The sequence below is a fragment of the Corapipo altera genome, unplaced genomic scaffold (assembly GCF_003945725.1).
Source record: "Corapipo altera isolate COAL_440 unplaced genomic scaffold, ASM394572v1 0, whole genome shotgun sequence".
Taxonomy (NCBI): Eukaryota; Metazoa; Chordata; class Aves; order Passeriformes; family Pipridae; genus Corapipo; species Corapipo altera.
In genome coordinates this window covers 35,065,390-35,126,011 of record NW_020884872.1, presented here as the reverse complement: position 1 = coordinate 35,126,011, position 60,622 = coordinate 35,065,390, and the positions used below count along the sequence as shown (strand labels likewise).

General features: G+C 38.7%; 3 protein-coding genes across 22 annotated transcripts in view; 1 reads left to right on the top strand and 2 right to left on the bottom strand.

The window, feature by feature from the left end:
- Positions 1 to 1,962: 1,962 nt before the first annotated feature.
- On the top strand, positions 1,963 to 22,797 carry LOC113947218 (arylsulfatase D-like). Of its 16 annotated transcripts, none has more exons than XM_027643599.1 (12): positions 1,967 to 2,078; positions 4,990 to 5,059; positions 5,655 to 5,708; positions 6,045 to 6,185; positions 6,980 to 7,101; positions 7,987 to 8,109; positions 10,269 to 10,692; positions 12,213 to 12,349; positions 13,835 to 13,969; positions 16,192 to 16,354; positions 17,370 to 17,491; positions 21,988 to 22,797. In XM_027643599.1, exons 2-12 carry the CDS (start codon positions 5,007 to 5,009, stop codon positions 22,356 to 22,358), a joined length of 1,845 nt encoding a protein of 614 aa, XP_027499400.1. In that variant the 5' UTR covers positions 1,967 to 2,078; positions 4,990 to 5,006; the 3' UTR covers positions 22,359 to 22,797. The 16 variants fall into 16 exon arrangements, with proteins under 16 accessions (XP_027499472.1, XP_027499400.1, XP_027499454.1 ...); XM_027643576.1 differs by having other exon boundaries at positions 1,980 to 2,093; XM_027643609.1 differs by having other exon boundaries at positions 2,014 to 2,120.
- A 5,961-nt stretch (positions 22,798 to 28,758) lies between these two features.
- On the bottom strand, positions 28,759 to 47,505 carry GYG2 (glycogenin 2). 5 transcript variants are annotated; one of them, XM_027643728.1, is made up of 10 exons: positions 47,475 to 47,505; positions 47,092 to 47,253; positions 41,668 to 41,809; positions 39,735 to 39,909; positions 38,366 to 38,528; positions 37,704 to 37,830; positions 36,593 to 36,815; positions 34,915 to 35,055; positions 33,134 to 33,244; positions 28,759 to 31,223 (listed from the first exon to the last, which is right to left on the bottom strand). In XM_027643728.1, the coding sequence occupies exons 2-10, from the start codon at positions 47,096 to 47,098 to the stop codon at positions 31,062 to 31,064; spliced, it is 1,251 nt and encodes a 416-aa protein (XP_027499529.1). In that variant the 5' UTR covers positions 47,099 to 47,253; positions 47,475 to 47,505; the 3' UTR covers positions 28,759 to 31,061. The 5 variants fall into 5 exon arrangements, with proteins under 5 accessions (XP_027499529.1, XP_027499536.1, XP_027499507.1 ...); XM_027643735.1 differs by lacking the exon at positions 47,092 to 47,253 and having other exon boundaries at positions 47,475 to 47,493; XM_027643706.1 differs by lacking the exon at positions 47,475 to 47,505 and having other exon boundaries at positions 47,092 to 47,446.
- A 3,184-nt stretch (positions 47,506 to 50,689) lies between these two features.
- XG (Xg glycoprotein (Xg blood group)) overlaps positions 50,690 to 60,622 on the bottom strand; it is a 20,219-nt gene continuing 10,286 nt past the window's right edge. Inside the window, exons 2-9 of the mRNA XM_027648346.1 lie at positions 60,447 to 60,488; positions 60,076 to 60,132; positions 56,851 to 56,886; positions 54,282 to 54,347; positions 53,348 to 53,404; positions 52,670 to 52,708; positions 52,271 to 52,390; positions 50,690 to 51,122 (exon numbers count right to left, since the gene is read on the bottom strand). Of these exons, the coding sequence (XP_027504147.1) occupies positions 51,106 to 51,122; positions 52,271 to 52,390; positions 52,670 to 52,708; positions 53,348 to 53,404; positions 54,282 to 54,347; positions 56,851 to 56,886; positions 60,076 to 60,132; positions 60,447 to 60,488 (434 nt within the window). The 3' untranslated portion in view covers positions 50,690 to 51,105. The remainder of the gene's footprint in view (positions 51,123 to 52,270; positions 52,391 to 52,669; positions 52,709 to 53,347; positions 53,405 to 54,281; positions 54,348 to 56,850; positions 56,887 to 60,075; positions 60,133 to 60,446; positions 60,489 to 60,622) is intronic.

Here is a 60,622-nt window from a genome sequence, read left to right as displayed (position 1 = left end):
ACCCACAAAATAAATGAAAACTAAAAAAAAAAAAAAAAAAACAAACCTGCAGTGCTGTGACCCTAGCCTGACTTTCTAAGAAGATAACTTTGCACTGCATTTTGCAATGAAATTACACAGATTTTAGGACTTTGAACTGTATTAATGGCTGTATTTTTGCACGAGTAGATGAAGTCAGAATTCATTATAAGCATCCTACTAGAATTCTAGAGAAAATGGTGGTTGAATTTAGTAAATGGAAAAAGGTTATTGTAGTTTATTTGTTGTTTTGCTTCCCCATCAAATATCCCTGCAAACAGTTTACTTGTTCAGCTAGTTCAGTTGGCTAACACTTTTCTTATCTCTTAGTGATTTTTTTCCAAAGTGGGGCATAAAAATGATTTTACAAAATTTTGTATGTCATTTCAATATTTTTGTTTTTTACTACTCTAAGTTCACTTAGAAAACTTGTCAAAGGGAAAAGGGGCTAAATAAATGCCAGTGATTGCTTTTAGTACTCAGATGTGCAAAAAGCCGGAAGAAAATATCAGTATAAAGCACACAGTGACTCAAGTTTTTGCTGGCAGAGAATTTGCTTGTGTGAACAGGGAGTAAACAGCAGCTTCCTGTGCTCAGGCACAGTGAAAAACTGGTTAGCTGAAGAGCAGGAAATACTGCAGGGCTCAAACTGCAGAGATAAAAGTCGTCTCCTTTCTACTTCAGTGTTACTTCTTTACTTTTTTTTTTTGTTGCTAGAAAAAGTCTTTGTTTATAATTTAGTTCTGTTTCAACAGTGAGTAATCACAGCTGTTATCTCTGTACTGGGTCACTAACGCAGTGGTGAGGAATAGAATGCAAGATGTTTGCTTCCAGATAGTTTTGTTAGCAGGGAAAAATGAAAAGGTGTGGGATTTTGGGGGGAGGGGTGGTGGGATATCAGTTTGCATTTTTAAGTCATGCCAGCACTGACATGGGCACATCTTCAGTAGTGAGCACATGCTGAGAACGACGTAAATGTCTAGAAAGACTGAAAAAAAGTTTAGTCATAATTTGGACCAAAGCCAGATGAAAATTAATGCTTATGTTATTGGCAGTGTTCAAAGATCCGCCTTTCCCAAAGCATGATGTAATTTTTGATAAATATAATTTTTTCAAGAAAAATCTTTGCACCAGAAGCATCACAAGCTGTTAAGCAGTCATAGAAAATAAGTATTATAGTCAAATATATGTGAGTAAAAGTAAAAAACCCCATGTGACAACTTATACTACATTCAGTTATTTTCGTAAGTGCAAAGAGGTCAACAAATAAAAAATCTCCAGCCCGGGTTATCCCTGCCATGGGCTTATATGAATCTGATAGTTTAAGCTGCTTCAACTTTCCACCTCACTGGCTCCTTCTCTAGAACACAGTCTTAAATTCAGCAGTCACTGTATTCAAGTAACTTGGAGAACCGAAATGTCAGCAAATAGAAACAGCTCATCCAAGTAGTTGCTAAAGACCTTTTGAACTATAAAATGTATTACAACAGAGTTAGGATCTGAAAGAAGGGGGGTGGAGACTAGATGTTCAGTTTTGTGGTGTAGGGAAAGAAAACAAAATTTAGGTATGTCTACCTTTCTGGAAAATGCAACAAAACCAAAAAGACAACATGATAGAAGAAAAGAGGGAGGACAATCCTTTTATCCCATCTCAAAGGCTGAAAAGGCTGTGTGGGAGAACCAAAACTCTTTATAGCATCTCTAGCTATTATTCATAGCATCTCTTTTAAAGCACTGAAATAGAGCAGCAAGAGACTTTATACAAATATGCACAAAATAAACTGGATAGGAAATCTAGAAAAGGCAGTAGCCACGTTATGCCAGTATTTCAAGAATAAGGACTTTGTACTCTGCCTGGAATTCATGTCAAATCTGCACAGCAGTTCCAGTTTGCTGGCTGTTGCTGGCAGGGATCCCAGGTGGTGTCCATGCTGGAGGTGGGGGGAAGGGAGAGCAAGAGGAAAAGGAGCAAGTCCCAGCCCACTTTTGCCCTTTCACTTCTTAGAGGATCGGGACTGCTCGGCACACCAAGGAGCAAGAGGGATTTCAGAACAAAAAGAGTAACTGAGACAAGGGTTTGTCTGTTTTCCACATGTAAAAAGGTGTTGGCCTTTTTTATTAGTCCTGATGATCATTTATCGTGGCTTACTGGCTTACAGAGGGAATTACTATCTGACACGTTCTTGGATTTCTCTAAGAAATTTCTGATTTCTAGCGGCTGCTGTTAGATTTATGAATCAAGTTGCTTTTTCATTTAACAGCTAAGGAAACTAGAGCCCAGTACCTGCTTCATCACTTATTAGCACTGTCAGTAAGAGCTCTATTTTCAGAAGGAATCAGAACCTAACAGAGAAATGTGAATACACATATTTAAATTGTAGGGGTTGTTTAATGTGTGGTACTTCTTCTACTCCTTCAGTAAGAGCAATGCTCCTAAAATGGCTTGCAGTAAATCAGATGGTGCCACAGCCAATGGTATTAGATCGAAGTATCTTTTTAATACCACCAGTGCACCTCCCTGGTTCAAAGTTCACAGTTTTCCTGAGGGGCTGTCCAAAGTCTCTGTCTACATACTGACATGCATGCTGTGACCAGCTGGCTATGGTGCAAGAACCTGGGGGAGAATGTGTACAGCAGCAGAGCTATTGTAGCAGCTTTGAAACCTCATCAACTCCCTGGGAACTCAAGGGATTTCTTAAATGTTCAGATCTGTCTGGTTCTTTTGCTGCACTACAGCTCACAAGGGGTATGATGATCCTCCACTGCTCGCTATAGACTGAGAACATTTTCATTGCAATAGTTTTAGCTTAATCATGTACCACAAGCTCTTTAAATGCAATGCTGTCTAACAGTTGCTGGAAAGGCAGAGCTCAGCCACAATTGTTAAAGCACCTTAAAGATATCACCGTTATAGATGATGACCAGAGCCATCATTCGTTCTTTATTCTCACAGGTTAATGCTGTCATGCAGTTACCTGATCATCACCCCAGCTCTGTCCTGTGGGACCACAGTTCATCAGGGTTTCAGGGCAACTGCTGTCAGGCTGTGATAATGAAACACCACTAGGCTGCCATCTCAAAAAGATTTGAGATTCTGGTAATTAGTCCTTTGCTTTTCAAAGCACAATATTGGGCTTCAGGCATCTGCATCCACAGATGTACAGCAAGTACAGTCTTGCTTCAAACAGTCACTGCATTGGGTCAGAGAGGTCTTGCTGCTTCCCCATTAATCTCTGACTCAGCCACTGGGCAGGGAGGATGAACTGTCAGTAGTGTCTTTCAAGATCTTGCCAACAGCAAAGGGAAACATCAACCCTACAGAAAATTCTATAACTGACAGTAATCAAGTTTGTTGGGTTTTTCTTGACTTTTTTCTGTTTGTTTCTGTGTTTGTTTGTTTTATTGTTGTTGGGGTTTTTTTGTTGTTTGCTTGGGGTTTTTTCTCTTGGTGGGTTTGTGATTTTCTTTGGGGTTTTTTGAGGGGTTTTTTGGGTTTTTGTGTTTTTTGGTGGTGGTATTGGTTTTGGTTTTGGTTTTTTATTTTCCATATTGTCTCAACCATAGCTAAACAAGCATCCAGATGTTACTTGGACAGATCATCAATGGACCCCAGGTTCTGACTCTTTTAATACTGTTTTCCTGGTCAAAATAACAATATCTGCAATTTTTTAATTTTATGGTTCATCCTTTGAAATGTACAGGGAGGACTATACTCTGGTCTGGCCAGTTTAGTATTCCTTAGACATTCAAGAACACTGTTATATACTAAAAGGGCAGAAAAAACATTCTCAGAAAATACTATATTTTCCTGCTGATTTTTGGAGGAAAAAAACCCCACAAGTCTTTCATTAGTCCAGATGAAACTTTTCAGTTCTCTGTGTTTAGAAGTGACTGTTTGTTTACAAATGGGTTTTGAGTTGTTATAGAAAGTAAATATTATAATCACTTTCAATCTGTTCCTTAATACAGCTGACGACACCTTTGTTCTTGTTCTGTTTTGAAACGGAAAGAAGAAGGGTTGAAAAGCAGGGGTTTTGCATGGATAGGATATTTCAGATTTTTCTATCCCTTTTCACAATGAGGGAATGAATAGCATATCTAATTTAGCACAACGTACACCACGAAGGTGAGCATGTGCCAGTCCTCAGTGGAACCAGTTTACCATGTACTTCTGCGTGACTGTTTGCACAATTCCAGTGCGATGTTTTCTGAAGATCCTTTAGGCCATTCACAAGGAAAAGGAGCACATTTCCCAAGCCATTCTTTTTCCAAAGAGAAAAAGAGTGTGCTCTCTCTTTCAGCAAGCATAGAAAATCACTTCCACTCATAAAGTTTGCCTTGTGAGACAAAAATAAATATTTAGAAACTGAATGATTATTTCTAGATTTTTAAAGGTTGGGTTCATGGAGTTGGCAGGTAGAAAACCCAGCAAATTAAATTTATAAATGGCATTAAGCTTTGGAGTTCTTTAAGGAAATAAAGATATTTATGTTTACAGATAGTTTTTAGTAACATTCAGAGATAAACACCTCTTTGAATGTACTACATGGCATCTAAACATGAAAACATTACAACCTCTTCCCTAAGAATTACACTGCAAATATTAAGTTGCCAGGATGGCTTTTATTTGATGTATTTTTTGTATTTTCTAATCTCACAGTAAAGGTTAGATTATTTTCCTTAAAGTTGATCTGAGGTTAAGTAAAAAGTGAGATACTAGTTTTACTTACCACTACCTCATTTGTAAAATGGTGAAAACCTTCCTTTCAGTGAACACCAACATTTCTCTGTGTGTATTACATAACAGGCACCTTTGGCACTTTTTTAAAGCCATTAACATTTAGCCTTCTTTTCAAATTTCCACAAGTCCTCCTGGAGTTATCAGCAGTTGGAAACAGGCCAGATCTTGAGGAACTGCGTGCAAGATCACTGGAACTGCTGGCCTCTGATTTTGTTTTGCTTTTTCACCAGAATTCATATGACCAATTATGGACCTGTTTCATACAAGGGAAAACTATGAAGTTTATCAGGGAAAACAATGGTAAGAAAAACATTCACTGAGGGCCTTTCTTGATTTTAGGTGCTGTTCTTAAGAAAATGTAAACAAATCTCTACTTTCTCCCTGCCACCCCTGCCACAACTCATTGAGGATCTCATTGAGTAGCTAATACAGGTTTGGATTTATTGGTATTTCAAGACCTTTTACCCTACTTTTATAAGACACAGAGGTTTAGGAGTATGTATAATATGTAGTATAGGACTTACTGTACTTACTATGTATTAGTACTAGTACTTACTACGCATTTAACACATTGTAGTATCTATTAATGAACTCAGAAGATATGTTCTAGCATGTGTATCTTATTTCAGGTGAGTATCTGTAAGCTTCTGACTGCAAACACCTTGAGCAACTAAAACATGTACGGAGATATTCTTAGGGATATATCTTAGGAAGATAATCAAGTTTAAGCTTGTTGCTGCACCTTGATTTTGCAGATGGTCCCATGGCTTAAGGAGCACTTTTCAAACACTGTATGTAGGAATGGGTGCAGTAGATGCAATAGTCAAGCCATTGCCATAATGACCAGCGTGACTTCACACCAGTTACCTTCATGCTCCTGTCCCACTCATTCCAGGAGCCTTAACGGGACCATCCCACACCCCTATGCAAGGAGTCCCTCAGGACACTTGCAAGTATCCAACCACTCAATCTACTGGGAACATCCGCTGAGATCAGTGCATATGTCGATAAAGAAATGCAGACACAAAATTCCTGTGCGAATAAATAGCAATAATAAATAAATCAATAATATAAAAATCATAATAATTTAAAAAATTACTGATAATAGAAAGCTCAAGGACTTTTTTAAATATTCAGGAGCTCCATCTACTGGTAGTATTTGGTTGCTGTTTGACTATACTGAGTCCCCATAAAACTTTAAGAATAATAGTTTAAAGTCCGTTGTAAAGCTTAAAGTTGTTTTTTGTAATATTTTGTAATATTACCTCTTTACTTTTACTTTTAGGAGCTATTTAAACATTTGGCTAGTTTTATGCTTGTTTCCAAGAACCTGTGTATCAAGTCCTTCAAAACCTAATTTCTTGCTGATACTGGCTGATGATCTTGGTATTGGAGATGTGGGTTGCTACGGCAATGATACAATAAGGTATGAAATAAATTATCCCTTCCTCGTGAAGTTAAGTAAAAAAAGCACTGGTGACAGTATTAGAAAATTCAGTACTAACTGATTAGATACACTTCTTTTCAACCTACGTACAAAATAGTTGCTCTACAGTAATTCCTACTCTAGTCAAAATTATACAGGCATGCTTGAGAAACTTTCTTGGACTTAGAACTTTGCAATTATGCCTGTGCAGTGTACTTGTCAGGCATGTGTATAATGTACAAATTTCCACAACTCCAGGGAGATGAAGAACTGATATTAGAATTTAATGTCAGTTAACAACTTCGGTAGGCATTTTTGGACAGCTTAGACTAGGCATTTTAGGCATTTAGAAAGCTTAGACTATGTGATATATTTATCCCTAGTGCAGTTATCAATCTGTATGTAGACTGATTGAGAGAATGATTGTAGAGATATCCTATCTTTGCTCTAGCCTGTTATAGTCTTGGATATTGTGTTTTACTGTATCTATTAACAGACTCTTTTTCCTATGCTGCATGAGATTTTGATATGAGACAGACCTGAAACACCTTCTCTTCCTCCCCTTCCCCCTTTTTTTTAGTTATTAATAAAAACATACGTATCCATGGAAAATTAATTTCTAAGGAGTCAAGGTGTCTCAAAAATATATATAACATAGAGCTTTTCTAGTTGAGTTGTAGGTAAACAGATTTTTGTAAATTTGATGGTGATGTTCTCCACAAAACTAAGAGGAGTGGGATACCATGAACTTCTGTGTAATATGTTTTTATCAGAGATGGCATTTTTCTCTTTAGGACTCCTAACATTGATGGCTTGGCAAAGGAAGGAGTGAGACTTAATCAGCACATTGCTGCAGCTGCTGTCTGTACTCCAAGCAGAGCCGCTTTCCTGACTGGCAGATACCCCATCAGATCAGGTTGGGCCGCTCTCTAATGGTTTGATGCAGTTAGTCTAGTCAGTGTTGTTATTAAAAATCCCCTTAAAGAAACAATTTTAAAGACTAGGTAATCTTGGGATTTGGATGGAATCAGTGAGATGGGAAAAAATAGAGATGAGTAATGATTGATTTCTATGGGAAAATGCCCACATAAAGCACATTTGATGTGGCTAAATGGATGAAAATCTAAACAGCACAAAGCACCTAGAGACAGAAAAATGATGAAGAAAATTATGCAAATGCTGCCTGTTTAGTGGTATTAAGATTATATTAAACGTAATATTTTTAATATCCTGGCAAATCTTTTCACAGTGAAATGTGTCAGACTGTGGAATAGTTTTCAGTTATTATGTTTTAAAACCAATTTACTTCAGCGATGTAAATTCATGACAGAAAACTTCAGCCACCGCATATGGCAATAGTAATCAGTGCAGCACCTCTGATGTGATTCTGATTTGCTTAAGGAGAAAAGTAATCATGAAGTGTGCATTTCAGAAGTGTGTCCCCCTGACTCTGTAAACCTTTTGTTCTATGAAAACTTATTTTCTTTTTTTTTAACATTATATTTTGATAGAACTTTGATTGTAAGACGTTACCTAATGTCCAAACATAGCTGTCTTCCTGCCACTTGTAGACACCCCAGCATAGCTGAGTCATCTGCATTGGAGTACCATATAATGACAAGGGACTTGGAAGAGACATAATTCTGGAGGCCAATCAGAATATCCCACGTCATACTAAGTGGCTTATAAAAAGGCACTAGGCTTAGACAACTGACTCCCATTTATTAGAAAGCACATTATGAGCAGACTGAAAATCTGAAATCTGGCTTGTTTTACTTTAAAGACTATTATTCCTCTGTAGGCATGGCCTCCAGCACTCAACGGCAGGTCCTCTTTTGGAACGGGTGTTCAGGGGGGCTTCCACCAAATGAAACTACTTTTGCCAGAATACTGCAGCAGCAAGGTTATTCTACAGCACTTATAGGTATGAGACAGAGCAACTTGTCACCTTTTCATTGCTTATTATTCAAATTAGGCTGATTCTGTACCTACATTTATTTTTTGCAAAATGCCTAGGATCAGTTAAACTAGATTTTCTTGTATGCACAACTTTCAAAATCAACAGGGTTTTTAGAATGCTATCCACAAGTCCCAATGTCAGTAAAGCATATCTGATAGATCCAAAATGAGAATATATGGAATATATAAATACACACTGCAAATGGAAGTAAATTCAAAGGAAAGAATCTTGTTTGCCCAGTCCAGATTGCTTTAGGATAAAACAACAGAGATTTTTACTGATCTATTAGAGCAGAAAAGTATTGTCTGCTGGTTGGTACTGAGACACCAGTAGTCTTAATTGTATCAACTTCAGCACAGTGGTCTTAATTATATTGATTTCAGCAAGGTTTTTGACACTATCTCTCACAACATCCTCATAGGCAAACTCAGCATGGACTGGATGAGTGGACAGTGAGATGGATTGAGAACTGGCTGAACAGTAGATCCTGGAGGGTTGTAATCAGTGTCACAGGGTGTAGTTAGAGGCCTGTCACTACTGGTGTCCCCAAGGGTCAATACTGGGCCCAGTATTGTTTGACTTATTCATCAGTAATGAAAATAATTAGGGGACTGAAGCATTTGTCATATGAGGAAAGGCTGAGGTAGCTGAGCCTGTTCAGCCCTGAGAAGAGACAACTGAGAGAGGACCTCATCAATATGTAGAAGTAACTGAAGGGATGGTGTCAAGAGGAAGAATCCAGGCTCCACTCAGTGGTGCCAAGCAGTAAGACAAGAGGCAGTGGGCAGAAACAGGTGCACAGGAAGTTCCACTTGAAAATAAGAAGAACTTCTTTACTGTGAGGGTGACTGTGCACTGGAACAGATTTCCCAGAGAGGCTGTGGACCCACCCTCACTGGAGATATTTTAGAACTGTCTGGACATAATCCTGCGCAATGTGCCAGGACAACCCTCCTTGAGCAGGGAGGTTGGACCAGACTTTCAACCTTACCCATTCTGTTATACCTGGTGGTAAGATTTTCTGTTATTTAAGCATCCTGCTTATTATCACAGTTAGGATGCTAAAAGTCCCTTTATTTCTGCAAAAGGAAACCCTTACAAAAAAAGCTCAAAGAATCCCATTTACTTCAGTGGGCCTTGGCTCAAAATACATGTCTGAAAAAAGAAAATCCTGTTAACTCTTTTCTAATTTTGACTGAAGAGTGATTAAAGGCTGTGTGTTTCAAGCATCTCTCCTTTTTAAACTCCATTTGATGTAGTCAAAGGTGTGTTGTGCTTAGTTGTAATTACTGTGCTTTTCACACCTCTGCTCAGCTCTGCACACTGAGGTGTCATTTAGTTCCTAAATTGAAGCAAGTCTCAGTGATGTACTGACTTCACACCCTGCTCACTGCAGTCTGATGTAGCTTATACTGTAAACTACATTCACGTACACAAGTTCAGGACTTGTCAGCAGTTCTCAGAAGTTATTTGTCTAGGTAATAGCTCCTAAGCCCATGGTTATAGACTGTCTGTCCTTCAATGTCAGGATAATTACACTGCTCTGTAATATGACTTAATTAAGGTTCATTATCACTGTATTACATATTCTGATATATCCAATTGTACTGGATAATTGGAATGGCCTATTTCTGCTACTCATTTTAGGATGAGTATGGCCACACAGAGCCAATACATACATCTTCCTGAAATTTGTTCCAAGATTATGAAGGTCAGATAGAAATCGCATGTAAAATATTTCACATTTTTGCACTTAGCTGTTTCTTTTGACACAAGGATGTCTTCAGTTTCTCCCCACCAGGTTACCTGTTAATGCATGGCTACTCCATCATGTGAAAAATAAGAAGCACCAACTATTGCAACCTTATTTGTTCTTATTCAAGGATGTGTCTAAGCTGGACCATTGCCCTACATGGAATTTAAACTGATAGGCGAGGAGAAGCAGCTGTTCTAGACAAATAAAGTGCCAATGCATTGTCGCTCCTTGAATCTATCCCCATTCTACACCAGCTCCTCCCTCACCTGCACCTTAACTGAGGGGTACAGCCAACCTCTTAGAAATACAGGCAGGCACATCCAGGAGTCATGATGTTGGATTTAAGATCTTTATTTTATATTTTCAGGGAAGTGGCATATGGGTGTGAACTGCAAAACCCACCATGATCACTGCCACCATCCTTTAAATCATGGTTTTGACTATTTTTATGGCATGCCTTTTACCCTTTTGAATGAGTGTCAAGGCACAGACGACCCTGAACTGGCCAAGTCTTTGCAAGATACGTATTGGCTTTACACACAGATGATCACCCTTGCAGTATTTACTCTTGTGATTGGAAAACTTGCCAATTTTTTCCCAGTAAAATGGAAAATAATCATCTGTCTGGCCATCTGTGGTCTCCTTTACTTCCTCTCCTGGTTCTCCAGCTATGGTTTCACCAAGTACTGGAACTGTATCCTGATGAGAAACCATGATATCACTGAACAACCTATGAACCTAAACAGAACTGCTTCTAATATGCTGAAAGAGGCAGTTACATTCATCAAAAGGTAATCAACAAAAATTGTATCAGATTTTAAGGGGTTTTAATAATAATGTCATTATTGTGTCATATAACACTAGGTTAGGTAGCTGGCATGCTGAACTCTCCATCCTAATGCTGGCCAGTAATTTGTTAATTTCTGGCATTTTCCTACCTGTCAGCATCCAGCTGCTGTCTTTTGTCTTATACATCTGTCCTGGTTCTGGTCAGGAGAGGGTTAATTTTTGCAGCACCCAGGAGGGGGCTGCAAAAGGATAGGGAGTTTATTCTATACCACCTCACATCATTGCCAGGGTAGGGAGAAGGTGTCTCTCCCGGTCAAGTAAGCATGGCAGAGGGAGCGGTCGGGTAACTCCAGTTCAGAGCATTTTGCATGTGAATCACTCGTTTGTCTCTCTTCTACACTTTTGTTACTAATATTGTTGCTGTTACTGTTCATTTTGTTATCTCATTGCTGTTTCCCCGTAAACTGTTCTTATCTCAGCCTGTGACCTTTACCTTTTGTGCCTCCAATTCTCCTCTCCAGCCTGCTGCAGGGAGGAGAGAAAGGGGGAAAAGCAGGCAAGCAGTAGTGTGGTTTGGAGAGTCTCAGTGGGAGCACTAAACTGGAAAGCACCATTCTTAAACCTTGACAACATTGCTGGTCAGTTCCTTGGGAAAAGGAAGATGATTCTTCTGGTGTTTATGTTTTGTTCAGCTGAGACAAAGGGGTCCTGGCCAAGGACTGTGCCTTCTGTCAGTAGGAACAGAAAAATGGTCTTAGACTGGTAAATGGACTGTTATACGAAGTGTCGTATGAAGTTAATATTTTACAAGCAGAGGAGTGATAGGGAGTTTTGTTTAGTTTCATGTTTGGGGTTTTTTTCCAACAAGAGTCCTTCATTTCTATCAGTAACCTCAATTGGAATTGAACGAACCACTAAGTCCTTAAATTATCCATGTGTTAAGTCTGGGAACATCCTTGAAAGAGACTATACTCTTTCTGTCAGGGTTTTGGGGTTGTGTGTTTGTTTTCTCAAGGAAATTGGAGGTAAAATATATCCCTTCTGTAAAACTTTGAGTGTAGGTAATCTTAGGTTCCTAGGATATCCTACCTGGCCTGATGTTTAAGGGATCATGGTTTCACTATGGGTACAGTGTCATATCTGCCTCTTCCATGAGGATGCTTCAAATGTTCAGTGACATACATCCATGTTTAAGTTTAGGCAAGCAAGTCCTATTCTCCTTGCCTCTGAGATTGTGTCAGTCTTTCGGCTACAACTTTTCCTAGTCACTTATTTAATGTTCTAGCATGTCTAATTTGGAACATGAAAAAAAAAGGGCTCATTACTGTTTTGATCTTAATACAAAACAAACATCTTTGAGAGTGTGTTAAACCCCTCTGTCTCCCAAAACCTCAAAAGCGAAAAGATGTCAAAATAAAAAAAAATTGTTTAGATCACAATAATAGTAACTACAATACCACTGTTATATTTTGCTTTGAGTGACAGTTTGAAGAGAAATGACCCTTGTTTTCTTTTATTTCAGAAACAAGCATAGACCATTTCTTCTCTTCATTTCCCTTTTACATGTTCACACCCCTCTCACTACCACAGAGAAGTTTCAAGGAAGAAGCAGGCATGGCCTATATGGAGATAATGTAGAGGAGATGGATTGGATGGTGGGTAAGTGTTGGTCTTGATGAAAATTCTTCATTTATTTGAATGTGGAAAAGAACTTAAAGGAGTGATCACCAGACTCCCTTTTTCCATATGTAAAAATCATGACTCGGATACACAGTTGGTTTCAAAGATTGCCATACCATAACCACACTTCTTTTTTTCTTTCTTAATGCTATAAGTACAAAACCATTCCTTATTAAATTAGGTTTGAATTACAGTCCACAAGTTTTTTATCACTGCTATCAGGAGATGATTTTGGTTGATAGTATGTAGCCTGGTCTCAGAGTCCCTGTTCAGTTCCTGGTGAGAACGGCAGTTTACTATGGCTACTAATCAAGGCAGTACTATTATTTAAGCTTTTCAAGATGTTTGAGGCTACCTACTCAGCATATTCCTTGACTCACAGAATTTACAGAATAAAGTTGACTGAGTATTCTGAGTAGTTTGAATAAAAGGGTCAATCATTTAAATTATTTTCCAGTTGGTGGTAATTTTTATTTTCCTGTTTTTATAGACACTACAAACAAATTTTATAAGCATTCGTCTGCTTTTTGTTGGGCTATTATTATTTCATAGAATTATAGAATATTCGATGACCGATTTCAACTCCTGGCCCTGCATAGGACACCCCAAGAATCACACTGCATGCCTGAGAGCATTGTCCAAATAGTTTTTGAACTCAGACAGGCTTGGTGCTGTGACCACTGCCTTGGGGAGTTCCAGCACCCAACCACCCTCTGGTTGAAAAACGTTTTCCTGATGTCTAACCTAAACCTTCCCTGACTCTGCTTCGTGCCGTTTCCTCGAGTTCTATCACTGGTCACAAGAGTGAACAGATTGGTACTTGTCCCTCCGCCTTCCCCTTGTAAGAAGGTTGAAGACCGCAATGAGTCTCCCCTCAGTCTCCTCCAGGCTGAACAGACCAAGTGACCTCAGCTGCTCTTCACACGGCTTCATTATCTTCACTGCCCTTCTTTGGACACTCTCTAATAATTTAATATCTTTCTTATATTGTGGTGCCCAAGCTGCACACAATATTCAAGGTGAGGCTGCACCAGTGCAGAGCAGAGCAGGACAATCCCCTCCCTCGACTGGCTGGTGATGCTTTGCCTGATGCCCCCCAGGACATGGTTGGCCCTCCTGGCTGCCAGGGCACTGCTGACTCTCATTCACCTTGTGACTGACCAGGACCCCCAGGTCTCTTTCTACAGCACTTTGCTCCAGCTTCTCATTCCCTAGTCTATACACACAACCAGGGTTACCCCATCCCAGGTGCAGAATCTGGCACTTTCCACTGTTAAACTTCACACTATTGGTGATTGCCCATCTCTCTTATTTGTTGAGGTCTCTTTGCATTGAATGTGGTAGATAATAACAGAACTCATTCAGGTAAATGGAAAGACTCAATCTTCACTGAATTTTGAGTCAAGACCTAGAAAACCTGAGTGCATCTCCTGATGTAATTATGATGCTATGCTTTGTTTATAGGAAGGATTCTGAATGTTATTGACAAAGAAAGCTTGAAGAATACCACATTGATTTATTTTGCATCTGATCACGGAGGATCCTTAGAGGCTCACAGAAGAAATTCTCAGTTGGGTGGATGGAATGGGATCTATAAAGGTAAAATTTTGGTAGTGTGTACATGCGTAAGATTTCCTCTTAAAAAGAAAATGATAGATTAAAATACATTCAGACAGACTAAATTTAATAAACTATATGCTGGTATTACGATCTTGGATTATAGATCTGAAATGAAGATCTATGGTATCTCTTGGATGTGCCCCCTCCAGACTGTTAAGCCTTGAAAAGCTACTGTGACAGCTTGCACAGATTGGTACTTACTGTATAATGAAGTCTGAAAACTGTACCCCTCACTTATTTCCCTATGGAAGAAGAGTTGTGTGCACCTTGACCTTGCTCAGCATGACAATGCACACTGTCTAGTAGTAAGTTACTTGATGGGCCACACAAGCAATGTTTGATACAGCTGGGATCCATTTAGGAACAGTCCTAAATGCAAAATGAACCTTTATTTCTTGATATGAAGTCTCCATACCAGTAACAGTTGCAAAAAGGCCAACAGACACATTTGAATAGTTTAGTATCTAATCTCTAATGAATTCACTTCTACCAGCTGAACACAAGTATATTAGTAACAGGAGAGGCCAGAAAGGAAAGGTAAATGTCATTAGAGATTTCAGTATGAGAGGACAGTGATGAAATCATGCCTGCTTAGAGAGAAGGCAAAAGAAGATATAATATCAGTTTAGATATCAATAACAGAAAAGCATTCCCATTTATGTCCACACATGGCAGAACAGGGGACATCCCATTGAAACTAGATAGCAAGATTAAAAAATACAGTTTAATTAATAAATATCTGTAAAACTCACTGCTGCTATTTGAAACAGCATATTGAAAACAAGAAGACAAATAAGCCACACACTGAAATAATGACAAGAGCTTCTGCTGATCGACAAAGCATGAGATACCACTATTTTACATAGCACAAAGATTATTGCAGAAGCAGTTGGACTTGCCCTGTTTGTTATCCATCATGACACCTTGTCAGCCTTTAAATCCAAGCTCTGGGAACCTTGCCTCTCAGTTGTAACTATTAGCACACCTCCTTTGTAGCAAGGTACGGTATTACTTAGCAAAGCCTGGGGCTAATGTAAGCTACCATTCAGCTGCTGATTTATTAGCTGAGCTAATCAGCTGCCTTCAAGCTTTGTTCGCCAGTTTTCCCTCAACACTTTCCAGCTACAGTTTGTCATTTCTGCCTTTGATAGAAGGAATAACAGAGAAAAGGTCATATAGGTACCTGAGCTCAATCCTTTTGCAATTTTTGTTTTCTAACTGGATCCTTCACTTGGAGTTCTGACTTTGAACCACATTGTTTCATTAATATTCCCATCCTTGACATCTGTAACTTATATCTGTAATTAGTTAATGGTTCTCACTTTGAAACACTATTCAATGAATTTTTTGACTTGTAATAGAGACTGCACAGAGGAAAGAATTTGGAAGACTAGAGGAATGCAAGAGAAACCAAGTTAAGAAAAACTCTTTGTATTACCTCAAGACAATTTCAACAGAAATGCAGGTGGAAAGTCTTTGTCACTCCAGCATATTCAGAGCACTCCCCTATTTAATGCATGGGTTCTACCCTCTTCCATTTGGGAGCACCTCAGAGCCTCCCTGGGACTGTATTCTCCTGGAGGGCAATCAAATATTATCCTAATTCCCCTTGCTGCCCTCCAGAACTGCAATTAATTTTGTAATGTTCCTGCTGTCCTTGATTGTGAGCTGACAATCAAGCTTGCCCTGTCTAATTTCCCTTCCTCAGGCATCAAGTGGGGCTGCAACGCCTATTCCATTGACAAGTCAGATTTTGCTCTTAATTATTTAATTAATTCATTAATTCATTCATTTTATTAACTGATTTTTATTAACAGATTTTTTTCTTGGGCATGTTTTTAGGGAGAGTGTTCTCAGGTACTTAAATTGAAATGACCTTCGACTTAAGCTCTCAGTCAGAATGACTTCTCAGGCATCAGAGGGTGGAACTGTTCCTCTTCTGCCAAAAAGGCTGCTTAGTAGTGGGTTATTATATGTGCACCCAAGAAAGCAGTGTAAAATAAAGATGTTAATAAGACTTATTTTTGAAGAAGAGAATTTCCAATGTAGTTACTACTGTTCTAGAGGATTTAGTGTGTTCTCATTAAAGTTACGTGAATATTCTAAAAATTTTAAAACTTTTTATTATACATGCACAATGAACATGTAGTATCTCTTATTCTTTTATCTTTTTTTTACACTTTTCTCCTCTTCTTTAACAGGTGGAAAAGGAATGGGAGGATGGGAAGGAGGAATCCGTGTTCCAGGAATATTTAAGTGGTCGGGAGTGTTGCCTGCAGGGACAGTTATTGATGAACCTACAAGCCTTATGGACATTTTTCCCACAGTGGTTCATTTAGCTGGAGGGGCAGTGCCTCAGGACAGGTACAGAGGTGGCTTCATAAACCATATTTGCTTCTCTTTCTTGATTTAGATAGAAACTGACTAAGTCATGCATCCTGACAGCCACAGGTTAAATTCTGATTGTTTCTAAACCAGGCAATTCTCTAACTTACGTTCTGCATAGCCTTCCCCGTCTTGTCTGCTTGTATGGAAAAGGCAAAGGAAAAAACAGTATCTTTTATCTTTTAGCTATCTCAGTCCTCTAATCACCAAAAGGCAATTTGGTTGATTTGGGACACTAGGATGACTGTAAAAAAAAAAAAAAACAAAAAACAAAACAGAACAAACAAACAAACAAACAAACCCCACAACCAAAGCCACCCTTTTTAATTTTACTTTTTTTAAATCAAAAATCCACAGATTTTCACGAAGGTGGTTGGTCCTGTTACAGTACTAGGACAGGAAGCCTAGGAAGCCTAGGGAAGTAGGGAAGGTGGAGCAAATGGCACATGACCGATATTTTTCTACCGGTACCAAAGTAGCTTCCTCAATAGTAAACAACTTGTAGCATCTATGTTAGCATCCTCTGAAGAACACAAGAAAGCGTAGGTGGCTAAGTCATTTCAGCAAAAAGCAAAAAAAGTACCTGTGGTGTGTAAATAAACCAAGTCTTAGTCAATTCAGTAGGTGGCTTTTTTTTTTTTTTCTACAAAGCCTGAAGCTCACAGAGCTGTCAATTACTTCAGTGACTTCCATTTCAGGTAGCAAAAATTAACCTGTGCTTATCACCTACTTCCAGGAAAATTACAGCAGTGGTGACTTATCTCCCCAGGCAGGACGTGTAAACTAGCTGTATTTGCAAAAACTGCAAGTGTTAATTCCTGATCTCCATCCATTCACACAATTAAAAATCTCAGGGCTCATTAGCTAAAAACTACCTTAGTTGAGAGATGACGCTTGAAATTCTAATGCTGCATACATAGAGTGAGTGGTGCTCGTGCTCCAGCTGCAGACTGAAATCCTTAAGCAGTCTGGTGACTCCGGTTCTCTCCCTCAGGGTAATCGATGGGCACACTTTGCTGCCTCTGCTGCGTGGGACAGTTCGACACTCCGGGCACGAGTTCATGTTTCACTACTGCGGTGTGTTTCTGCACGCAGTGCGGTGGCACCAGAAGGACAGTGAGTATCAACATCCCCCTCCAGCAAATCAGAGACCATGTAATGATCTCTGCCTCCCAAGAGAGTGTCATGTAAAAATATACGTACATATCTCTGGAGTAAGTTTATTGTCTCAAACTCTCAGTTCTTCTGCAAAGTGCAGAATGGCCTCATTGTTAGCTGTCCTGCCTTGCCTGAGACTAAGGGTTTTGCTGCCTGGGAAGCAGAGCTTCAAGAATCCCCATGTCGTTGCAGTGTTTGTATCACTTCTGATGCATAAGCATGCGGGATCAACTTTAGTGTAGGATTGAAGCAAAAGGAACTGTGCATTCAAGGTCTTTATCCTAAGCAGTATTTTGTTTCTTTTTATTAGTCCTCTCTTATTTGTTTCATGGTTTTCAGCTGTGGCATTAGACAAGCTGACTGCAGCTGTAATGCTTTACTGAACTTTCAACCAGAACCCAACACTGGAACTAGGCGATCACTAATGTCCCTTCCAACCCAAACGTTTCTGTGGTTCTATGATTAGTTGAGCCGAGCCCATAACCTAGCACTTTGGGCAATCAGTTTTGGTTAGGGGTTATCTTATCTCCCCTCCCGGCCCCGGGGGCTCCGGGGAGCAGCGGGGGGTGCCGGGCACGGGCCGGGCACGGGCCGGGCACACAAAGCGCCGCCAGGGGGCAGCGCGGCACCGCCGGCCGCCACAGCCGCGGCCTGCCGGGCGGCGGAGAGCGCTTTAGCGAGGAGGTTTTGAACAGCAAAACGAAACAAAATAAAATAAAACCTAACCTCCCGGCCCTTCAGCGCGGCCAGCTGCTTCGTGTTTCGCTTTCGCATCTCCAGGTGCCCCGTATGAAAGGCCACCCCCAGCTGTGGGAGAGCAGAGGGAGCGCCGTCAGCCCACCGGTGCAGTGGTTTCGTTCCCAAAGCTCTGTAGCTGCTCATGACCTCCTGGAGCACGCACCCTGTGATCCTGGCCGGAGGTTTGAACAGACGGGGCCGTGGCCCCATGCCTGGCAGAAACCTCAGGGCTGCCGATTTGAACCTCCGTCCCCATGCACCCAGGACACAGCAGACCAGCATGTTAAGAGACTGACAATGAGAGCACAGCTCTTAGAGAGATCAGTTCACCTGACAGACTGGTGGCAAGTCAGCCCCACACCAAAACTACCAGTAGGTCCAGGCTTCATCAAGTCAGTCTCTTCTCCCACGTAATGTTGGCGGACAAAAGGCCTCAGGTTGCTCCAGGGGAGGTTTATACTGGATATTAGGAAAAATTTTTTTATGAAAAGGTTTGTTAAGCATTGCAGCAGGTCACCCAGGGAAGTGTTTTTGTCACCATCCCTGGAGGTATTTAAAAGACATGTAGGTGTGGCACTTGTGGACATGGGTTAGTGTTGGACTTGGCAGTGCTGGACCTGATCATCTTAAGGGTCTTTTCTAACCTAAACAATCCTATGATTCTACAATCTAACCCCAAGCACAGTCACCTGTTCACATTACCTAGAGCAGAACAGCAGTCAGAAACTCAAATCTCCTATGTCTCTAAATCACTCACCATTCTTAGAGATCTCTGTTTCCTTTTAACACACATTTTTTTTCTGGAAACAAAGTTTCTGGGCAGAGAAAGCTGTGTCTGACTGCCGGACTCCTGGAGAAAACTCCTGCTAGATGAGTCATGCCCCATTTCCCTACTGAAAGGCTAAATACATACTCCACTCAAGCCATGCATTTGAAGAGCTGCTTTTCAAGTTGAAGGACTGCTATTCTCCTCACCCAGCTTTCATCACTAGTTCTTCTAAGCTATATAAGTTTTACATAAGTAGCTACACATACTTACGCAGATGCAAGATGTATTTTGTGGCAGTTCATGTTCCTGTGAAGCCACATGCACAGCTAGATTTCCTATGCATGCCCTTCTACAGTTTTTCCCATTGAACCTCAACTGCTTATGGCAAGGATCCTGAAAACAATGCAATGTTCTGCATATGAAAGACTAGCTAATCAAATATGTGGTTCAGCTTTCAACCAAGATATAAATTTTGATCCTTTGTTCCAACTGCCATTTCTTCTGACTGGGCTGACAGACTATTTAGAGAGTTTTAGCTCGTCTGTAAGTAAATCACACTAATATTATGTATTTAGTGTCCATTTACATCTGTCTGTTGGTCAGCCTAGATATGAAGCCATTGTATTTTGATGTCACCCAGGCAGGATCCATCCTTTAAGCCCTTCACTGAAGCCAGAAGAATCCTTTGTTTATAAGTAAAATAGTCCTTTCCTTTACCCCAGCACAATAAGTCTTATTAGTGACAGTACATTTCTTTCTGCTCATTAAACTGATTGATTGTTACCAGATGGGGTTGAGAGATGTTTGTACTGAAGCAGCAGGTTTCCTTTCCCTTGGACATACTAAATTAACATGTTGCCCTAAAATTCACATGCATCTTCTGATTCTATCAGAGCTACGTCAGTAGAAAATTGCATATCCCCGTTTGCCTCTTGGAGATGAGTGCAACTCCCACTGCTTTTATCAGCACTGATTTCTACCACCTTTTTTTTTCTTTTATCCTTCTGTAACCCAATTGCCTGCTCAGCTCACCAACACAGGTTAATTACAATCAGCCTCTCTGTATCCTTTAAGGTGAACTAACAAGGACCTGGCTGTCTCTTACTCTGCATTTCCAGTAATTATTTGCAGCCGTGAAAAGTGAATGTTAAAATTTAGCAGCATCAGACACTCTACACTCAGTACTCCAAATTTTCATACAGTGTATAAGGAATTCAGCCCAATTATTTATGGAAAAGAATGACTAGTTAGTTTTTTTCTGAACATTGATCACATAAATTCCTATGTAGAGCTAGATAAGCCTCTCCATCTCGTATTTACCTAATAAATGGTTATTTTGCCAATATCTCAACAGCACTCCAACTAAGCCAGATACTCAGAAAAAATGCCTGTCCCAGAAAGTGCTTATTTAACTCCTTGTAGCAAATATCTGTACTACCTGACTGACAAACATAAGACCCAAATACCATGCTCTGGGAACCCTGATATCCAAGAGGATGCTTGCATATTTGTCACGAGACAAATGTTCTTTTAGTTACAAGAGAGGGATAAACTGAAGGACATGGAGCTCGTCCAGCCAGCAGCAAAGCACACACTCAAACAGACCTAAGGAGTACCTGTCTGTCCTTAGTAAGCCGTCAGAAAGTGAGCCCAATCAACCTTCATCATCCTTTCTCTCACCATTTCAGAAATGGAGATATCTAACATTTAGAAATGTTACGGAATTATTATGCCAAAACATTTCAGAACCATTGAGATGTCATCCCTCCACAGAAGCGCAGAAGCATAGCTTAAGCAGGATGTGGAAACCACAGGGTGAAAATAAATGCATACACAGCCAGCTAGCAACTAGATCCTTTAAGCTAAAATATTACCTGAGCCTTAACATCTGTTATTTGTTTCCCCTCACCTTTTCAGAAGTTTTAAAATTTTATTTATTAACAAAATAGTGTTCTAGTAGTAATGACAAGACAGAGACCAAAAAATAAAGCTGCAGGCTTTAAAGAACATCTTTAAGAGAAGAAAGGAAGGAAAGTTCAGCTAATTCCATTGAAGTAAAAAGAAAATTCCATGTAGGGACAATGCAGTTATCAGCTATTTGTGCTCACTGGATTAGAGAAGTGGCTCCAAGTGTTAAATGTCCCCTTCTTGTCTCCTTTCTTCAGATATAGCACCTAATTGCTGTCTTCTTGCTGGGCACAGAATTGCCTCCAAATTCTGTGTACTGTTTTCTAAATGTGAGGTGAGGAATAGAGGAAAAAGGAGGAGGAAATAAAGTGTGCTGATGAGCTGCATTCAGATTTAGTCCTAGCCCTTTGCCATTTTTTCATTGCAAGTTACAGACCTGTGCTTGTCCTGTGGCCAGTACAAGAGCCTGATGATGTGCAAGCTGTAAAGCTGCAAACTACCTGCCTTCATCATGTTAACTTAAAAACTAGACTCCAGATTTTACTGTTTTCTTGGCCTGCAATTACCACCCTATTTAAAAGTGTGCTGGAACATGGGCATGGAAATAAACTGTGATGAATTCCTGCCCAGGTGTACTTCTTCACTCAGATATACAGAGGCAGCAGAAGAACCACCTACAAGTACTTGCAGCCAGAAATTGGGGACTGCATTCTCCATTCTCCCTCCCCAAGAGGCTTGTAGATTTTTAAAGGGACACAAGAAAGTGTCAGACTCCCTCTTTATTCAAAATATTAGGCTAATCATTCACATACTGTATAGGGCCCTGCATGTACCCAGAGCCAAGGTGTTCCTATAAGCCACAAGGAACATCTTAATCCTGACAGCTTCCACAAGACCCCTTCCCCATGTGTGACATAAGCTTGCCATAGGAATGACAAAGCAGATAACTTAAATGTGAACCAAACTTTCACAACACATCCCCCACCCCTCCCAATTCCTAATGCCATTAAGATGTCCAAATGTGCTTCTTCTGTGACAGGTGGCACCGTGTGGAAAGCTCATTATGCTACCCCAGTATTCCAACCAGAAGCCTCTGGAGCCTGTTTCAGAAGAGGAATTTGCCCATGTTTTGGTGACGGTGTAACCCATCATGACCCTCCACTGCTGTTCAATCTCTCACAAGATCCATCTGAGGCAAATCCTCTGTCAGCTGACACTGAGCCCTTGTTTGACACTGTGATGAGGAGAATAAGAAAAGCTGTGGAAGAGCATCGCAAGACGCTGACTCCAGTCCCACAACAGCTGTCCCCTTACAATAATATATGGAAGCCATGGCTGCAGCCATGCTGTGGGACATTCCCATTCTGTTGGTGTCATGAAGAAAATAACAAAGCTGACAGCATAGTTTAATACCAAAAGCAAAGTTAGCTTCTTTAAAGAAGTTGATAGTTTTCACATTTACATGACATTTACATTCATAGAGAAATTAGAGATATAGGCTAAATTACACTGGAATAACTTAAAGAGATATTATTGGGTTTTTTTCTTCAACCTTTTTCCATACCCACAGAAATTCAGTAAACCTGTAGTTTAAAAATTAGGGGTCACCTGTATAATCTATCCCTCAAGTGCATAATTCTGGATTAAATACCCCCCCAAAAAAATTTCTTTTCTTAGTGATTTTCAATTCAAGCAAATGATGACTGATAAGAAAGTAAACTTTTCATTGCAGATGTTCGTACAGGAAATATGTTTATTAAGAAAACAGTACTCAGCCCAAAAGGGTATCCCTATTCAGGGCTTATCTTTTAATGAAAAAACCTGTTGCACAAAAATGAAATTATGATGATAATGAAAAAAAAGAAATAAATAATGAAAAAACCCCACATTTTATTTGGAAACATACCAAAATTGGTTTGCCTCTCTGAAATAAACACCTAATAATTTACAGCAATTTTTTGCCTCATCTGTACATTCATTTTTCTATCATGTAAGAATTCCCACGGAAAACCAAACTGACAAGTATGTTTTAAAAATTAGATGGCTGAAGTTAACATCTCAAGATCAGCAGCCAAGTACCTAGCTATGCTGAAATGTTAAACCACAATTTTTACCGAAATGCATTTTCCATGTAGTTAAGTCATCTCACTTGCAAGAGCATTGAAAAGCATCACCCTTGAGAAGATAGGTCCCAAATTTCACAATCTGAGACCAATTTGTAAGCTGCATGTCCCACTTGAGTGACAGTGACTCTGATTTCATATGAGGGCCATGCAAAGTGTGCTTTGTTTTTTGAGAAAGCACTTTGTTTTCAGTAGGAGGTGTTAAAAAAAAAAAATTCACCTCACACACTAATCACTTCTGTGTACAGGTCATCTTCTCCAAGCCAAGCAAGTGTCAGCACTCTGTACAGTCATTAGGGAAACAGAGGGGATTAAAATAGGTAATCCTCTCTTGTTGCCCTCAGGTTAAATAAATTCATCCCTCAATATGTAATCCTAACCATGCTCTTGCCAGGTTTTGTGTCAAATCCTATTTTTAAGTGGAGGTTTCTGTATTTTTGCCTTCAGAAAAAGTAGATTGCAGGCAAGAAACTCAGATTCAAAATTTAAGCCTTTCTGAACACTGTATGTTCACTCGTACTACACAGCTAAAGGTCACCCAGATTTTAAAAGCAACAAAGGATGGTAAGAGCTGCAGAGCAGGTACTTCAGGTGACCTATTTCCTTAAAGCTAGCAGACTTGCAGAGCCACACCAGTACCAAGGTTGCCCATGTATCATTTTTTGCCACAGCAGATCCTAGTGCTTTCGCCAGCCTAGGACAGAAGCAAATGTATGCCTGGACTGTGCACCTTTTGCAGTGTTCTCAGAGAACCTCCTGACTTACACCTCAAATGTGGCAGGTCAGGAGTGTGGTAAGTCACTGCTGTTTAGCTCTAAACATGGTTGTGTGTGACCATGACATAACATCAAATGCAAGTCTCCAAAAAGCTGACTGGGCATTTCTTCAGGTTATTTCCCATTTTGTCTTTCCTCTAAAAGGTCACCAAGAAAGTTATGTGGAAAACATTCCACATAAATCAAAGGGCACTTATGACAATGAACTGATTGGATGCATCAATGTTACACTTGACAGGGGTATCTAAAAATACATTTGTTCTCACTGCTTGATAGCATTTAAATCCACATCAACATTGCTAAGAACTCGTCAGATGATTTGACATTTTTCTGTGGCTGACTTGGACCAAAACCAGAGCAGCTGCATTTCACTGGATTCATGCAGGGAGAAAAGAGCATAAAGGACTATGCATTTTAAAGCCAGTTTGGCCAATTCAGAGATGGAGGACAAATCTTACTGCTCAGTGGGGAACAAAACCAAATGCTGTTCTCTAGAGTCAAGCCAATCAGTTTAGTAGCATCTACACTGTCAGGTAAACATGAGGATAAGCTTTTTCTCAGTTCACGTCACTGCCTTCCCCACTCCATTAGGTTAGATATCAGGAAAAAGTTTTTCACCCAGAGGGTGATTGAATACCAGAATAGGGTCCCCAGGGAAGTGGTGACAACGACAAGCCTGAGAGTTTAAAAACTGCTGGACAATGCTATCAAGCACATGGTGTGATTTCTGGGGAGTCCTGCATAGGGCCAGGATTTGGACTTGATGATCCTGATGGGTCCCGTCCATCTCAGCATATTCTGTGATTCTATGATTCATACACAAGAACATGCCCAGTCCCACACTAGGTCATGATGAGAGCTTTTACCAGGGGATGGGAAGGTGTTCAAGCACTCACTCAGCTTGTAAGCATAGGTCGAAACTCTAGAAAGCCAGACTAGGAAGGCCAATACATCAGCAAAACCCTGAACTCCATTTCCAAGCACAGCATGAAAAAAATCAGCCCATATAAATGTAAACATTAAATATTTGTGTAACACCTCATTCTTCTGAAAGTTAAATTTGCTAAACTGCCATATAGAGTCAGATGCTAAGGAGTCACGTAGATATTCATGTTGCCTTCCTGACATCCAAACATAGATAATTTTATCTTGGCTGGCATCTGTGGAAAGCCAGAGGGGCTTTCAGGCAGGAGGAGGAAGAATTAGGGCTGGCAGCATAGCATAACTGGCTTTTGTTAACTCACTGTTAAGAAACCTCAACCAGGCATATAGAAATGTGCTTTTCCCATACACAGAGGGAGAGGCAGACAGTGCACACAGAGGTGATCTGCAGGCGACACGGAGAACAACGTAATGGAAAATTGGTGAACAGGATGCACAGCACTTCAAAAAACATGAGGGACAGGAGAGAAGATTTTTCAGTCCTAAGCTTCTTTTACTGTCTAAATCTAAATGTATCTTAAAAGACAAAAATTTTGAGGAGACAGTGGTAAGCAGAGAACGGAGGTTAATTATTTTACCCATTTCATGCAGCTCCTAGCCAGGAGTGGTTGCAAATCTCTTTGTCTGTATATACTCTAACCAGATCACGTAAGATCTGCACAAGCTATTATTCTGATCTCCCGGCAAATGTATATTCCCGTTAAAGCAGGTGAACCCAACATTACCCAAGAGTTATCCTCGAGCACACTTTTGCATAAAATGCATTAACGTGTAAAAAAGCTGTTACAAAGACTGCTTGAATAACACTGGAAGGAAGAAACTCTTGAATCAGTTCCCTAAGTTTGCTTGAAAAGTCATCTATAACGATCTTTTGCAAAATATATTAATATAAGAATAAAAGCTAAATTATATGCTTTCTCCCTTCTTTTCTCCCTTTGTAGAAAGGAGCAAGGACTACATAAAAATGGCCTGTTGGGAAAACCTGAGACAAAGACAACTAACCAATCTCCAAGCCAGTGATAACCATACCAGTATATGCCTACACATAGTTCAATATACACACCATAGAGAGGGGAGTATTACTCTGTGACAAATAAGTTTGTTTTATTGAAAGAGCTGTGGTTGTACTGTGTAAATGTTTGACATTCACGTTGTATGAAGCTGACTTCCACTTAAATTGTTTGATCATTACTAAATGACATTTGGAATTGTTGCATTAGACTGACTCAACAAAGTAATTGTCAAATCTCACAGGATTGAGACAATAAGCTTCTAAGAAATTTCACTTCACCGTGTTTAAATATTAGACACACTGCTTTGCTCCCTGCTGGGATTCAAGGGAATGCCAGCATATGGATCACAAGATCCCATCATTTAAGAATGCAAAATAATTGTTTAACAAATAAACTCAGAAAAGTAATTTGAGCTCAAAGTTCATCCAGCTTGAAATTCTCAAGGACTCTCAGTATATTTGAGAAGCATTTACATAAAGGACCAAAAAGAAGGAGTAAATATAAAAAACCTTTTCCTCTTTGACAGATTGTAGGTTAAAATACACACACGCAGTCATATATATAGTATTGAACTCAATAAAATACTGAAGTTTTTTTAGAATGTTGTGATTGTAATGTTACATCTAATCAACTACATTAAAAAACCCCAAATTTATTCAAAACCTAGCTTCTTTTTTGAATACCATACTACTACATTAAGATTTTTTGAAAGTAAGAAAAAAACATTTTTAAAAAAAATCTCAACTCCCCATGTTGAAATAAAAGGGGTTATTACAGCATCCAAACAACCCTGAATTCTACTCTGCCATTTCTCTAAAAATTGTAAGTAAAAGGTTTGGAAACAGAAAGAATTTATGGAGGTTTAAAAATTAAAAAAAAAAAAAACAGTCTCTAAACAAAACATAAAATACATGCCCACCCATCACATGCAGTCAGTTCTGTTCCAAGTATTTAATACTGTGAGAAGGCTTTGAATATCTTATTGCTTTCAAATAAGTGTTTCATGTATTTATCATTGTTCAGAACACTGTACAGTGCCATAAAATGGAACAAACACTTTTCGAAGGCAGCTAACATCATACCATCCTGAAAATCCTAAAATAATCACCAGTCAGAGGCTGGTTGTCTTGAAATTTTATTTTTTTTATCCATCCAGTTTGTTGAATTTGAAAGGGCTCTGACAACAGTCAAAGTAAAATTCAGGAAAAAAAATCTTGCAACTATTTCTTCCCCTTATAGTATATCATTTCCAGTTTTCTAACAATTATTATTTATGATGTTTAAGTCAAATATATATCACTGTACTTTTTTAACTACCTTTGATATAATTATGATATGATGTTATTAAAAGTTGAAAGTTTATACCAGGATGCAAAGTAAAGCTTGAGTGTCATCCCTTTAACCATTAGCACCATAGAAATTGTTATTTATGAGCCAGCCAACTTCGGATGAACAGAATTTCAGCTGAGATATTGTGCAACCAATATACTGACAATGTAGACTACTTCAATGACCCCTAACTGACATGTATTTTTGCAGGCTATTTAAGAATTTACTACTATGCATTTAATCTCATTTAAAAAAAAAGAAAAATCAAACTACAGAAATAAAATCCCAATATCATGACAAGAAAAATGTGGGGAATTGGAATGTGAGATGTGAATTAATGAGATGTGACTTAAGAAAACAGGCCCATCTCATGTTATTTTCAAAGTCATAGGAATCAAAACAGTTAAGATTAGGAAAGCAACAGAATCACATCCATTAAGGAATAAGTAGGCATGCTGCAGACTTGCTGCTGCTGAACAACTATATGTTTACAGGAGCACACAAACATATATCGCCATCTGCTACTAATCCAGCCTCCCGTTCATGGACAGAAAAATCAAGGTGAAAAAAAAAACCAAAATGAAACAACTAAGTGTTTTTTTGAATACCAGTTTCAGAAAAACAATTGTGAGTTGAATGAACTAGAGAGACAAAGAAAACTTCTTATTTACGAAGAATAACCCAGTTGGAAGAGTCCTCACAAGACACCAGGCATTAAGAAAAGTGATATTTCATTAATATCTCCTTTACTGTAGGCTACAACAGTGCATTAGCCCATATGTCTAACCCACACTATCTCCTGTTTATACATGAAGAGCACCCAATAAAATTGTTGTATGGCAAATAAAATTACCCTCTAAATCAGGCTATGAATAACTCCAAGCACATGACAGAAGTAGTTTTGTTTTGTTTTAAACACAAGCTGTCCTCTTTAAATACTGTCTGCCACACAGCAATAGCCTACGCTGCTTAACTTTCTTCATCCTAAAAATACTTGGGGCTATACCACAGTTTAATGTGGAAAAATTCCAGGTAAAGCTTGATAAGTTTTTTCTCCCCAAGTCATGTTTCAATGTAGGAAACCTCAGCCCTGTGGTTGATGGCAGCATGCAGCCCATAACACCCCTCAGACCTGCCTGTGGTCCCGGGATTTCAGGATGATGTCCATAAAAGCACAGAATGGTACCTGAAGCATAGCACTTGCAAATTCTGGAGTCACATACAAGATTTTCCCTTCTCACATGTTGGTGACAACAGTTGTGTGCTAGAAGCCACTACAACACTACATTATGTGTAATTAGTTCAACTTTTTTTTTATATGAAGACAAGACGTATAAACTTGGGCAGGGCCTTTAACAGCTACACTTTTCCATGAAATACAATAAACAAAATACTGTTGTGCTAATTCAAGAGATCCTAAACATTATAATTATGTATGTCTGTAGAAATAATTATAAGTCTAACCTTTTAATTCTGCTCAGCAGGTAATGCTAAATTTCTCAAAAGCAATTAAATAAAATTAAAAAAAAAAATTAAAGTAACTAGTCAGTCACAAATAATAATCCCTGGCACAGTGTAAACAACCTGTAACTCTGCATCATCTGATAAGTACATGACTTCATATGTCTTTTCCATTTCTTTTATTTCCATTACATTAATGTACATTCTTTGCAAAACATTGTATAAGCCACACAGTACCATTTTACATACTAACCATTTGACGTGTCCAATCACAGCTCCTTCTACTACACTCATACACCTATATAAAAAACCTTTCAGTTACAGATTTCACATCAGTAATTTTTCTCTCATAATCTAATTAATTAAGATCTAGTTGTTACTGTAAAAAGTACACCTCCCCGAAGCATGAGTTCACATTGATGACTAGTTTTATAGTCTTCAAAACCTGTTTGAATTATGTTAACAACAATGCTTTTAAAACAGAGAACTTTCTCAGAAGTGCACAAGGATCACAAAGAAACAGGGCTAATCAGCAGATCAAATGCCATGTGAGTAAGAGGACACTGCAGCTGCTGCCATCTCCACACAGCGCTGCACTGGGCCACAGCACCAAGAGGTAGAATGCACCTACCTGTGCTAACATGTGAAGGTCACCTACCCAGAAAGACACAGGCTATCAAGGGTCCCCAGGTTAGTCAAAGGGAGATGATTCTTCCCCATTTCTCTGTTGACCCTAAAACATCTAACTTAACCTAGAAGCTTATACGCAGAAGACACACCAATGAGTTTCACTCTTTAAGAGTGCTTAGAATAAATGAGAACTAGATAAAAATCAGAAAAATCCTACAAAAGTAAAAGCAAGTCCACTATTGTGAATATTAGAAAGTAATTCTAAGATACTCAAAGATATGTTTTTCTTCTTTTAAAGGACTTTTAATTTCTTTCATTAATTTCCCAATTTGCACAAGTATTCTCTGCCCCACCCTCACATCCTTTTTGATGGAGGAAAAAGAAATAAAATTTTCTTCTTCCCTCCTATCCTGCTTTTTTTTCTCCACTAACACCTATGGTGATCCCTTTTATGCACAATGTAACAGCATTTTGAAACAGAATTCCCAAGTTATTTCACTATGTATATCTCTACCAAAATTGGTGACATATTAAGACCAAAATGTTTAAAGTCCTGCATCATCACTGCAGAATTTTTATTCTAATATTCAGTGATGTTACAGATAACTGTGTCAAACCTGTTATCATATTAGCATGACTGTCAAGATCCTTTCTTTCAAAGTTGTTTACTTTGAAAGAAAGTACTTTTTCTTGTTTGTTAAGGCAAATTCGCTGAGATAAGTCAAATTTAAATACCCAAATTCACAAAACAATCCCCCATAAGTATTCTTAATAAAATGGTGTCTCATCAGTAGATTTTTTCTGGAACAACCCTCACAGATTTATTGGTTCCCACACACAGCTATTGTTTAAAATATCTTCAAAAGGCCTGTTTACTAAAACAAGTGCCAATTGTGTTTTCAGTTGCACTCAAATTGCCTTTAATATGGGGCTATCAACCTGAGTTAGAAGGAAGCCTTTATCAGCTGCAGTTTGAAGTATTGTAAACGAATTTATATAAAGCACTGGAAGGTTTACACCATACCATCCCCATTTCTTCCTCTGACTACACAACTCAGAATATGCAAGTAAAGCTATCAATCTTTTAAAAAGCAACAGTATCCTATAGCAACAATATAAAAGGTTAACATACATTACCAGTCTGTCTTAAGAGTTTTAAACCACTCTTCCTTACACTAGTTATAAAGCTGAGCATCTTCCTATAAACAGACAAACACAGAACATCCACTAGTGATCTCAGATGAAGTCTAAAGTTCCTCTAATCCTAATCATATTTAAATTAAAAAGTTTTGTTGCAGACTCCAATGAGGACAGGATTTCATCTCCTCACTGTTTTCTCATATTGAAGTCTACATCATGGTTGCCCTTGAAAGCATTAATTTGGTTTCTGGAACAAGTTTTTTATTTAAATAGCTTTATAGTGTCTTTTATAAGTACTTCAGGAATAATCTCAGTCTGGGAAATAAACTCAATTTCCAAAATAGTCTCATTTTCCAGCATGTTTCCCACTCATGACTGTTTCTGCAGAATGCTATGGGGAGGAACAGGGAAGAGTGATAAACACATGAGAGATCATACTGAGAGCGTACCATTCATTATTCTTTAGAAGGCACTGTTGGAGAACAATGAAGATGAGACATAAGTAACAATAAAGATGAGGCACACTTAAAAGTTAAAAAAAAAAAAAAAAAGAGTCTGTATCTGTTAATCTCCTCCAAGATTCTATGAGGATCCATAATAACCTCTGGCATCAGGTAAACTGTTAATATAGCCAAGTATTCAAGAATTGCGTTTATAGAAGATACATATATCATGATGGCCTTTACAGTACACTCTATCTTAATGTAAAAATGCATCCAATTTCTTTTTGATATGTTCAAAAGCATCTTTCCCCATATAGTCCATGCGCCCTTCCTCCCATTTTCTCCGCTCATCTTCTGGACTCGGTTTTGCTGGTTTAAGGTGAATAGACAGCTCTGAAACAGAATCTGCAACCTCGTTCTGTGGGAAGAAGCAGAACAGTGGGAGAACAGTCATTTGGTTGTTCTCATTTCAGTGTTGTGATGTTAAGCCTTAATTGTCAAACTTCTGCATTGTACACTCCCAGTTCAAACAATAAAACAAACTATTCAAACATCCATTCCTCCATTCCTGTTTTGATAATGTGAGATCATTTTCCCATGCTTTTACTACTTTCCATAGCATCTTTGAACATACCAAACACTTATTTTACTGATCTTTACTCAAACCTTGGTATACTCAGCAACAACACAATAAAAATTTTACAAATATGGCCTGTTTAGAGTAGAATAACTCCTACAATAAATTGTAACCATTTATCTGTGCAAATCTTGTTTTCAGTTGGCTTGCACGTGAACATACATTTCTAGAATTTTTGGTCATTTGTTTTATCTGAACACCAGTGAGATCAGTATTATTTAGCAGATGTGAGACACATGGCTCGCACAAATTAATTCAAAAGATTGACACTATTCTTTATACCAGTAGCTAGTTCATTTTGAATGAGAGTCCAAAACTTGACCTTGAACCGGAATTCACAATTATCATAGGTGCACAAATGCAAGACATTATTAGCAATAATTTCAACCACATAAAAGATAAATTGTGTCCATGCTTGACCAATGCCAGTAAAAAGGGAACATCCCAACAATTATAATCTGTAATAAAGGTGAAATATAACAAGGACTAATCAAGGCAGCCACTGAAAACCTGCTTTCAGTACTACTCGAAGAGGCTTAAAGGCAAACCACTCATCTCATGTTATAAACAAAATTGAAATCAATTAGAATGACCTTCTACTGAAGCCCTCACAAATTCAATATACAAGTGTTTCAGAACATAACTTAATGGGCAGGAATCAGTGGCTTAAACTGCCTAAATGACCTGGAATATTCATTATATCTGCCAGTTTTGGGCAGACAAGGCACACGACTTGTGCAAGACAAGGTAAGGTATTTCAAACAGCCAACATGACACTATGTGCTTAGGTACTGCATCCTTCCATATGTATCCCCACCTGCAACCAACATCACTCTAAACATGAGTATATGCTCTGAAGAGCATGCTTGTTCCCTATATATGCAAACATGCAATACGCATTTGTATTTAATTTTTGAGCAGCAAAAATGCATGAAGATTCCTTTCTTTGTCATTAGCAAGTCTTATCAACAGCTCTGGATGCAATTAACAAGAAGACTGGAATGATCATGTTTTTCGAAATGAAGAATTTTAGCCAGGACCCAAAAACCTCTGGCTGCAGGGGAGCTACAGGTGTTTTTCTCAGTCTTAAAGTATTTCACCACAGTGCTTCACAATCATACAAAAGGCCTCATTAGGAAAATGGCTGTGTTGTGTACCTTACAAGGCCTTGACACCCTGTCAAGGCCATCAACACCAAGTCTGTTCCTATTCTCACACCACCCGCATGTGCAAGTGCCCATAAATGCAGTGCAAGATCACAAAGGAAAGCCTAGTCGGTCAGGCTACTGTAGATTCCCTTTCCACTTGCTTGGAAATATCACTTCAGCAGATTAAAAACAAACAAACAAACAAACAAAAAACTCCACAATCAAACAAAACGGAACAAACAAACAAAAAACCCGAACAGTTTTGCTTGTATTAGTACTGGAGAACTAAAATTAACACCATGCATTGATTACTTGGGGGTTAGCACACGAAATACCCATTTAAAAACTCCACGTTTTGAAAAGAACACTAGAAAGGGATCATACCCCAGTATTGGAAGCAGTTAAGAAATTACATAGCTAAAAGATTAAAGAATTTATTTGCACATTGTATCATAATTAGTTGAGATTTCCCGAAAATTATGTTAGCAGCTAAGACATGCATGCAATCACCAACAGATGTACAAAGCACAAAGCTACATGTACCAGTTCTGAGGTTTCCTGAAATGCAGGATGGGACACAGGTTGTTCTGAAGGTCTGTCAGGCTCAGAGAGATGGACGCTAGAATCGCTTGGTTCAACTTCATGTACAGGTTGCTAAAATACAGCCACTGAGGTTTTATTAGGAGCATATTTTTTTATTCATACAATACAATAGCTTTCAGTCTTGGGGTAGGGGAAAGTAGTGATGGGAGGAAAAGCAAGGAAGCACATTATGACCAAGGACAAAATTCATCTCACCTAGCTTAAGCTATCAAAATGGCATTGAATCAAAATTCTTACTGTAATTAATCTAGGACAAATACCTCCATAGGGCAGTTCATCTCATCCTAAGATAGGTTCAAAGTGTCTGTCATTCTTCAGTGACTACAGATACAGCCTCAGAAGTGAGCTTACAGTAGACACCTACCATTCTTGAGGTCAAACCTCAACAAGAAAAATTTCATTTTAGGGTAACAGCTTCCTCTATGATGCATAAGCTTTTTTTTATATGTATGAAATAAGAACAGAACAATATATTCCAAAACAGAGGCAAAATAGATTGCCCAAAAAATATTGTCCCAAATATTTGCCTTTGACAAATACTGAAACATAAATGAGTAGGCAGACCCCATTCTGAAATCTTTTCCCCAAAAACAATCCCACAAGACTACTGAAGCAAAGCAACAAAAAGTGGAATGATGGTATTCCTAAGTAAGAAGAGAATCAGGCTATTTCTTTCTAATTAATATGGTCTTCTGATAAACAATCCTAGTAATTGAAATAATAACAGAAATTTAAATTTTAATGAAACTACTTTAAGTGAACATTATAATTTTTTTTACCCCAAACAAACACCTTGATAATGTGTTCCTATTTGGTTTGAGCTTTCCCAATGGAGTCAGATGCATGAGGCACACAAGAAAATACATTCTTTGCAAATAAATTATTTTAAAGTTATAGAGCCGGAAGGCTCACAATTTCCCTTAAGCCCCTGGAAAGGGAAAGGGAGACTACAGTTTTACTTTATGGAGTAACTATAGTCTAAAGAGATGAAGCACTGAACATATTAAAAGTTGTCTTCATCTTACTAGAGAGCAGTCCACAAGTTACAATAGCAGATGACATTAGAACACTAATTTTATTTTCTCCCAATTGTACCTTGCATAGCACGGTTTATCAGACAAGGTGTAATGACTTATACCTGCAGAAGCATTCTGTTATTATGTCCAACTTAATTCCTGCTTACAATAAGGGGACCTGGTCCAACAGAAATACTCAAATACAAGAAAAGTGACAAAAGACAGGAAGACTGAAATGTTTATTAGTGGATTCTTTCAATACTCTCCTTGTTGCCCAATTCACAGACATTTTGGGAACAGTTTTCTGGATCAACACTTGAGGGGAAAAAAAAGTTCTACAGAGGAGTGATAGAAAGGATTCTAGTTTTAAATATATTAATTCACAAGACTATTAATATTCAAAATATTACTTTGGTAACAGGTTTTTTATATTACATTTTATTAAGTACCTAACAACTTTGAATAAGTGACCTCTTCCGAAAATACAATGCAATCTCTTTCAACCTCCAGACACCTCAAGCATGCATGACTTAGGATTAAACAAAATAAATACCCTTTAGACTATTTTTGATGCCAGCAAGAACATCCAAGAGCTACAGCTAAATTGAAGATAAAATCTCCCAGATCAGAAGCATAATGAAAGAATATCCTTTTAGTATATAATTTTACTTTGTTAGTGCAAATAGTAATATACAACATACTTACAGCTTCAAAAGTGAGTTCCTCAGGTGAACACCCTGTGGGATTTATTTCATTTGCCTGCTCTGGAAGCTCAGGCATTTGCTGCGAATTGGCCACACAAGGACTGACCTTCTTCAGTGTAATTTCAACTCCATTGAAAGTGTGCTAACAACAACAAGAACATCACACCACTAAAATACAATTTTTCAGAACAGTAATATCTTATTTACAACAGCTGCACTTCCTTAGAGGGATTTCAGCATGAAAGGAATAAGTTAATGCAAAAAAAAGTGGGCAGTCCTAGATTCAGAGCACGTTGTAGTTTAGATTTTTGCACTCATGAGCATGCAAGCATAATCAGGAGGTAAATCTAACAGGTATTTCCACCTTCATGTTACCATATCTAAAGTATTTCTTTAATGCACAATGTCTTAAAAATAAAGCATGTTAAAATATAAGATCAAAAAATACCCTTGCTCTGCCTTCCAATTTGTCATGATGTTAACAAACCAAATTATTCCCTGATGGTAATTGTTCAACTGATCCTATGGGACTATGCAATTAGTTCAAGGATGGTAATAATTTAACATTACAAAAAATTAAGAAACATTTACATATGCATAAATGTGATCTAATTTGTCATGTCTGGATACAAAATTAAAAATCGTACTTCTATACATTACTTTATGCTGCTGGTCCCAAAAAAATCATCTATTTATCAACAGATTTTTTTATTCTATTCATGAAAAGCATAGATTTCTGCATTTTCTCCAAAGAAGAATAAAAGCATAGAGTTCAGTAAATGTTTCGTGACATACGAGTACTGTGTATAAAATCCTAAGTGCAATTAACTCTGCTTTTGCATTCCTGATTTATTTGTTATGACCATCACGAAACAATTTATAATGCAGTTCTGAAAAGGTGAAATTTTATTATGATTCAAGGATTAGTTTGATGGTCTATATCAACTTATCTTCAAGAAAAACAAAAGTCTGCTTGTTTCAGAGCCAGATTATCATCTTCTTCAGCTAATTTGTCTTTAATTTGCAGAATCTATGCACATACATTCCCATAGAAACGGTTTATAAATTAAGAAGAGGGCTGCCGTAAATCTTTAGGAGGAGTTTTTAGTACTATTGACTTTTCCAAACTTCTACTTTGGATGCTTCTACAAGTAATCAGTGCTACTACCAATCAATAGACCACCTGTATTGGGATTACACGGCAAGGTTTTGGTACCGGGGTGTGGGGGGAAGTGGTAGGTCCACGAAGCCCCCAGGACCCCTGAAACTTGAGGAGCTTGAAATATTGCAGGGTGTGAGGCCTTTCCCACGAAGAACAGTGAGGCTAATTAAACATTCCCATGGACACAGCCTTGAGTTTTAGGGAGTTATCTAGAAAAGGATAACAGTACAAGGACGAGGTTGTTGATTGTGTGCAGGTGTTAAATTCCTAGGTGTTTTTGTGAAAATATATTTACATTATGTCTGTGGGAAAGTAGGGGCCAGCGAGCTCCATAAAGCCTCTTGTCTTTTGATGAGATACCTCTTGTCTCATCACTCTGTTCATGTGTGTGTGTGTGTCTTCTTTTCTTCACGGATTAGCCCACCACATTATGTAATTTCTTCCTCTAACAAACATAAAATTTTCAGAATTTTTGTTTTTGATTTCAACATATTCCAACTAACTCCTTATCAGTTACCTTGCATTCCTTGGATTCTGATTCTTCCACCTTTTGAAGTTTTTCTAACAAAGGCAGTATACTGGCACTGTATATATTCCACCAGAGGGCAAGAAATGACAGTTGATGAAAAGATCCAGAGGTTGTGTCATCCTGCATAACTCTCCTTGTCTGAAGGTTGTATTTGTAATTCCAGGGCTTTGTTGCTCCCAAGAAGTGAACAACTTTGGCATCTCTACCAAAACTGTAGAGATCAAACATACATTAAATATTTTTTTAGCATATATAAACTCCTAAAGAAACACACTCTCACAGGTGAGATAATTGGACATTTTGCAGCAGTAACACATTCAAGATGAGTATATATTTTAATTTTTTTTCTATCTTATTAGTTTAAGTCATCTCATTTAAAATACAAAATGTTGCATTGCCATTTGCTTCCAGCTGCTCATTCTAGTAGAAAAGCTCATGAAGGAAACTGACAGGCTCATGCAGTACCATTTCCAGTCCTCCTGCATGCTCTGTTCACAAACAAATACCACTTCAAATATTAAATCAACATAATTGGTTATTACTGATTTCATATTAAAAATTACTACTAATTATATTGACCTAATTTCACCTCCCAGTAAGAGTGTATTGTGCAACTGGAACAGAAATTCATAACACCTTAAATCCAACTTTCTTTTTACCTGAAAATTTTTCAACTGCATTATCTGAATTCATATAATTAGTAGCACAAATTTTGTTTCACAGAAGAACCTAAGAAGTGGTTCAAAAAATTTAAACAACAACTCCAACTGTTTCTCATAGAAATTACTCGAAATGAAAGGAACAAGTTTAAAAGTAGAGCTGTCAGAACCTAATGCCAAAGTAATTACATCTTTTCAAACATGAAAGAAGCTTCTCTGAAAGAACATGAGACAGTGTAGAGAACTCTGGGACTCTCCCTGTGTCCAGATGCAAGACATTCATATTGCATTTAAGCTTCTATTGCATGGCTTTTACGTAAGATCATTTGTTACTACTGTAATTTATCATCAACAGAATATGCCACTGTTACTCTCTTACAGAAGGATGTTTGTTAACAAATTACAGAGGTTTACAGTCAGTCAGAAGTGTTACTACTTACTGATTGAAAGCAGGAACATAGGTGTATACAGCACTGCTGCTTAAGTTATAGAGGAAAGGTAAGTGTTTGCCAATATCTGCTGTTGCCCAGTTGCTGAAGAAGCTATTCAACAATCCTTGATCACCTCCTAAAGAATACATAAAACAGTATTACCAGAATTATGTATTATGTGTACACTCAAATTTATATCAAAATTTCACATCCAAGCATGGGAATGAGACTGGTGTGTTCGTGGGACAGCAACTTGGGCTTGAAAATATGGCCATGTGAGCAGGTACAAGCGAATAATACCTGATTCACTCCGATGCAAGTTCAGTGCAAATGAAGTTCTATTGTAATATATGAAGAAAGGAGTAGGGTTTGGTCTCCCCCAGAGCAGAAGACTGAAGATCAGCTGTATTTCTCTCTCCTAAGCCAGACAGCAAAATTAAAACTTACTGAGCAAGATTCAGATCCAGTGTCCCTTCATTGCCCTTTTCTGGGAAGCACAGTCCACATTAAATCAACAGGTCTTAAATACAGCATAAGAGGCAAAGTTCTGCACCTTTAATTCTTTGTGGGGCAGAATTACATAAAGCACAGAGAACTCCTGCTTTCCTCTTTTCTGTCTGATAGCATGGAAACTATGACTTGCACTTCATTCCTTATGCCTTGCCCCTTACCATCAAAGCTGCCATGTTCAGCAGCAAACTGGAGCAGTAGGTTGTAAGTTTTCAAAGAGGGCCGGAACACAAATACTCCACTATTAAAGCAGTCAGGCCAGCCAGAATCGGGAGCTGCTGAAAACTCTTCTCGATCAAACAATTCATCAACATTGCAAAGCACCTTAAGAGAGAGCAGGAAAAGAAAGAAAATGTTAGAAGAAATGTTTATCTAAAACGTGAATTGCTAAATTAGTACCAATGCAGTAAATTGCTAATTTGGTCTAGTATATCACTTGCAGGGCATAAAAGTATTGGCAATGAAAATTGTGCTAGGGGTCAGAACCCCTATTTTTTTATATAATAAGGCAACATTGATTGTGGTTCTCCAAGATTTTACTGATAAAAGCGCAGAGCCTGTGATATTATTTCATGAACCTTGGAGACCATCCAGAAGGTCCTTTTAAATATTATAACATACTCTGAAAATACACAGTTTCCTTCTGTCTTAGCTCACCTTTCGTAGTTCATTATTCTCAGTAACTGCAACAGACCTGAATGAAAACTCTGAATCTAAATAATTTGGGCTAGCAACAGGCTGACTAAAGGGGTAGTAGAAAAAACGTATCTTGCTACCAGTTTTCTAATGTAAGTTAAGTTCTTGGTTTTTTAATCTTCACACAGAAGTGAGAAAATCAATCAGGTTAAGGCCCAGATCACATTTAAAGTTGATGGAAAGACAGCTGTGCAGTCACTGAAAGTCAAGACCCCACCTATAACAGTGAAAACTAGAAGAAAATTTTTTTAGGAGAAAGATTACTTAATTGAATTTAAAACAAAGACAAAAATTTGCCTTCCTCCTTTAACTTTAATGTAAATCAGGAAATCATAAGCCTCTCTCCTCAAGAAGAATAACTTAATTTGGTTTCTGATTCAAATACTATTCTACTAAATTAAAATGTATCCCAGACTTTCAAAGTGAGCTGTGAAAGTGCAAGGGAAGGCTGACATGATTGTCAAAATTATGGCCATTTTTTATCTCTATACTTCTAAAAGCTTTAAGAAAAAAAGTAATTAATGTTTCTGGGAATTTTTTTTTTCCATTTTAAAACCAGCCTGCCTTCCTGATCAGAATACTTAGAAACAAAAGTATATGAGAGAGATCTATTTTAAACATCTATCAGAAGCCTCTGTGCACAGAGTGAGTTTGTGATCTTTTTGATGACAATCCTGAGGCTACTTTCCGTAAGAACTAATTTATTTTTATGCAGCCAGTAAAACTGTGAGCAGCAAATCTGGTCACTTCATAGGTCGATAGGCTGCCTGACAAGGAATTATCCCACACTGAGGAGACAGACCCACATGTTTCCACAGCTCCCACTCTACTCACCAAAGTGTCTGCATCCATGAATACACATTTGCTGAATTGAGTAAGAGTCCAACAATGAAGCTTAGTAAAGGTTACACCCAGTTCTGGCCTCTGCATTAGAGCCAAATGGACTGAGTCAGCACTGTCAAGCACATCCACCTGGATTACTTCATCAAATACACTGCGGAGGACTGACCTACCAGAGTGAGCAGTGGAGAGAAAGAAGGGCACTTAGACCTAAGTTCATCAGAGTTCACTTCAGGCATGAAAACAGTGACACACAGCACCATGTTAATAATGCCAATAACCAAGGCTAGATTGATTGGTTAGAATAAGAAGTCAGAAGTGCAAAGTCCTTGCAAATAGTCTGCTGAAGCGACAGCTATCAGTCAGACCACAAACCATTCATTGCCTCTTCCACTGTGGGGGCCAGCACATCTCAAAAGCAACAGCTGCTGTATGAAGGAGAAAACAATCCTTATTTAAGTCATTTGATCTCCTGTATAAACACAAACAGAAATTAAAGCAGCTTTCATCCTGCACAATTGATTCTAAAGAACAGCATCGTACTTTGTTCTCTCTACATTGAACAGGATAGGACATGCATTGCCAGCACAGTCATTTGCACCTATTATGCCCAAGTAAACACAGCTTCAAAACTACACATTTTCAAACAGACAATATATACTTGCTCATTACTACAAATCATCTCAAACGAGACTTTTAGGAAGACACTTTTTTTCTATGCATGTCTTTCATGGGAATTTTATAGGTAACACTGAAGTAGGCAATTTTCCAACAAGAAAAAAAGTCTTTTAAACACAGGTTATTTATTTGCATTACACTATTAACTGCAAAGTCCTGGATATCACACAAACACAGAAAGAGAAAAGCCTGTGCTGTTTGAAATCTAGATTTCAGGGACATTAGCTTTTGCTGGCCTGATCTTCAAGGGACAGGAGTCAACCGAGAAAGATCTAAGAGTGGGTACAGATTTTTAGAAGGATAGTTCAGGGAGGTACTTTTTAAAAAAATGCTATCTTTGATTAAAAATATATATTATAAAGGTTTTTCTTCCCACTGAATGGGGATGAAAAAAACCCTGGGGATTTAGTATTGACCCATGTGTCAAATGGATACAGTATTCCCTCAGTAAGGTGACAGTGTTCTGACATAACAAAATCCATACATTAAAAAGTCTGTAAAAACAGATTTTTGTGCATCCAGTCACAGAAAAATGTGAAAACATGTTCCTTGAGCCAGATGCCTTGCAAATATATTCACATGGCATAAAGAAATCAAGAGCTTGCACACTGCCTAAGCCATAACAGAACTAAGAGCTTAAGTAGCTATGGCACAGTATGTTCCTTTTAACAAGTGACACAGTCCTCCAAATAACAGGGCTTGAGTTCGACAGACCTAATCAGATTGGTGTAAATACAATTCTGTAGTGCTATAGAAACATAACCCAAATTGGAAAGTGATTTTGAAAAAAAGAAGCAAGAAGAAATTAATTTCTCATCATGATAGCTGTGCACCAATATTTTAAGATTACTCATCTGAAACCTAGCCCCTTAGGTTTTTAGAGAGTTCTGATGTTACAGGTGGTTAATATCTTGCTCTTTCTAAAAGAGAAACACTTGGGAGGGGGGGAAAAAACAACAAACCAAAACAACAAACCAACAGCAGTGCCTTTATTTCAGCTCAAAAGCACGACATTCGAACCTTAGTTCCAAAATTTTCAGCTTAAGTTCTCAATTATGGGCTTAAGACAACTACTAGCCACAAGCTCTACTCCTGTAAGTGAATTCTTATTATGCTTGAAATCTTATCATGGATGTTATTTGGGACTCCTGTCAGAAATCATTAGCCAACAGGGAAGCCTACTAAAATCTTTGATGCTGTTGTTTGTTCTTCCATAATATCAAATCTCAAAAAATACATGAATACTTACCTCATCCCACTGGAAATCTCTGGTGTAATTAGAACTGTCAATTTTCTAGATGTCTTATGGTTCCTCAATGACTGTCCGAGAACCAGAGCGCCTTGACAGTACACATCATCGGCAGCAAGGGTCACAAAGGCTTGATCTGTTACTGCAAGCAAACATTCAGAAGGTTCATTTTACAGCTTTAACATAAGCTGTTTTGGCAGATTCCCTCCTCCTCTAGCTAAACAACAGGCTATGGCTTTATAACAACCTGCAGTTTCTGTGATAAACTCTTTTCTCTTCCAAACTCCCCCAGAAGACACAATCGAATAGAAAATCCAGCGAACGTGACTGCACTATGTATGTTTCTCAATTGTGTTATTTTTGATTACCTGATTTACATAATGACAGGTATGAAGTTTTTGGACTAGCCTTAAACAAATAATTCTCTAAGTCTTATTGTCTAAACATAGTGTCAACCAAGAAAAGCCAAAATTGTAAATATTTAGGTTTGAGATTTATCTAACATACTATAATACAACCAAAAAGGAAAACATTCCTGTTTATACAGTGCCAAAAGCTAAGGAAAAGAACAAGATGATGAGTACTAGCCAGAAATATTCTTCTTTCCGTAACATCACTAACAGACATTATTCTTTGCTCTGTCCTCTTTGTACTGGAGTAACTGGTGCACTGGCTGAGCAAGTGCAGAGGAATTGCTACCAAGATTGGTACACCTCCCAGAAGCTGAGGATCCTTACCTCAAGTAACGCCAAGAAAAATAGGAGTGCTCCCCATTGCCAAGAAACACATGGGAAAAAAGTTACAATTAAAAAAAGAAGGAAAGATACACTTCTGCACAACAGGAGACACAATGTATTTTGTAGAGATACCAGGCCTGTGGCAGTGTCATTAGGGGCTGCTTCTTCAGCTCTGCCCTCTGACAGAACCACCACTATCAGAGTTCTCCTGGGATGAGCCAGAACCAATGACTCAGCAAGGTGAACAGCCTTCTTGGAGTAGAAGGATGACCTCAGCATTCTAGGCTGCAAAATTAACTAGAACAAGACAAGCAGGTCACACAGATGAGGGGAATCCACTGAGCTCTACAGAGTTTCATAAACACTCGCACTGAAATACTTGCACTGAAATACTTGTTTAAAACCACTGTCATCCTAAGGCACAAGCAATTATGTTAAATAAATCAAAACAACCAAACAATAGCAACATAAAACCCCTGTCATACAGTTTCCAGGGTCTGTGAGAGACACCAGGAAAGAATCTCAGAGAACTAGTTGCAGAGAACCCAAAAAATGACCTCATGGCTGCCTCAGCCAGAGGCTGCCAAAATTAATGAGCTCAGACCTCTAGCGTAACATCAAGGTATGCAATAAAGTATGGTTGGTGCTTGTGAGTATTAAACTCTCTGATACTAAGTATCTTTATTTTTCATGTCCTCCAAATCTAGAGCAAAGCACAGACTCACTGGTGTGTAGTCTTTGCTCCCCCCTTTTTGCCCCTACCTCTCACTCATCTCCAGCCAGACCCAAATTCAAATCAAGCATTATATACGTTATGTTTGCTGACATTGCAACACATCTCTGCACCTTAGGAGAATCCTCGTAGTGTCAAACTTGGACAAAAAGACTGAATCGCCCACCCAAATTTAAAATAGTGTGCAGACCTCACAGCTAAGTAAACTCCAATAATATTTCTAATGACAATTTCCAGAAGAAGCAAATGAAAAAATGAGCTTTCAAAACTCCTGTTATTGTAACAGTTCAAACAAGTTATGGGTGTTCCAGTAAACAATGAATGAGGAGTTACTTTAAAAGGACAGTTGTGCAAGTAAACTGCTCCTACTGCAATTTTCCAAAAGGTTAAAGGAATAAATATAAGCATCCATAAAAATCAATATAAACCAAAAAGACACTGGAGGCTACTTAAACAATAAAATTACTCTGAAAAGACAAAAAGTCAACAAAGAAAAGCCCTTTTGTGTTGGGCAACAAGCATCTTCAGCCAAAGAAAGGTAATAAAACAACTACTGAGAGGAATGTGGGAGGTAGGTTAATACAAAAAGCAAACTGTGAAATGAGTGGGAGTTTAAATCTTAAAATACGGTTTTAAATAACAACCACGAAGCTGAACACAATCTTTGCATTGCTTTTGCAAATACTTTTAGCTACAGAAACTGAATCTCTACTTAAGTAATACATATAAAACCACACAAGCTAATCATCAAATAGTTCAGCAAGCTGGTATGGCAAATTACCACATCCTAGACATGCTTTCATGCCCTGTACTTCTGGAGCAAAAGCTGTGGTCATAACCACAAGGAAGTAAACTTCCAAACAAATACCGCTTCTAAGGAAGTCTTTCTGATACCTCACAAAGAAACCAAGTGTCTGTTTTGAGAGTCAGATGTGGGATACATGTTATGGCCTTCTTAATACAGTGAATGATTAATTAAACAGATAATCAAACTATTGGCTGAAACAATTCTACATTAAAATATTTCTGGTGCAAAGAGAGAAGCATGTTCTAGCTATTTTAAAATCCTTCAGGGGCATCACTAATCCATTAAGGAACCACAGGGGGTTTGAAATCAAAATATTTTATCATTACTACTTCTTTCATCTAACCCCTGCTTTCAAGGAAAAAGTGTCACTTGACTTGCCTTATTTATAAATTTCCTTGGAATATTGTCCTCATAAGTAAACATTTTATTTTTATTACTGAAAACTAAGGATCAGGCTTTCATATAAACTTATGAAAGTAAACTGTCCCCATTTAACTGAAATCAGGACAACGCTGCATTAATTCTAATGTACACAGGGTTTCACTTGCTGACTTTAAGCTGCAAAAGAAGATTTGATCTTTTAAGTTTGAAATCCAAAGGTGTAAGTATTTAGAATTCATTACCACTGTTTGTTTTTTTTTAATTGTCAAGAACACCACTATGCATAACTTCCAATTCTTTGTGCTGAATGACAGTAGGGTTTTTTATGGACAACACCTAGTGTGAAGAATATTAAGTTTTCAAGCAAATTGTTTTCAAGTTGTGGATCCTTATTGCTAATACCACTATCAGAGAATTATGAGAAAAGTAAATGTATGATTAGAATCCTATTAAAACCCTATCATATGAATTTATAAATCTGCTCATTTCTCTTATATGGATTGCTACACAGCATATGATGATGCAAATTAAGAAATCATTATTATCAGTAGTGGCTTCTCGGTTTTATTACCTGTCAATAGTTTCTTAGAACAAAACAAGGATTTTCAAGAAAGTAACTTGGTGAGTTATTTTAGAACCTGCTCTGAAGCTACAGATAGCCACACAGAACAGGGTGATCTTTCTTATGTGGAACTTGTTACATCTTTTTTAGCCAAGATCGCCAACTTCTTATGCTACTTACTCATGGCAATAGTACCTCAGACACTGCCAAAGGCAAAATTCTTTAACCGGCATGAAAACCAACTCTAGGGCATCTAAAAGCCTTACTTCGAATATGGACAGAGCAAGCAGACAAGGTGATGCTCACTTTGATGTTCAAAGAAAAAGAGAAAAGGAAATTAACAAACACTAGGTACCCATTTTGAGAATCAGGACTGACTGATAATAACAACCACTGAGTGACCCAGATGCACCTACCAGCTTCAAGACAAGTTTAAATATGGTAGGAAGGTTTTTTCCATAATCCACGAGACAGAACTTTTTAAATGTATTTTCATATTTCTTCTGATAGACAGAGAAAGGATAAATGTGCTTTAACTGTTGCTCCTAGAGGAACAACTCAAATTTACCAAACTGCCCAGTCCAAAATTGCAACAGGAGACCAGACACTCCTATGCTATGATTTTTCTACAAGTATATTCTAAATAACACATTGTCATCTCATGCATAAAAATAAGAGCAGATAAGTCAATAGCCAAACGCCTCCAACAGGCTAGTTAGGTGTGTGCTGCCATTCATACTAACCAACATTGTACAATTGCTTTCTTAAATCCCTCCCCAATACCATCTGTTGCTCTTTTGTCACCTTCCCCCTACTACTTCCGAGACAATCTACAGGATGAGCAGGCTACAGTCTGGACCTGTGCCCACTGAGCCCAAAGCACCTTTCTGAAATCCCAAGCGACAATGACATAACACAGCCCCAGCTCACAGCACGTTCCCTAACAATGATTTTGTTACTCCCCTCCCACACATAAGTCTCTATGAATCCTCCCCCAGAAGCATGTCTCAGTGAAAATGTGTTAGACTACCACAAAGACAAAGCAAGCAACAGGCCTTGTCACTTCTCTGACCTAACACAACCACGTCTTGGAACAGAAAACTGCTCCAGCTGACACCCACAACGTTACAAGCGGTCAAGAAGTATTTTGTTACAAGTAGGTAAATGAATAATGCTATCAGACAATAACCTGTGTCAGACCCCCATCAGAAATTATTATGCAAGTTTTCAGCAAAGAGGTAACTCTTGCCCTAGTAAAAAAATTACAGCTTCCTCAAGTTGGGTCCAGTAGTAGAAACATTTACATTAGTAATGAAGATAAATAAGCAACACTTTACACAGACCTTTTCATAACAATATAAATTGATATTCAATGGAATGCAATATTTCTCTTGGCCTAATGAAGTTCCGCCTGATCCAAAAGCAGATCTGCTCTTATCTTTTATTAAAACAATACCGAATTTTAGTAGACAGGATTATGACTGTTGTGTTGGAAGAGGACTTGATTCCAATTCTTTGTAGCTTTTACTATGTTACATTCTGCTTCAAGAGTCTGCAATTTTGTTATTTAAAATAGTAAACGACCCTCATAAAAACTGAAATGCAACATTGGGATCCATCAGGCTGAATGCCTGACATCCTTCAAATTGTTCAGTAAACCAAACTTTGGGAGAGCTGCTGCTCAACCTTTCCCGTGGTTTTCAGAGCATGTTCAAGAAACAAAACGGCACCTTTACCCACCACATCTGGTTATCCCTAAAATCAGTACCTCACGGCTTTAAGGATAATCGAATAAGACCAATACCGCTGTTTTGTAAGAAGGGGCATGAGAAAGGTTTCTCTGAATCTGCCTTAGACTGAGGGAGCCAACCCCAGGCTGTCACCCTGCGGATCCACCAGGAAATCGCACAGAGACCCGGGCAGGCCAACCTGTACGTACAAGCAGAACACATAAAGGAGCTCAACTATTTCGCTCCAGCACCCAGACAGCAGTTAAAATTTCAATCTGAAGGTGCTAATTACAGCACAGGATAATAAGCACCGCTGATAAGGAAACCGCTGAGACCCTCCCCCGCATCGGGGTGTGAGAAGGACGAAAGCCCCGGGGGGCACCAGCCTGCGCTGCCGAGCGGCCCTTCCCGCCCGAGAGGCTGCTGAGCGCAAGAGGGGCTGCGGAACGCCGGTCCCAGCCGGGGGTACTCACCAGACATCCTGGTAGGCCCCGGGCCAGCCGGGCACGGCTCGGGCCGGGCGCCCACCTCCACCGCCGCCTCACCTGCTGGCGGCGGGCCCGCTAAATCGCCAAATGGGATTAGCCTCTTTCCTGCTGAAGACAGCGGCAGGTGAATTACATTCGCTAGGACTCCTGCGCAGCGGCAGAAAAACGGCATTAGCGGCAGAGACCGTCGGGGGGACGGTGTTGGCACGACCCACCCCGCCCGCGTTCCCGGCGCTGGCAGTACTGCAGGACAGGCATCCTCCTTTTGCCCGCTCCTCTTCCCTGCCGTGCGCCCCCGCGCCGCCCCGCTCCCGAGCAGGGCACAGTCCGGAGCTGGAACCCCGCACCCACCGACACGGCCCCCGCACCTGCCCGCGGCGCCCTCGCCCGCCGGCGGCGACGGCACCGCCAGTGGGCGCGGCGCTCCCGCTCCCGCTCCATTGGCGGCCCGCGGCAGCGCCCACCCCGAGCCCGGGGGAGGCCCTGTCCTCCCCTCCCCTGCCCTTCTTCCTCTGCCAGCACGGCCCGGCACGGCCCCGGCGCGCTGCTCTGAGCGGCTCCGGGTTTCAGGCGCTGCAAGAGAGCCTCCTCAACCGCGCATATGGCTGTGGAGGAACGGAGAAGAAGGAAGACAGACTGTGGGAGACTCTGCCGTGCAGCCCTTGGAGGGAAACAAGAAACCCTGTGGTGGTGAAAATGGCAGAGTGTGGAACGAGGTCTTAAAGTACGATGACTCCAGCGTGGCATGCTGTCACCCAGATACATGGGGTTTACTGTAATTTAAGGGAGTCTACCCGTAACTCTCTGGGGCCATTGTACCGCCTTACAGATACACACAGTGTGATAACGTCACCCAGATAAGTAGATGTTTTCAGGGAGCTTGTGCTATTTAGAGAGCTATAAATATTTTAAGAAATGCATAAATAAATGCACAGTTATTCACACAGCATGTTTTTGCCACTGACTTAGAAGTCATGTAACCATGACATGTAATTCAGCCACACAATTTCTCTGCAAGGTAAGTTTAGGCTGGCATGGTTCAGCTGAGGTATGTTTGCATCACCACGTGCTGTGAACATCAGTAACTACTTAGCAAAGGTCAAGAACTTCAGATAGTGTGCCACTGAAGAAAATACCTAATGGTACCACACAACTATTTAAAAAACTTTATTTCCAGCAATTTGCAAGAGATCACTGTTGCTGCTCCAAGCTGCAGCATTTGTTCTTTCACACACTGAGAGAATCCCAAAGGTCCACTAGAGAAGAGGGTATTATTGCTCTAGTAGTGGTGAGGTGCTTAACAAAGGAAGAACATAAACACATAGGAAATCAAGCTTAGCCCACAGAAACAAAATTCTCAGGGATCTGTGCTCGCCATCAGCTTATATAGACAAGTCAACTAAACAACATGCTTATCAGTAGCAAGATTGCTGTTGTAGATAATTTCGCTGGCAGATCTATTTCATTTTGGGGACTTTATGGCCAACAAAAGCTTTTTCTTGGTAATTAAAGTGATGTCTAAATTTAGATGATTTTCTGTTTTACTTGTGTGTCACCAACTTTTTATGCAGTATAGAATAGATTTTAAATATCAGAGCCAGTAATACAAGCTCGAGTTCTGATGTTCCAGCAGCCAGCTTCTATTCCTTCCTCCCTTCCCTTCCAGATTTAAAGACATTGGATCTTCCCTACATAAGCCCTCAATTACCTCAAAAAATAAAAGTAGAAATAATTATCACAATAATTATAAAAATATTGTTATCATCATCATCCTTTTTAGTTAAAAAGGTAATTAATTAACACTGAAAAGTGTGCCTGTACACTGGTATATTGGCCGCATGCTGATGTAGTTAGACCAAAGAGCTTCAGAAGGTTAAACACTTGGGTAAGCAGGGTTTATCCATTCAGATTCATGGTTTTTGCTCAAATTATCTGTAATAAATTGGCTTTTGGGCAAACATTAACATGAGTAATAAATTATTTTGAAAACACTGTGGGCAATTTTAAATGAAGTGTCATAGCAAAAATGTTAACAGTGCACGTAGATCCTTCTCTAAACAGGTACTGGGAAAAAATAGATAGTTAAGCTGGTTTGGTTGGTTTTTCCCTGTAATTTGTCATTAGTTTGAAGCATTTCTTTCTCTGCCCTAGTGGGACACAGTTGAACTTGTGTATAGAAGGTACCAGTCCTCATATGTCCCGGAAAGTAGCAAACAAAATAAACAAAACTTAGATCATCTTACATAAAACACAGTATGTGTTTATTGAAAATTTTCAGGAGAAAGAAACAAAATATATATATTTTCCTGGTTAAACAAATAACTGAAGTGGTAATAGCAAAAGACTTAACATTTCATTAATCAAAACTTTATGTCTACCTGAAAAAATATACATCAATCTGTTCTAACTATTAACATGGAAAATTAGTATATTAAAAGAAATATCAAGTGTCCTTGAAAACTATATTAAAAATATTTTCTCATTCATAAGTTGAAAGTGATAGCCACAAAGGTGTTCATTTTTTTGCAGGTTGTCAAGGTATTTCCACATTTAAACTGATGTACATTATAATTTCTTACTTTCAGGATCAGAATAAAGATTGTGACAATCTAAGAAACTGATATATATCCATTTTAAAAATAATTTAGATAAATAGTATTCTACTTTAAGAAAAAAGTACTTTTCCAGTTTATGTCTTCCTCTCAACAATTTAATAAATACAAAGTCATGTTTACCTTCATCTAAATGGAATTTTGGTAGCAAAACCATGCTTTGTATACAAAATTAAGATAACAACATAGTGATTGCCTTATGCTTTAAAAAGTTAGCTAAAATGGAAGTATTGTCAGTAAATTAATAGTTTTGTCATCTCTCATCTGTATTTCACTTATTTGCTGGTATTTTGATTCAGTTATCTAAATGAAGTCAGAGAGACTGGAAAAGTGTTAGTTTTTGTGATAGATTTATCTACAGAAGGACATTTGTGAGACTGTCAAGGTTGATTAGGAATGAGGCAAAAAGATGAAACAGTTTTGCTAGAAAAACTATGTCAACCACACCTCCACATATGTATAAAGTTTAAAAGTTATGACTTAGATTTTAGAGAATGAAGTGTCACAAACCCATTCTCAATGAATCAGAAAGCTTTGTACCCATTGTCCCTTTTCAGAAGCTATGAATAATATGTTGTTTTTAAAAAAAACAGCTTCCAGATTAGTGCATTCAAAGGTTCCTAGAGCAAGGCCTAAGTTTTCAAAAAGAGAAACTAAATTAATGTGAAATTCTAGTTCCTGAGAAAAGCTAAACACCATTTCAGTAATTAAGTAATTAAATAAATAAATACAGAAATAAAATCAGCATGTATTTCTCTTATTTTTATTTTTTAAAGTGGTTTGTCAATATACATATTTTTTTCAATTTATTATAAAATTAAGAATGAATTTTCTACCTATCCTTCCTTTCACTTTGCTAAAATTCAGACATAAATACAAAGTAAAGGCAGTAAAATTTTTAATCCTTTAGACAACTATAAGTTTTCCTTAAATATTATAAATATTACAGAAATATACTGAAGAAACCCAACATGCATGAATGAAAATGGCAAACTCCTTTTTCCTATTCTATCAGAGGGATTCTGTTTTGGGTAATTTTGAAAAGAGAAAAAGAAATTTGTTCGATAACTCAAATGCTGACAAACCCAAAACTTTCCATTTTTAGCTTATAATGCACTTGATTTCTTTATTGTTTAAAATAATTTCTGAGTCAAAATCCATAACCAACCTTTATAAATGCACATGAGATAGTGCAATACAATCCCTCAATGTTTTAAGCATATCTTTGATGACATGAAGCTCAAGGCACAAAAGTGACATCAAGTTAGAGAAAGCAGTCTCGACAAAACATTCATTAGAAGAAGATTTTTTTTTTGTCAGAACAGCACAGTAGAATGTCACCAACCAAAGGAGCCTGTGATCAGAGGGCAACTCTTCCTTCAGTGGTTTACACTGCAGCCCCACCTGAAAAATTAAGATTGAACATTCAGTATTTCCACTGTGGATGCTCTTTGCCAGCTTTTCAGAGTATTTTTTGCTTGAGACAACAGGTAGAACCTTGTATCCCCAGAGACACATGGACAGCCCTCCCCATTTGTCTCACTCCCCATTTCTAGAGGGCTGTGGGATCACTGACCTGATGCTTTAGTCACATTCTGGCCATAGAAACGGAGGGAAAATGAGTGACTTTAGGGACCCTGAGGGCATAAACAGCCTTCACAGCCCTGACCAGCCTCTTCCAGGGCGTCCAGGGCTATATTACAGCTGGATTTCCCCTATGTAACCCTGCCCAAGCCTTCCCACAGTGCCTAAGCAGCAGCAGCTGCCCTGGAGCCTGCCACGGTACTCCTAGACTTCCTGAAGTGCCAGGGGATTACACAGATCTCTTAGAAATGCCTGTGAAGCTTCTCCTGCATTCCACTTATTTCTTAGCTATTAGTTTCATTAGAGAACATATAATGTGAATTAGAGATTTAAATTGCCCTCTATGACAGCAAAGGGCCAGGCCCAGGCTGTTCCCACAGAACCACGAGCCAAGGGCAGCCAGCGCATGGCCCAGGCTGTTGCCTCCCTGGTGGTGGGTGTGCACAGAGCAGTGGTGATGGCAACTGGGCCAGCCATCATCAGGTGAAGACAAGGCAACTAGTCAGGCCACAGGCCAAGCCAGGACACCCAGCCAGCCACCTGGACTCAAGGCTGGGACAGGTGTGTGGGGATGTGGTACAGCCTGGGGCAGGAAGCCTATCCAGACCAGAGTGAAAATGCGGGTCCTGGCCAGAGGGTACATGGGGTACCCCTGGGGAGGCTGATCTGAGGCAACCAGGCTGTTTTCCACATGCAGAGCCACAACAGTCAGGCACTTCTGTGGTGGCATTGACCTCACACCCTGTAATTTCCTTCACAAAGTGATGTATATCCATCTTCTGGGCATGTTATGGCTTCTCCTTGATGAAGAATATTAATTACCAGTGTGTCTTAGAGACCAATGAGGCTCATTAGGACAAGATTTTTAAATGCCTTTATTCCTGCCCTGTTTCTGCCCCCACTCAAATTGTTTATCAAATTCCCATCTACTTGAGAACTAAATCAGTGGGAAACTGATTTGGTCTTACCACGTGGTTTGAAACAAAGTCTCTTATTCTTGTAAGCAGAGTAGGCTGCTATCGATCCAACAACCAATATTACAAAGGCAGAAATTACAGGCGATGTAACTCCAGCTATTAATCCTGAATCTGTGGAAAAAGAAAGGTTTGGCTTTTATTTCAGAGGCATTGAAATAGTTTGACTTAAGCATACTGTCTACTAAAGTATGCTTTTACCAAACTGTGAGAACTGTTTGGTGAAACAATAGAATTAAGCAGATGAATAGAAATTATGTTACATTACAGCTGGTGTGAAAATGTTGTCTTAAAGCCTAATTTAGTATATATGCTACTTTTATAAGGCTAACATTGTTTTTCTATATCATGATGATCAGAAATGAATTGTAGAATAAATGATTTACTCTATACCTGTGTTTCCTCCATGATTGAAATGATGCTCCTCTTCTCCTGGAATAGAGGGTGAAGTTTCATCAAAGAAATGTTTGTCAACTTGTTTTGAGAACTCAGCCTTTTGCTCAGCAAAGTATGATTTTGTATAAGAGGGCAAAAGGTGCAGCTTGACAGGACCGCAAAGAGGAGCTCCCATTTAGTCCTCACTGACAGCTGTGCTGACTGGAGGAGTAACTTCATCCTCCTGAGACTTCATTTTTGGAGAAGAATATTATCATCTAATAGAAGTGTCATACCTAGCAGTCTGCATCAAACTGATTTCACAGGGAGTGGGAGGCCAGTATGCTCTGGCTATTCTGTGCTACCAGACAATCAGATGACTTATCTGTAATTTAAGTCAAGATCTGGTGCATCTGCTTTCAGTTCTGGGCAGAAACCCCTTGCTTTGGGACTGTCCTAGCTGAATTCAAAGGGATAAATCCGGCAGGGTTCTGCCATGTGCCAGAATGCTACAAAATGTTTAGGAGTATGTTTCAAGTTTTAGCTTCAGGCTCATAACCATGTTTTTTGGTGAAGAATAGCTAATCTAAATAAAAATGTCCCTCAGAGACAAACAGATTACCACTAAAGCAAAACCAAACAGCTCTGATGTACAAGTGTTAGGAAGAAGATGCAAGGGGAATTGGGAAATGCTACCTGTTATAACCGGTGGTAAAGGCTTCCCATCAAGGAGATCTGAGTCATCAAAACCTCCTGCAAGATGAAGATTAAGATTCTGGTTGCAAAATTATCCAATCAATGTAACCCCTCCAGTTCCCTTGTCCACTCCTTTTTTAATGTTCTAGGGAAGCATGAGAGACCTCTGAAATCCCAACTTCGACACAGTATTTGGGTTGTCTTGCACTGAATGGTCACCTACCCAAATTCACCTGAAAGCTGAAGCACTAACACTGTTGGTACCTGTTCTCCACCTGTGGGATATGTGGACTTGGGCTCTCAGTAGCACATATCCTTATATAATATTGACATCTCGAATTCCAGTGGTTCCTGAAGCAGAAAGTCAATGGGTCCTTTCTAAGAAAGACTCCAGAAGGACATGCCCATGGCTCACCACTACAGTCATACTAGAAGTAAATACAGGATACATGGTGGTAGCCAGGATAGATGTGCCGATTTCATTTTATTTAAGTGGATGTCCGGGATCACACTCAAAACAATACAGGTTTACATCCCTCTCCTCAGTCCCACTAGCTGGATGCCCCAGAGCCATCTCAGATGTACATCTCAGTACAGATTTGAACACAGACTTATCCACATCCTGTGGCTAGATGTCAAATTTGAACCATCTCATAGTGCAGTGTATACACGCCCAAAACAAAAATGTAAACAAAGTGTTAGTCTCATGCCACTTAGAAGCCAGTATCTCACATTTTGGGCAGACAGAAAATCTTTATGGTACCAACACTAAAGCTCAGAAAATCTTTCCAAAGACTGGAACAGTCATTAAAAAGGGAGATGATGGGAAAGGATGATAAAAGCTATTAATAAAGAAATAAGAGAGTAAAGTCTTAAAAATATCTGCTCTGAACAGTTCATAGGGCTAGATTTTCTTAGGAGAAAATATTCTTACCAGAATTACTATAACTTCCTGGTCGTGGTGGAAGAGGTGGGTATAGAGGTTTTCTTGAGATGTCACCTATTGATAATTAATATTGTTAGATGGTTGAATGGGCAAAACTGGGAACTTTAAATAAAAAGTATGATAATTTGAGATTTTCTACCTATTTCTAATTTGTCCTCCAGCGAATTAAGAAAAGGACCTTGTCACTAGTTAAAACTACTTAAGCATTATATCAACAAATAGCTAGCTACTAAAACTGATTTGGGAGTGAACGGGGAATGTTTTCTAAATTAAAACATGAGAAGAATTCATGAAAATGTTGAAGGAAAATATTTAATGTATTTCTGGCAAGTGCTAATGCTGTTTAATGCTGACAGCTCGGAGATACAATGTGTTAGTTGAGTGTCAGTGGTTCAGTTTTGCAGAGCTGACAAAGAAGCTGGTGTTCCAGGCTGGGCCAGAGGTAACAGGTCATGTATGTGCCATCAGCAGGTATTAATAAAATCTGCAGATTAGTTTCACCTAACAGATGCTGAATTTATCTAATGCATGATGAAATTTCTGCTCTTGAACTCTGCAAAATGAACTCAGACTTCAGCTTCATTTTTTTTTAGGACTTTGTGCTAGCATTTGCCATAGTATTGGAAAGAGATGCATTGGCTAGAGCAGGAGATCTGACTCATAGCAGTTTCCAAACTGCACATACAGTGCTGGAGTAGCAAGAGGTCACTCAGGTCAAAACCTGCAAAATTTAATGTCCAGGGCTGTTGCTCTGCGTATGTAGAGTATGTCCTCTCTTGCAATTCTTTCTTCAACCAGTTCAGTCACATATTTAACTGTTCTCATAGCCAGACAGAGAATTTAGCTCTGACTAAATCAAAATTAGGTCACAGAAATAAATAGAACTTTCTCTCCCCCTCCTTAAATCTTTCTTTCACCTTCCAAACATGCCAGATGCCCTTTCAACATGTTTTCTCTTGCCTAGCTGCTAAATAGTATGCTTCTGTTTCTAAGTAGCATTAAGGTTCAGATTCAGCAAATTATTTAGATCTGTGCTAAACTTCTTGTGAGTATAGCCTACAGCTAATGGATTTTAGGTAAAGTCTTAAAACTTTGCTGAATCAGACTTCGTCCAATGAATTATATTCAATGGAAGAAGGGACTTGCTCTGTTTCAGCTCTCTGTGTAATGAACTAAGACTCACTATGGCACAAAAGCTGAAAACTACCAATCCCATTTTTCATTTCTGTTGTGTTCCTGCACTTATTCAGCCTTCTCTAAGGATAAAAAGACATATTCCATGTCACAGCTAATGAAAAATAATGTATTCAGAAATACTGATAATGAGATACATATCCCTAACCTCATTATACCATGTATGAATGTCAATTAAGAACCTGAGCTGTAAATGGAACAAAGAAATAAAAAACAAGGGAAACATCATTTGCCATCCTCAGAGTGAAAACACTGGGTTTATTGAAGATACTTAAGCTATTAATTGATAATTTACTCAATATACTGAACCCATCCTCTCATAACAGTACTCATTAATAACTTGCAGGAATTAAACAATTAGTATGGGCAGGAATAAATGACAATATACACATGGGAATTATTAATAAAATTAATCTTCGGAATGTGTGGACTAATAAACCACAGGCATGAAGTGCCACTGGGGAACCTGGAAATGGGAAAACACAATATAAAAGGTGTCATTCTCTAAGATCGAAACTACTAAACCAGACCACTGAGGCAAGTTCTGTGCGATGGGCTAAGAAGTAATTTTTCCTTTGTGTGACTGTGATTCAAGCGGAACCTTAGGCTTTGATTCAATACTACTTGCATTTTGGATAATTTGAGTGTACAAGAACCTATCTAGAGTACTTCACATCCTTGGTATATCTCTAAACACACTAAACAAGTGGTGTAAAAATTCCTAAAGCCAAGAATTTATATGCTTCTGTACAGTACTGTGAATACTTCCTAGGTCAGGTCTGGGTGTTACAGAAATACCTGGCAGTTAACAGCATATTACAACAGTTGGACTTCTTCAAGCTTAAGCTGTATCAGCAGTGCTCATCTCTGAAACATTCCTTCCTGAATTTCTAATTTGCCATCACTAGAGTTACAAGAAGCTCAAACCTCTCCATCCACTGTTACCTCTGATTCCTAATCTTAGGCAGATTCATTTTTGGTAGCTGAAGAAACTACAGCCATCACCTGTTGTCTTCAAACTTCTGTCAGAGGACACCTTCCTGAACCATCCCAACCGAATGGGCCAAGCTCCCCACCCCCAGCCATTCCTGGGGTGGTCTATCATGGTAATGTAAGCCACAGCTGACTTCAGTTCATGCAGGTAGGCCAGTCTTGAAGCTCTTAGGTAGCTGGCAACCAGATGCTGTCCCCACTCTGCATGATGGCCTTGGGCAGAAGGGCTGCATGTACAGGAGCTGGAATGACTCTCATTACCATAGCTCCTCCCACAGTATTGCAATCTCTTTTCACAAATTAGGCAGAGTTGAGAAAAAGACTACAAAAAATGCCAACATTGTATTTGAGGAAAGAAGAGAGTACTTACCCCCACCAAGAGCATCTCCTAAATGTAGATCATTGTCTAAAAATGAATTGGAGGAAGATGCAGAAAAGTGAGTTAGACACAACTCTTGTGGGAAATGAAATGTTAGTTTTAATAGAACATGTGCAACTGAATGTTTGACAAGCACCTTTTTCAGGTTAGTCCCAAAAACTTACCTAAGCTATTACACTTTTCTTTAAAACTCTAATAGAATCTAGTAGTTTCTGCACACTAATTGACAAATGATACAGTATTTTCTACTCAAAATACAAAGAGTTTTTTTCTTCTGTAAATGATGTCAAAATAAATCTTATAGTTGAATCAAGATCAATACCTCTAATATATCTGCAAGCACACAAATAAAATTTGCTATGTTAACATAATAAACCTATTTTTAAAATATGTTGTGCTGTATCTATTTTTTAAATATGCTAAATTGTCAACACCTATGTCTGTGGTTAAAACTGGTATATGTATGTTTGGTGTAAGTGTAATTTATTGAACTCCAAAAACTGAATACCCATTTCAAGAACAAATACTAGGAAGAAATAAACCTACTTGAAGAGAGAGATTGAATCAACTAATCTATGTAAGGGTCATGGTGACATAAAAATTTTGAATCAGGCATTCCAATGCACCTGTCTGAGGTTGAGTGATAGCCTAGTTTTTCTCTGCCTGAGCTAGAAAGGTTTTAAAATAGACTTAAATGTCTGCATGTGCATGTTACACAGAAAATCAACAGGCTGCAACCATTGCCCCATCACTGTACATGTGTCTCGCTGTACCTGGGATGGAATTTTCCATCCAATAAACAACTTGTCTATGAGCTGCAGATGCAAAAAGAGGAACTCTGTTTCCAACATACGGATGTGGATATGAGTGTGTGGGTGATATTTTAAGGTGTATATGGAATGATGGCGAGTTCTGAGAAAAATACATTAGATGGATGCCATAACTCCAAGAATCCCTTTCTTTACACTTATAAATGTGGAATGCTACAATAAATCAGAAGAAATGGGACAGCAAAACCTAACTTAATTTTGACACCAGTGCTTATTGCCACAGACAATTCGATAGACTCTCAATTAAATAAATATATTTTTCATTATAATTGTGTTAGAATTCCCAAATCACCACCCAGAAATCTGCCTTCTTGTGTTCTTTATATCCAGCAGGAGTGAGAAGCTGCTTTTGCACAATATCTAGTTATCTAGTCTCATTTGTGTGGCAACTCAGAAATGTTTTGGTGTCACAAGAAATCTGGCAGGAAAGTGATCAAATTCATTCTACATAATTTGGTTTGTTCTTGTCAGGTGTTGATCCTCCCTGTGTCTGGCCAGAAGAGAGTTGCATTTCAAAAATACCTTTACCTGTCAAATAGTAACACTGAGAGAAGGAATAAATTGAAAACTGGATTCAATTTATTATTGATATGAAGAATTCATGTAAAATTTAGGGTTCTGTTCTGGAGGGTTCATGCAGAGATTTGTTGCATAAATGCTAAGGGTGATATGAATGAAATACAAATGGAAATGCACATGTCTGTAGGGACCATAAAAATCAGCAAAGTGTTAAAAGAAGAGACAATAAAGGTCACTATTCCCTCCATAAAACTGAGGAATATGTTGTTTCTGTCAAAACCAGCTGGCCTATGTTCTGATAAGATGACAGTACAGATGACTTGTCAGCAGAGGAAAAGCAGAAAGAATTTCTACACCAAAGGTTGCAGCATATCACTACTTTTCCTGATCATCCATCCAGAAAATAAGACTTGGACATAGTCTGTGTATTCCAAACAAGCAAAACCAGATAGTGGGCAGCAACCTGGCATAGGGTTCAGAGACAATGAAGTAAAAAATATTATGAGGCAAAAGAACCTCTCCATAATACCTGATTTCTCCTAAAGGATATAAAAGATCTGTACATAAACAAGCTCGTCATTCCTGATCACGAAGAACCTCAGAGACAGGATAAGAGCTCAATAGCTAGCATATCTTGTCCCATATTGCACATGATGCTCACCAGACCACCTAAGCACATATACCTCGGTGCTCATGAGCACATGGGTTTGAGGATATGGCTTAATTAAATCAAATGCAGGATGAATGTGAGCGGGTAAAATCAAGTTATTTTGAGATTTTGTAAATAAATGTTACCTTCTGTTAAATTTTGTGATGAATTTTGTTGCACTAGGAAGGTACCTACTGGAGAGCTTCAGCTCAGGCAGAAATGTGTGGGATGCCCAGAGGACATGGCCTGTGTAGTAATTGGCCTCAACTGACCAAAAATCTCAGCCAGCCTCACCTCTCAATGGTATTGACTGAACGAGACATAGAGGCAACCCTGACATTAAGATGAATCATTAGGCAGATGCTGAAACATACTATTGTTTCATTTTTCTGCACTTTCCAAATCCAATAATTGATTTTTAACACTGTGGGCTTGGGCTTTTTAAAACTCTCTGCAAACCTCTCCAGTGCTGAAAGAGATTCCGAATGGTCTGTAAAATGTGGAGTTCTTCCTTCTCAAGAATTAGTGCAGTGGATTCAAATCATTTGGCAGTCACATCTCAAACAGATTTCTGAGTCCTTAAAAATCAAATTCATTTCACCTGACTGAGGCAGCTTCAGTGCAGATATTGGAATACCTAAGCTACCTTTAAATGTGACCAAGGACAGAGTATTTTAGGCACAATTCAGGTAACTTACTTGAAATGTTCACATTAGGATGAGATCAAATCCACAATTAGTGCAGTATTTTAAAATAGACAGAGACTTCTAATATAGGCCAAACACAGATTTTCTTGGCCAAATGAAGTGGGAAGGAAGAATGCAACTACTAAAGGATCCAGTAGCTACCACATTCACAAAATGCTGCCCCTGTTTGTTCAAAGAGCAAGCCTTTTGTTGTGTGGAAAATATAACTGCTTTTGTGTATCGCAAGTCTTACTGCACTGTTTATCCAGAAAAAGACCGAAAGCTGTTGTGTGGGTTAATGTTATCCAGCATTTTCCAATTCAAATATCACTGGCCAGTTAGGCTGTAAAGCCTTATTGGAAGTGGTAAAGACTTGTAAATGGTAACTGTGAAAAAACCACTTACTTTATATAAAGAAGACAGCTATAATTTAAATAATCTCAGCTAAAGTACAGTAGCAAAAATTATCAAGAATCTCATGAGACAGTTTCTTACATATACAAAATCAGCTTTGTGACCCATTATTACTCACTCAGCACAGGCCTTGTGGGTCTTCTGATCACCGTAGGCTTCCTTGTAATTATGTCATCTGGTGGACACAACGACACACCAATAAACAATAAGCTTCAACTTAACAAGAGCAGATATCTGCAAATCTAGACAGCTGTTTATCACAGCAGAAGCTAAAAATGAAGGGATGTGTTTTCAAAGCCATTTTTTGTTTGTTTATTTTAAAGAAGTCTTTCATTTTATGACAGAAACATTGAAATCTAGCATTTTCTAGTTCTGTATCTCTTTAACTTAAGTGGTAGCCACTTCATATTCCATTCCTCAATGAAAAAGACTTAAGATTTATTATGGGTGTAAATGCCATAGTAAAATAAGGACGTGAGATTTACATACCTGGGTGATCAAGGGCATCAGCTAAATCAAAATCGCCTTGACCTATAAGGAATGTGACAAAAAAAAGAGACACTAAGTCAGTGGACAGGTTTCCATGACCTCCAGACCTGAGGGCTCTGTACAGAGCCAGAACACCAGTAAGAGGCAAAAAACCCCCCATCCAAACTGGAGCAGGC

What these genes read in the sequence shown, in the direction of transcription:
- LOC113947218 (XM_027643567.1), top strand. An exon ending in ATGGAATGGGATCTATAAAG is followed by an intron (nt 13,970 to 16,191) that starts GTAAAATTTTGG and finishes CTTCTTTAACAG; the next exon opens with GTGGAAAAGGAATGGGAGGA. An exon ending in GCGGTGGCACCAGAAGGACA is followed by an intron (nt 17,492 to 21,987) that starts GTGAGTATCAAC and finishes CTTCTGTGACAG; the next exon opens with GTGGCACCGTGTGGAAAGCT.
- GYG2 (XM_027643706.1), bottom strand. Translation starts at nt 47,278, where the DNA reads ATGCCGTTTTTCTGCCGCTGCGCAGGAGTCCTAGCGAATGTAATTCAC. An exon ending in GGGGCCTACCAGGATGTCTG is followed by an intron (nt 41,810 to 47,091) that starts GTGAGTACCCCC and finishes GTTTGCTTGCAG; the next exon opens with TAACAGATCAAGCCTTTGTG. An exon ending in TGAACATGGCAGCTTTGATG is followed by an intron (nt 37,831 to 38,365) that starts GTAAGGGGCAAG and finishes TGTATTCTTTAG; the next exon opens with GAGGTGATCAAGGATTGTTG.